This window comes from Manacus candei, unplaced genomic scaffold, assembly GCF_025592945.1.
Source record: "Manacus candei isolate 608988 ecotype Guabito, Panama unplaced genomic scaffold, ASM2559294v1 h1tg000006l, whole genome shotgun sequence".
NCBI classification, from domain to species: Eukaryota; Metazoa; Chordata; class Aves; order Passeriformes; family Pipridae; genus Manacus; species Manacus candei.
Genome location: NW_026138054.1, coordinates 1 through 63,710, shown reverse-complemented (window position 1 = coordinate 63,710; position 63,710 = coordinate 1). Strand labels below are relative to the sequence as shown.

General features: G+C 60.7%; 7 protein-coding genes and 3 long non-coding RNA genes across 22 annotated transcripts; 5 read left to right on the top strand and 5 right to left on the bottom strand.

Moving 5' to 3' along the window:
* Positions 1–6,003: 6,003 nt before the first annotated feature.
* On the bottom strand, positions 6,004–13,313 carry RETSAT (retinol saturase). 2 transcript variants are annotated; one of them, XM_051809478.1, is made up of 11 exons: positions 12,982–13,313; positions 12,054–12,236; positions 11,075–11,319; positions 10,347–10,548; positions 9,625–9,822; positions 9,409–9,528; positions 8,592–8,730; positions 8,334–8,443; positions 7,892–8,058; positions 7,236–7,395; positions 6,004–6,817 (listed from the first exon to the last, which is right to left on the bottom strand). In XM_051809478.1, the coding sequence occupies exons 1-11, from the start codon at positions 13,172–13,174 to the stop codon at positions 6,672–6,674; spliced, it is 1,863 nt and encodes a 620-aa protein (XP_051665438.1). In that variant the 5' UTR covers positions 13,175–13,313; the 3' UTR covers positions 6,004–6,671. The 2 variants fall into 2 exon arrangements, with proteins under 2 accessions (XP_051665438.1, XP_051665441.1); XM_051809481.1 differs by lacking the exon at positions 12,054–12,236 and having other exon boundaries at positions 12,982–13,312.
* Positions 13,314–14,328: 1,015 nt separating this feature from the next.
* ELMOD3 (ELMO domain containing 3) lies at positions 14,329–19,681 on the top strand. Its single transcript, XM_051809097.1, has 10 exons — positions 14,329–14,400; positions 14,685–14,754; positions 15,043–15,105; positions 15,403–15,494; positions 15,593–15,716; positions 16,366–16,488; positions 17,064–17,194; positions 17,717–17,793; positions 17,877–18,004; positions 18,624–19,681. The coding sequence occupies exons 1-10, from the start codon at positions 14,332–14,334 to the stop codon at positions 18,791–18,793; spliced, it is 1,047 nt and encodes a 348-aa protein (XP_051665057.1). The 5' UTR covers positions 14,329–14,331; the 3' UTR covers positions 18,794–19,681.
* Positions 19,682–22,828: 3,147 nt separating this feature from the next.
* On the bottom strand, positions 22,829–30,275 carry LOC127480710 (glycerol-3-phosphate acyltransferase 2, mitochondrial-like). The gene is given in 22 exon segments (XM_051809110.1): positions 22,829–23,143; positions 23,212–23,331; positions 23,334–23,431; positions 23,522–23,642; positions 23,717–23,842; positions 23,940–24,017; positions 24,244–24,392; positions 24,760–24,991; positions 25,385–25,455; positions 25,566–25,660; positions 25,746–25,831; positions 26,038–26,145; positions 26,485–26,691; positions 26,774–26,873; positions 26,950–27,083; positions 27,154–27,253; positions 27,925–28,053; positions 28,236–28,346; positions 29,130–29,203; positions 29,295–29,411; positions 29,622–29,690; positions 30,193–30,275. Coding segments are annotated over 20 exon segments (2,373 nt in total). The 5' UTR covers positions 29,622–29,690; positions 30,193–30,275; the 3' UTR covers positions 22,829–23,026.
* A 1,948-nt stretch (positions 30,276–32,223) lies between these two features.
* LOC127480719 (uncharacterized) lies at positions 32,224–33,798 on the top strand. Of its 5 annotated transcripts, none has more exons than XR_007908002.1 (4): positions 32,224–32,661; positions 32,790–32,835; positions 32,882–32,927; positions 32,972–33,798. It is a non-coding gene; the product is annotated as an uncharacterized LOC127480719 (long non-coding RNA). The 5 variants fall into 5 exon arrangements; XR_007908006.1 differs by lacking the exon at positions 32,790–32,835 and adding an exon at positions 32,723–32,768; XR_007908005.1 differs by lacking the exon at positions 32,790–32,835 and adding an exon at positions 32,723–32,768 and having other exon boundaries at positions 32,859–32,927.
* Positions 33,799–41,443: 7,645 nt separating this feature from the next.
* LOC127480589 (uncharacterized) lies at positions 41,444–42,093 on the bottom strand. Of its 4 annotated transcripts, XR_007907966.1 has the most exons (4): positions 41,958–42,093; positions 41,730–41,890; positions 41,576–41,598; positions 41,460–41,531 (listed from the first exon to the last, which is right to left on the bottom strand). It is a non-coding gene; the product is annotated as an uncharacterized LOC127480589 (long non-coding RNA). The 4 variants fall into 4 exon arrangements; XR_007907967.1 differs by having other exon boundaries at positions 41,444–41,485; positions 41,576–41,619; positions 41,753–42,093; XR_007907965.1 differs by having other exon boundaries at positions 41,451–41,485; positions 41,730–42,093.
* A 2,130-nt stretch (positions 42,094–44,223) lies between these two features.
* On the top strand, positions 44,224–51,676 carry LOC127480646 (glycerol-3-phosphate acyltransferase 2, mitochondrial-like). The gene is given in 22 exon segments (XM_051808993.1): positions 44,224–44,306; positions 44,810–44,878; positions 45,089–45,205; positions 45,297–45,370; positions 46,154–46,264; positions 46,447–46,575; positions 47,248–47,347; positions 47,418–47,551; positions 47,628–47,727; positions 47,810–48,016; positions 48,508–48,615; positions 48,822–48,907; positions 48,993–49,087; positions 49,197–49,267; positions 49,543–49,774; positions 50,142–50,290; positions 50,521–50,598; positions 50,696–50,821; positions 50,896–51,016; positions 51,107–51,204; positions 51,207–51,326; positions 51,395–51,676. Coding segments are annotated over 20 exon segments (2,373 nt in total). The 5' UTR covers positions 44,224–44,306; positions 44,810–44,878; the 3' UTR covers positions 51,512–51,676.
* A 64-nt stretch (positions 51,677–51,740) lies between these two features.
* LOC127480625 (fumarylacetoacetate hydrolase domain-containing protein 2-like) lies at positions 51,741–56,071 on the bottom strand. 2 transcript variants are annotated; one of them, XM_051808967.1, is made up of 8 exons: positions 55,995–56,071; positions 54,138–54,319; positions 53,389–53,605; positions 53,255–53,314; positions 53,015–53,174; positions 52,393–52,553; positions 52,238–52,325; positions 51,741–52,144 (listed from the first exon to the last, which is right to left on the bottom strand). In XM_051808967.1, exons 2-7 carry the CDS (start codon positions 54,314–54,316, stop codon positions 52,239–52,241), a joined length of 864 nt encoding a protein of 287 aa, XP_051664927.1. In that variant the 5' UTR covers positions 54,317–54,319; positions 55,995–56,071; the 3' UTR covers positions 51,741–52,144; position 52,238. The 2 variants fall into 2 exon arrangements, with proteins under 2 accessions (XP_051664927.1, XP_051664919.1); XM_051808959.1 differs by having other exon boundaries at positions 52,393–52,501; positions 55,995–56,067.
* An 86-nt stretch (positions 56,072–56,157) lies between these two features.
* Positions 56,158–61,500, bottom strand: LOC127480612 (calsenilin-like). Of its 4 annotated transcripts, XM_051808946.1 has the most exons (9): positions 61,357–61,500; positions 59,812–59,974; positions 58,618–58,742; positions 58,462–58,531; positions 58,286–58,356; positions 57,924–58,031; positions 57,738–57,842; positions 57,593–57,655; positions 56,984–57,169 (listed from the first exon to the last, which is right to left on the bottom strand). In XM_051808946.1, exons 1-9 carry the CDS (start codon positions 61,498–61,500, stop codon positions 57,122–57,124), a joined length of 897 nt encoding a protein of 298 aa, XP_051664906.1. In that variant the 3' UTR covers positions 56,984–57,121. The 4 variants fall into 4 exon arrangements, with proteins under 4 accessions (XP_051664879.1, XP_051664889.1, XP_051664906.1 ...); XM_051808919.1 differs by lacking the exon at positions 61,357–61,500 and adding an exon at positions 61,292–61,340 and having other exon boundaries at positions 56,158–57,121; positions 57,738–58,031; XM_051808929.1 differs by having other exon boundaries at positions 56,873–57,169; positions 57,593–57,842.
* On the top strand, positions 58,234–60,339 carry LOC127480654 (uncharacterized). The gene is made up of 3 exons (XR_007907975.1): positions 58,234–58,336; positions 58,947–59,098; positions 59,823–60,339. It is a non-coding gene; the product is annotated as an uncharacterized LOC127480654 (long non-coding RNA).
* LOC127480640 (cytochrome c oxidase subunit 5B, mitochondrial) lies at positions 61,493–63,015 on the top strand. Its single transcript, XM_051808979.1, has 4 exons — positions 61,493–61,632; positions 61,753–61,826; positions 62,296–62,395; positions 62,823–63,015. Exons 1-4 carry the CDS (start codon positions 61,539–61,541, stop codon positions 62,933–62,935), a joined length of 381 nt encoding a protein of 126 aa, XP_051664939.1. The 5' UTR covers positions 61,493–61,538; the 3' UTR covers positions 62,936–63,015.
* Positions 63,016–63,710: the final 695 nt, after the last annotated feature.

Here is a 63,710-nt window from a genome sequence, read left to right as displayed (position 1 = left end):
AAGGTACACAGAACCTTTTCCCTTTGGACACACACATTTTCCATGGGTGGTGTCTGTTGGTACAGAGGGTTTTTTGCCAAATATTTCTGCTTTTTAGGCTTGAACCAGCACATGATTTGTTTTCTGCTGCAGTGAAATGCACCTTGCTTGGAAGGATCAGAATTTTTATAGTTCTTTGTACTGTTTTTTGATTTTCTGTGTGGCGAAGTCAATAAATGGATTTAAAAAGACCCAAAACACTGAGTTTTCACTTCTCTCTTGGTTTTGTTTTTCTGGTGTTCTTTGATGGTTTCTGCTGGCAGCTGGCGCCAAAGTGCAGGTTGGTTCCTCTTTATGCAAAACCAGGACTGACTGATAAAAACAGCCCTTTTTTGGAGCTGTTTGTGCTCAGGGCTCCATGTGCAGCCGGAAGGAGCCCAGACAGGCCCAGCCCAGAGCGGATTTGAAGCTTCCAGTCTGCTTAACCCTGCCCAGTGTCGCCCAGTTCCGCCGGGGGGGTGGCAGGAGGTCAGGTCCCAAGAGGAGATTAAACTGCTCTGAACAGAGCTTAGTCCCAAGCTCTCCTCTTGGATTTCTTCTTTCTCCCCTAGGGAGCCTTGGAGGAGGATCCCAGCACATCCCAGCTCCTTGGAGCAGCAGAAACTGGGAGAGACTGGAAAAAAGAGACCCCAGTGGTGCAGCTTCTGCTGCCAACCAGCTGTGCAGAGGGGAAGAGAGGGTGCCATGATCCACAGTGGATTATAAGGGCACCTCTGGGGAGTGTTTCCTGCAGTGAATGGAAAAAAACTTCCTCCTTTCACCCACTTTTTTCCTAAGGAGGAAATTCCCTGGTCCCAGTCTCTCTGACCCTGGCCTGGCAGTGGTGCTGAGGCTGGGCTGGGAACAGGGAAGGCCACTGGTTTTCTTGGGAATGGGGTTGCTGAGAGCTTTGGGGAGAAAAAAAAGTGGAAAATGAAAATGAAAATTCCCATGGGGATGTGGGGTTGAGTGCTGGGCCAAACCTTGCTACAAGGGCCTCAAAGCACCACTCTGCTCCATGTCCTTAGGGTGATTTCCCAAAAAACACTGAATTATGCTCCAAGAACTCGCTGAACTCCTTGCTTGCTGCCACCCTGATTTGAGAGGGCTGGAAAGGTCTCAAAATATTTAACTCTGACAGGCAGAGCTGGTGTGGTGGGAAGGAACAGCCTCTCAGGTCCCCCGAGGGCAGGAAGTGGCAGGAGCACCCAGGGTGCAGTGCCAGCTGGGGTCATGTTGGGGTGATTGCCCAGGATTCAGTGCAGGAGTGGAAATACTGTGAAATAAAATCAGAAATACTTTGCCAACTCAGAGCCCTGGGTTGGGCTCTGCTTATCGGGGCTGGGTTGCTGAGATTCTGATACAGGTGGTTTAGCAGAGAGGCCTGGAGGGTGGAGGGGGTGGAGGATGTTTAATGCACGAGAAACTGGGCAAAACTGGGTGAAACTGGACACTGAGGTGAGAGCTGGGGTTGGGTCTGTGCCCTTCAACCCTCCTGCTCCTGTGCCAGCTGCGACAGGAGGGTGGAGCCAGGGGGGATTGGGCTCTGCTACCAGGGAACAAGAGGAAATGGCCTCAAGTTGTGCCAGGGGAGGTTTAGGTTGGATATTGGGAAAACTCCATCATGGGAAGGGCTGTCCAGCTGTGGCACAACTGCTCAGGGCAGGGATGGAGTCCCCATCCCTGGAGGGATTTAAGAGCCATGTGCATGTGGCACTTGGGGACATGAGTTAGTGGTGGCCTTGGCAGTGCTCTGATGATCTCAGGGGTTTTTTCCCACCTAAATGATTCCATGATTCTGTGAAACGCTCCTGGACCCACTCCCTGACCTCCAGCCTGGATCCCAAGTGAACCCAACACGCAAACTGAAAACCACCCTCGGATTTATTTTATCTGATCTTTTTTTGTTTAAAGCTTTGAATCTTGCGTGGCCTCATGAGCAAACACCTGAACCTGTGCTGATCTCACAGCAGGTATTTTCCTTATGGGTAGGGCACCAGCCAAGCAAACACATCAGTTTTAACTCTCCAAGACAAAATTCCATAGTCTGGGGAGGTTTGTTTGGATTAAAAACCCATCAAAATGAGCGAGATGGCATTTGCAAGGTCAGAGCTCTTTGGGGTGAGAAAATCAGGGGGAGAAGCAAGTTTGGGTCCCCCTCAGAGCTGTGGAAGCCATGGGGGTGCTGCTGGGGAGGGCTCGGGTGTCACTGCACCATCCTGTGCCTAAATTGGAGGTTTCTGCTCTGCAGAGGGTCCCAGGTAAGATGTTCCCCTTGGCTTGTTAAACCCTCCCCCTGGTAGCTCTGGTGCTTCCAGATTGAGCCACTCACCTTCCCAGAGGGTTTTTTGGTTGGTTTTCATGTGACTTGTCCCTTTCTCTTCATGTGTGACAGGGAACAACCTGCTGCTCATCATTCCTTGGGCTTTTCCCCCTCAGGATCCCTTTGCCCTGGGCCCTGAGGAGGGCAGGGGTCCCCAGCAGGTTGGGGGTGGAGTAGGACCTTCTCTTGACCCCTCGTAGGTGGAGTAGGACCTTCTCTTGACCCCCAGCCTGGCACAAAACATTCCCTCCCTGTTCATGTGGGTCAGGGGACAGTGGAGGGGCAGGTGATGGTCCCCTCCCTGCAGGACCCTGCAGGATCTGCAGGGGCTGAGGAAGGACACACAGCCTGTGGGGTGAAAAGGAAGGACAGGGACATTGGCTGTGCCCTGGCCTTGCTTTGTCCTACTTTTTTTTTGCCAAAAGGAAACTTTTCTGGCTGGCATTGGTGCATCAGGAGCTCTCCCTTATCTGGGCAGAAGGTGAACATCACAGCTGTCCAAGGAGAGGTGGGGAGTAGTCAGAGCTTCCATCTGGATCACACTCAGTCTCTGCCTTTGTGCTGTCACATTCCACAGAATCACAGAATCACAGAATGTGCTGAGCTGGAAGGGACCCACAAGGAGCATTGAGTCCAACCCTCAGCCCTGCACAGACCCAGCCCCAAGAGTCACCCCCTGTGCCCCAGAGGATCATCCAAACCCTCCCTGAGCTCTGGCAGCCTTGGGGCTGTGCCCACTGCCCTGGGGAGCCTGGGCAGTGCCCAACCAGCTTCGGGGGAAGAACCTTTGCCTGAGATCCAACCTGAGCCTGCCCTGACACAGCTCCAGCCGTTCCCTGGCTGCTGTCACTGGTCCCCCAGAGCAGAGCTCAGTCCCTGCCCCTCCTCTGCCCCTGCCCAGGCAGCTGGAACTGCAGTGAGGTCTCCCCTCAGTCCCCTCTTCTCCAGCTGAACACACCAAGTGCCCTCAGTGTCCTCACATGGCTTCCAATCAAGGCCCTTCCCCATCCTCATGGCCCCCTTTGGACATTCTCCAGTGGCTCAATCTCTCCCTTCCACTGTGTCCCCCCAAACTACCCCAGTGTTGAGGTGAGGCCGCCCCAGGGCAGAGCAGAGCGGGACAATCCCCTCCCTGGCCCGGCCATGCTGGGCCTGATGCCCCCAGGACAGGGTTGGCCCTCCTGGCTGCCAGGGCACTGCTGACTCATATTCGACTGATATTCAACTTTCCACACCCACCCCTGGTTGAATTTTCCCCCGACAAGCCTGTGGGCAGAATGGCCACTGTGAGCTCCCTTGGGTCTGCTCCCTTGGGGTCCTTGGGGGCTCCCTGTGGGCCTGTACCCCCCCAGCCAAGAATTGTGGAATAGGTTGGGTTGGGAGACACCTTACAGACAACCCAGTTGCATCCCTTGCCATGGGCAGGGGCACCTTCCACCAGCCCAGGTTGCTCCAAGCCCCATCCAACCTGGCCTTGGACACTTCCAGGGATGGGGCAGCCACAGCTTCTCTGGGCACCCTGTGCCAGGGCCTCCCCACCCTCACAGGGAAAAATTTCCTCCCAGTATCCCACCTAACCCTACCCTCTGGCAGTGGGAATCCATTCCCCCTTGTCCTATCCCTCCATCCCTTGTCCCCAGTCCCTCTCCAGCTCTCCTGGAGCCCCTTTAGGCCCTGCTCTCAGCTCTCCCTGGAGCCTTCTCTTCTCCATGTGAACCCCCCCAGCTCTCCCAACCTGGGTCCAGAGCAGAGGGGCTCCAGCCCTCAGAGCATCTCTGTGGCCTCCTCTGGACTCTCTCCAGCAGCTCCACGTCTCTCTCATGTTGGGTCCCCGAGCTGGAGGTGGGATCTCACCTGAGTGGGGCACAGGGGCAGGAACCCCCTGCCCACACTGTGGGTGCCCAGAGCAGCCTCCCAGGACCTTTCCTGGGGCATCCCTGGCTGTCCCCACTCCCTGGCAGTGACAGGAATGCCCCAGGGGATGGTTCTGGGTGCTTTCTGGGATCTGTTTGCAGAGCTCACACTCTCTGCTGGTCCCGACCTGTCTCTGAATTACCAGTTTGCTCAGTGATCTAATCCTCTTTGCTGGATCAGCCTTCAAGCCTATTTCCAGGGCTCCTTTCCAGCATGGTCACACTATTCCCTGCTGAGGAACCATCTCTGGGTTTTATTTTTCCCCTACTCCATCACCAGCTCACAGCCAGGCTTCTCCCAGTCCTGCTCCCAGGGGTTTGCTGTCCCAAGTGTCACCATGATGGGATTTAAAGTCACCTTTTATGGATTCATCTCTATCCATGTAGTGTCTGGGAGGAATATTTTCTCCCAGTGATGTCCTGTATCATGGCAAACAGTGTGATTTCAGCCCCAGTAATCCAAAGGGTGCAAGCCACTGGGAGAAATGGGGACACTGGGAGTGACTGAGGCTCTGCTCTGAAGGAGGGACACACATAGGGAATGTGGGAGGCTGGGACAGGAGGGTTTGCAGTGAGCAAGGAGGCTTCAAAATTGCTGAAAGCATCAAAAAAGAGGGATGGAGCATAAAAGAATTGGGATGGAGGGTTTTGGTGGGAAGCTGGGGAGTGAGGAATGGCCCAAAGAGGTACCAAAATCCACAATTAAACCAGATTTGTAGTGGCAGCAGCTTTAAACCTTGCGCTGTGCCTGTCCAGTTCTGCCCAAATCAAGCAAAAAGGGGAAATTCTCATCCAGCAGCTGCATTACCTGAACAAAGATGTTTCTGGGGATTTTGGGGAGCACTGGGCTCTTCTCCCAGCACCGAATCTGGAAAATCTGTGTCAGTCTCACAAGCTTTGAGTCGCAGCCCAAGGTGGAGATGATGTTCTCAAAGGCCTTGCCATGCTCACAGCAGAGCCCTGCAACGACGGGGCCACCTCAGGGTGTCACGGAGGGTGGGGGACCAGGAGGTGGGAGATGGGGATGGTTGGGCTTTGGGAAATCATGAAACTGTTTGGGTTGGAAAAGCCCTCTAAGATCATTGAGTCCAACTGTGTTGACAGTGGCCAAAGCCCAGCTTGGCCTCATGTCCTCACTGGGACATACTGGGGGGTCCCTTCAGATGGGGAGGTGGGCTCCAAACTCCCACAGGCCCCAGGCTGAGCCCCAGGTGCTCCTTTGGGAAGCCTGGGAGCAGACCCTGCTCAGCTGAGTGACGTAGCTCTGGTGTCCTCTCTGTCACCTGGGAGTGGGATGGCACCTGTGAGGCAGAGGGTCGGAGGGGGGCACAGCACCCCAGGCTCAGGCAGGAGAGAAAAAAAGGAGGATTTTTATCCTCCGAGGGGATGGTGGGGATGAGAGGGATGGGAGATGGAAACACCAGGAGCACCCGGGTGATCCTACACTGCCTTCCTTACCCTCTCCAAGTCTTTTCCCCCCCACTTCCAGGGAATTCTTCTTCCCATGGCTGAGAATGGGGAAAACAGCCTCATCCAGCTTCCCAGCCTTATTGCCCATCCCCGCCCACTCTAAGGATGTGACAGGGAGGTAAATCCACATGGGCCACTGGTTTCCCTCGGGTTCCCCATTTACAGCCTCTCTGTCATTATTCCTCCCCAAAACTGAGCAGTATAAGCTCTCCTTTCTCCTTCCTGTTCCCTTCCCCCTCACGTCACCCAGCCCTGCTGACCCATCACGAGGCACAAATCCCAGGATCATTATCACTATTTTATTTATTTATTTCCAGCCTCTTGTGCTTCCCTTCCAACCAGACAGGACTTTGACACTGTTCCCAAGCTTTTCCCAGGAGACAGAAGGACTTTTGTACTGCTCAAGGAGCAGCTGCTTGTGCCATCGATGCCTTGGGGCAACAGGGGAAGAGCAGCCCCCAAACACTGGGAATGTTGGGGCGTGGGGGTCCTGCTGCCCCCAGAAATGATGTTGGAAGCACTGGACAGCCCACAAGTACCGTTGCTCTCAAACAGCTCTGGGGGCTGCAGGTGAAGGTGGGTGTTTGCTGGGGGATGCAGGTGGAGGTTGATGCTCTTCTGATGCTCCACTGGTGGGATCCAGCAGCTCTGGGTGCTTGATGCTGTTACCTGCTGGTGCTGCCTGTTTTGGGGTTACCGTGACTTCTCTCCTGGCCATGGCTCTGTGGGGCAGCTCTTGGGGACCCTCTTCATGGCCAGAGACAAGCACTGGATGTGGTGGTGGAAGGGGATGCGTTTCAGGTGGGTGAGGTGCCAGACAATCTGGCTGGGAATGGGAATAGCTTTGCATGGAGATGGATCTGCTACAGGTGTGTGACAGCGGAGAATGTGGAGGTGGAGGTGATGTGGTGGCCAGTGGGGAGTCCCTGATGGTGGGACAGCAGGTGTTAGTTTCCCTTCTTGGCATTGGTGGCCTCCAAGCTTTTCTTCAGCCTCACCAAGTCAACGTAGAGGTTGCGCTTGAGGATGCTGCTGGCGCAGATGATGGCTCCTTGCAGGGCTCCCATGAAGCCACCCAGGCACAAATCCTGCCCTGGAAGGAGGGAACAGTGGCCACAGTCCCCCTGTGAGCAGCCCTCGCTCCCCATTCTATCCCAGCCGACCACAAATGCTGGTTTGGGCATCACCTTCCCCACCTCCCAGCTGCCTCCACACCATCCCTGGGGTCTGAACCCACAACCCCCTCCCTGTTTGACCCCTTCCTTCTCCCCAGCAGGAAAAGGGCCTCATCCTGCCCCATTCTGCACTGGGTAAGGAGACAACCCCACAGAGCTGGAGGAGCACAGCCCTTTCCTCCTCCCCTTGGGACTGTGGAACTCCACTTTTCCAGCAGCCCTTCCACTGCTCCACAGCACTGCAGTGGCTCTTCCCTTCAGGATCGGAGGTTTTCTGCCCCCACACCCCGCTCCCCCAGAGCTGACCCCATCTGAGGACACTGCTGGCCCTGTCACCTGTCAGGTAGAGGTTGGGGACAGCCGTCTGTGCCCGTACAGCAGCCACGACCTCGGCCTGCAGGCGGGGGATGCCGTGGTTGGTGCCGTACAACTCCCCTCGGGGGCTGCCGATGTAGTGCTGGTTGGTTAGGGGTGTCCCGCCCGAGAGGTACTCAACCTGCAGGGGTAGGGGAACAGGGTGGTCTGCAGGGTACCAGGACAGTGGGGGGGAAGCTCTGTGCTCCAGAAAGCTGTTTTTGGGGGGTAGGGGCTAAGATAAGTTCCCTCGCAGAGCCTTGGGTGGTGGTTCTGCCCAGGTTTGGTTCTGAAGGACCATCCTGGGACAGTTGTCCAGGTCTGCCCAGGTTGGACAGGGCTCGGAGCAACCTCATCTAGTGGAATGTGTGTCTGCCCATGCAGGGGGTCGAACGGGATGAGCTTTAAAGTCCCTCCCCACCCAAAGCACTCCATGGTTCCAGGATCACTCACCCTCGCACTGATCACTCACCCCTGCACCGTGAGGAGGCAGCAGTGATGGGTTAGTGAGATGCTGGAGCTCACATCCAGCAGGTTCAGCCCCAGCTCCAGTATTGGGTGTGTAGAGGGGACCCAGAGAGGAGCTGGAGGACCCCTGACACCCAAGTTTAGGACCTCCAAACCCCGAGCTTCCTCACCCTGCCCTCAATGCGGGGGTAGATCTTGTAGACAGTCTGCATGACAGCGTCCACAAAGGTCTTCTTCAAGTCCTCGTAGTCATCACCCCTCTTGTGGACCTGCTTGTCCTTCCACTCCTCAAACCACTCGTACCTGGCGAAGGTGACGATGGCCAGCGTGGATTTACCTGCGGGAGGACAAGGATAGGGCACTTATCCCTCTGCCCACACTCACCCCACTCTGCTACCCCAAACCCTCCCCACCCAAACCCAGGGGATGTCCCCAGGTCTTTGGGGTTCCGTGTCCTTCATCCAGGTATCTCAAAGGCTGCACTCCATGAGCCACCTGCTCAGCAGCTTTGACCATAGATAGCTGAGCAGAAACTCCTTGCTGGATGTCACCAAACCCCAACAAGAGTTTTGGAGCCCCTCACAAGCATTTGTGGTTGGGCTTCAGCCTCACCTGGGTGTCTCATTTCCCAGGTGGGGTCCTTGGACGAGGGGCAGGTGACAAAGAGGAAAGGTATGTTCTTGGCAGCTTCTTCTCTGGATGAATCCAGGTAGCTCTTCATGCTGCAGGGAGATGCAAGGGTCAAGGTGGGGTTTGTGCATACCTTTGCCTGAATCCTCATTACACCTGAATCCCTGTTTTCCGAGTCACTGCCCAGGAATTCATCTCCTTATGCTCAATGAAGCGGGTCCAAGGTGAAGCCAAACCTACATTCCATCCAAGTCACTCCCTGGGTACATGAAGCGGTTGGTGGGCTCCAGCCCCAGCTCTTCCCTTGAGCCGTTGAGGCCGACGAAGACGGTGAGACAGCCCTCGCCGTGGGCCACCAAGCGCAGCTGGGACTGGATCTCTGCCACAGGGAGAGAAAAAGGGCAATCAGTCTTTTCTGGGGAAAATCAGGCTTTTCTAGGATCCTCTGCTATGAAGTGGTTTCTCCAATCCTGACCCCCTCCCACCAAACCCTGCCCTTCCCACCCACCCACCCGTCCCCATTCCCACCCAAGTGTGCCCCTTCCACCCAGTTGTACCTCTTCCACCCATCCACGCCCTCTTCCTACCCACCTGTTCCCCCTTCCCACACACCCACCCAACCATCTCCATTCCTGCTGGTGCCCCTTCCACCCAGTTGTGCCCCTTCCCATCCACCCCGTCCCCTTCCACCCCACCATCCCACTATGCCCCCATCCATGCCCCTTCCACCCACCCTTGCCCCTTCCAGCAGATTTTTTGGCAGCTCTAAAACCAACTTCAGGTGGACATTCCACCAGCTTCCACAAATTTCAAGGCCCTACACTGTGCTTTTTAGGGAATCCTCGCACCCAACCAGGACTTTGCTAACTACGGCCAATTCTGGCTGATTAATTTAGGCCTAATTAAAACCCCTGTGAAGAAATGAGTGGCCAGGGCTGTGTTTCTAGGGCTGTGGCACAGGAACAATTTAACATTAAATCAAACGTTAATTGATAAATCCGCTTTGGGACGAAGCTTAGGACAGGATTAACGCTGTAACCCTGACAGGGCCCAGTACCTGGCAGGGCCTGCGCCTCCGGTGGCAGCAGCTTCTCGTAGGTGTTGAATATCCCGGCGTCCGAAATGACTATGGGAGCGTAGATGTTCACCAGATCTTGGCCTTTTTTGACACTCACACCTGGGAGGGAAAATCCGGAGCGGGAGGAGCGGTGCTGGTGAAGGGACCCCCCGGGCCGGGGAGCGACCCCGCGCCCTGTCCCATGCCAGTGCTCACCGCAGGCTCTGCCCTGGGAGTCCAGCAGGATCCTCTCCACTGGTGCCTTCCCAAACACGTTGCCTCCGGCTTTCCGGATCACGGAAATGGTGTGGAAGGCGATTTCCCCAGAGCCGCCTTTGGGGTACCACGCACCGCGGAGGAAGTGGTTCACCAGGATGCTGTGTGTGGAGAAGCTGACCTTGGAGGGGATCACACCTGGAAAAAGAGGCAGCCAAGGTGGGTTTGGGCCAAATCACGGGTTTGGGGCTTATCCTAAAGGGTTTAGCACGAGGAACACCATAGACATGACACTGGGAAGAAGGAGGGATGCAGGTGAGGAACTTGGAGGAGCGGGGAGGATGTTGGGCACGGGTGTCCCCGTGGCAAAGCCTGCGGTCACCAACCCAACCAAGTCGTGACGGACCACGAGCAAAGCCCTGGGCGATGGGATGGAGGCAAGGGGGAGGTTCGGGGGTTCCAAGTGGGGACATTCCCTTGTACGGGACCGATGCTGCCCTACTGGGAAGGTGAAGGACGTGGAGGGAATGAGATGGAGACGAGCAACAGGGACACGTGGATAACCCACCGGTGACTTGGAGACAAGGATACTGGTGGAGCACCCACCACGCAGCAGCCCTCCCCCACACACCTCCCGAGGGCATGGGAAAAAGGGGGTTCTTGCCTTTTTTTTTTTGTTTCTAAAGGGTTTGACGCCACCTTGGAGCCTCCTGGTCACCTACCATAGGTGGGGAAGAGGTAGCTGAGGACAGCCCGGAGCTCAGGGTTGGGGGTCAGACCCTCCACCACCTCCTTGAGGCTGCGCGAGGCCATGCGGGAGAAGGAGCAGAAGCGCGGGAGGAGCCCGGACCAGCACAGGAGCCTTGCCAGGAACTGCGGGAGCATCTTCAGGATGCCGATCAGCACAACCCCACGGCTGGTGCTCTGCGGGGGGAGCGCGGGGTCAGCGGGGCCACGCTCGGGACACACCCCAAAGTACTTTTTTCCCCTTAAATTCACTGCTGGGCATCCTGGGGAGCTGTGGACAAGGGGAGCGCTGGCTCCCCAAAGAAGCTTCCCCCCCAGAAATCTCCCTTCAAAAAAGCTCCCCCTAAAAAAGCTCCCTATAAAAACTCCCCCAAAAAAGCTCTCCCCCAGTCAGAAAAACTCTGCTCAAAAGCTCCCCCATAAAACTCCTCCAGAAAGGTCCTCCCAAAAAACTCCCCCAGAAAGCTCCATAAAAAAAAGGTCCCTCAAAAAATGTCCCCCCAGAATATCTCCCCAAAAAGATCTGTGACGCTGGGGTTTTGAGGTAGGAAAGGGTGACTTTGGATGTGTTCCCCAACACTTTTGGGACAAGGCCATTATTCCCTGGGGATGCCCAATATCTGGGTGCCAGGGGGTTTCCCCTCTTTGTGTGATCCTCCAGATCCAAACCCCCTTGTTTTATCCCACCTGGATGCTCCTCTACCTTCACCAGCCGCTGGAACTCATCGATGGCCGCAGCTTCCCCGGGAAACTGCTCCTTCAGCTTCTGGAAATATTCCTGCTCCCCAGAGTGGATGTGGTAGGTCCTGCCATCGTCCTGGGGGTCCCCCAAAACCACGGCATCGTAGACAGTCGGGAGCCGGGCCCACTCCAGCTGCCCATCCGTCAGCTGGTCCATCAGGAACCGCATCAGGGAGCTCTCCTGCATCTCCCCCACGTAGTGGATCCCTAAAAGAGACATTTTACTGTTTCTGTCCTCTTTTTTTCTTTATTTTTCCTTTTTCTTCCTTTATTTTCCCACTCCAGGATGCACCGAATGCACCTCTTGTTTATCCATCCCCTCCCCATCAACTCCATGTGGAAGGGAAAGGTAAAATCTGGGATACACTTGAGGTGAACAGTGCTCGCCATCACATTTTTATTTGGGAATCTGGGGAATTTTGTTACATTTTGGTATTTTTCCTGTTTTTTTCCACCCTGGGATGCACAGGACCCTCCTCTTGTTTTTCCATCCCCACCTCTGCAGCTCCCTATGGAAGGGAAAGGGAAAATCCGGGATACACCTGCCTCCCACTTGGGGTGGACGCTGCTTGCTGTGGTGTTTTTAATTGGGGATTTTGTTACACATTGTGATTTTTCATCTCTGCTGTAAATAATTAATCCTCTGGGAATACATAGAGCTGGACTTTGCCTCACTGCGAGGAGTTTTCCAGGGAGGTGTCAAGTTTGTCCTAAGGTGATATTCCTGGTGCTGAGAGTTCCATAGGGGCTGGATATGGGGAATTCAGGGGGGTTTGGTGTCCTTCAGCCAGAGAATTTTGGGGTGAAGAGCAGGCTTGTCTCACACAGGGTGGGTGCTGGGGCCCCCTTATCTGACCCCCAGTGGGTGTGATTCCCACCCCGAGTGTGTCCCAGCCCCCTCCTTTGGATCTGGGGGGGGATTTTGGAGCCCCAAATCGTACCGGTGTCAAACTCGAAGCCCTTCTCGGTGAAGGTGTGGCAGCAGCCCCCCAGCTTCCCGTGCTGCTCCAGCACCAGCACCCGCTGGCCGGTCTTGGCCAGGAGCGCGGCCGCCGCCAGCCCCCCCACGCCGCTGCCCACCACGATGGCATCGAGCTGCGGGGGCACCTTCTCTGCCGAGAACACTGCGGGGACAGCGGGGTGTCAGCAACGGGGGCACCCCTGGGGCACGGGGCACCCCCAAAACCACGGCGAGGGGGTGGCACCCAGGGGGTGATGCCCGGCTGGGGGGTGTCACCCTCGGGGGGTCACACTGACACAGGGGTGACTCCGACGTTGGGGGGACAATGCCATGTTGGGGGGCTTCAGACTGACCCCACCCGGGGGGAGCAGTGCCACCCTGGGGGGGTCATACTGACACGGGGGGGGACTCCAACAGTGGGGCGATGACAATGCCACACTGAGGGGTGTCAGACTGACACAGGGGGTGACACCACCCGGGGGGACAATGCTACCCTGGGGGGTCATACTAACATAGGGGGGGACTCCGGCGCTGGGGGACAATGCCACCCTGAGGGGGTTCAGAGTGACAGAGGGAGTGACCCCACCCGGGGGGGGACAATGCCATCACCCTGGGGGGGGGTGTCATACTGACAGAGGGGGGGACTCCACATGGGGGAGGGACAGTGCCACCCTGGGTGGCATTTTCAGACTGACACGGGGGGCTGACGCCACCCGGGGGGACACAATAACTCCCTGGGGCGTTGATGCTGCCCCCGGTGGAGATGCTGCCCCGGGGGGCCACGACAGCCCGGGGGGTGATTCCGCTCCAGTGGCAATGCCGGGGCGATTAATGCTACCCCGGCGGGTGACACCGCCCTGAGGGGCCAATGCTGTCCCCGGGGTCGATGCCCGTCGGGGGTCCCGTACCTGTCTTGACGACGCTCCTCCGCACAGCCTTGTCGGTGACGAGCGGCCCGGGCGGGCGGCGGCTGTCGGCGGCGAAGGGATTGCGGCCGCCCGAGACTTGTGGGAACAGGAGGAAGAGGACCGGGATGAGGAAGAGGAGGAGGAGGACGAGGAGAAGGAGGGGGACGAGATAGAACAGGACCTGCAGCCACATGTTGCTGAGCCGTCCGGCGGAGCGGGAGCCGGGAACAGCGGGAATGGGAATAACAGGGGCGAGGGGAACAAGGCCGATAAGGACGGTGGAAAAGGGGCACGGCACCGGCGCTGGGCGGGAGGACCGCGGGAGGGGCGGGCGTTGGCACTGGGAACTGGGAGCTGGAACTGAGTCACGGAACCGGTTACTGGGGGCGGGCACTGGGATTCCTGGAGCTGGAACCAGGAAGCAGGCAGTGGCTGCTGCGAGCTGGCACTGGGAGCTGTCACAGGGCACTGGGAACTGCAAGCAGGACGGAGGCACTAGGCACTGGGCACTGGGAGCCGGCACTGGGCACTGGGAGCCAGCACTGGGATAGGGAGTCACAGAGTCACTTGGAGTTGTCACAGGGCACTGGGAGCTGGGTCCGGGAACTGGCACTGGGCACTAGGAGATGGGAAGGGGGCACTGGGAGCTGACACCGGGAGCTGGTAGTGGGATACTGGGAGTTGGGAGTGGCACTGAGAGCTCGGACCGAGCACTGGGAGCTGAGGCGGGGTACTGCTCCCGGGGACCGGCCACCCCCGCCCCAGCGCCTGTAGCCCCGCCCCACTGTCCCCAGTCCCCGCCCCTCGACCAGAGTACCGCCCTCTGTGCATGGCCCCGCCCCCAGCATAGCCCCGCCCTCTGGTCCCGCCCGTCTCCGTTCCCGCGCTCTGGCCCTCGCGCGCCCCCGTCACCGCTCCGCGCGGTGCACGCCGGGAGTTGTAGTCCCCGTCTCTCCCAGCGAGCGGCGGCGGGGACTCCAGCTCCCGGCGTGCAGCGCGGCCGCGCCTGCGCACTGCGGCGGCGCCGGGCCGGGAGGAGTCCCGCGGGGTCAGGGTGGGAACGGGACCCCCGGGAGGGGCTTTGGGGGGACCCTGAGGGTCCCGAGGGAGCCGGGGCGGGCTCCTGGGGGACTAGGAGGGGATCTGGGGGGGCTGGGAGAGACCTGGGGGGTGCTCCTGAGGGGCTGGAGGGGGGCACTGGGAGGCCAGAGGAGGCTCCTGAGGGTGCCCGCGGGGGGCTGGGGGGTCCCGAGTGGGCTCCTGCGGGGCCGGGGTGGTCCTGGGGGGTGTCAGGCTCCAGGACCCTCCTCCCCACCTCCTGATCTCCGCCCCGCTCTCCTCCCGCAGGGCATGAGCGGCGCCGGGGGCTCGGAGCGGCCGGAGCAGCGGCCGGAGCGGCGGCCCCGCGTGTTTCCCCCGGCAAGTCCCTGCCCGTGCGTGTCCGGCCGGAGCCCCACGGCCGAGCCCCCGGGGCCTCCTCACCTCAGGGGTTCCAGCCCCCCATTCCCCCTCGCCTCTCGATTGTATCCGTGTAAAATCATCTTGGGGGCACAACCGCCCCCCGAAACCCCCTTCCGAAGGAGCCTGAGCCGCCTTCCAGTGGGGCACAGGGGCGGTTCCCGGGGGGAATCCTCGGGGTTTGGGTCGGTTGGTGTCTGGGGTCTGTCCCGGGAGGTGACACTGGTTTCCTCTCTCCCCCCCAGATCCCAGCTCTGGGGCAGGATGGGGTCCTGCAGGCGCTGGTGCTTGGAGAGGGGCAGTGCTCGGACCCTGGTGAGCTTCTCCTGCTTCTCTTGGATCAATCCCTGTGTTTCCTGGTGGGAAGGTCACCGGGGGGGCTGGGAAGGGCCCCAGGGATCCAGCGGGGAGGTCTCAATCAAATCCATTTAGTCCCAGCTTGTTCCCCAAGACCACCCAAGATAAACCTTGCAGTTGGGATTTTCCCTGGAAAAGGGGAAATCCAACTCCAGGATGTGCTGGGGGGTGTTGGGGGAAGGGAGCAAATCCCCCATCCCGTGTCTCCCACCCGGATCTGACCCTTGTGCTCCTCCCCTCGGGCAGGGATCAGCGAGGAGCAGCTCCGGGCCCAGGAGGAGTGGGAGGCTCTGGAAGAGATCCAGTCAGGTACTGGGAACAACGGGGGCCTGGCAGCTGGAAAGGTCTGGGGAGGAGGGCAGGACCTGGATCCCGGAGGGCAGGATGGGTAGGGGAGCACCTGGGGGGGTTATTTGGGGGTGGAGGGGCGGGAGGGGGTAGGAGACTCCCTGTTTTACCCCTGTTCCCCATGGCTCCACCCTCCTGGGGATCACTCTGGGGGGTCAAGAGTCACTGGGGGTTCAAGGGTCACTCAGGGGGAGCAGGGGTCACTGGGGGGGCCAGGGGTCAGTGGGGGGGTCTAACCCCCTCCCTCTCTCCCTACAGGGTTGGGGGGCACCTCGCCTGTGCCCCCTCCCCCGATTTCCTTCGCAGAGGCGCTGCAGCACTTCCAGATCTCTGGGCTCTCCCAGAGCTGGGTACGGCCCGGGGGCAGGGCAGGAATTAGGGCTGGGGGGCACCCAGCCCCCCTCCCCCCGGGGGCTCAGCCCTAACGGGTCTGGGGTCTCTCCCGCAGAGGAAGGTCTGGGGGCCAGGGCGCCGGGGGGGCCTGTCCGTGCTGCTGCGCTGCCTCGGGGGGCCCCCCCGGCTCCGGCCGCAGCTCCGGGGGGAGCGGGAGCTGGTGCTGGCCATGGCACAGTGTGAGTGGCCCCGGGTCCCCTCTGCTCCCGGCTCTGGGGAGCGCTGGATGGGAATCCCCCAGTCCCTCAGCATGGGGGGGTCATGTCTGCCCATCCCAGGGGGTCCCACACAGGGAAACCTTGGGACTGTGGGTTTGGGGGCTGAGGGGCCATTTTAGGGCACCAAGGGGGTTTTGAAGGTGCCAGGTGGTATTAGGTGCCGGGGGGGCATTTTTGAGGGGGCTGTGGTTGGGTTTTGGGCACCAAAGGGCATTTTTTGGGCACTGTGGGATTTCTTAGGGTGTAGGGGGTGTTTTTGGGGCACCTGGGGGTGTTTTTAGCTGCTGCAGGGTGTTGTTTGGGTGCCAAGATGCATCTTTTGGGTGCTGAGGGCTGAGTTTTGGGTAGCCAGGGGGTGTTTTTTCGGAGCCAAGGGGCGTCTCTTGGAGAGCTGTGGGTATTTTTAAGGTGGTTTTGGGCTCTGGGGTGGGTTTTTGGAGGATGTGCTGTTGTTTGAGGCGCTGAGGGGTGTTTTGGGGGCAGCGGGAGTGTTTTTGGGGTGCCGAGGGCTGGTTTTGGGTGCCGGGGGGTGTTTTTTAGATCCCAGGGGTGTTTTTAGCCACGTGGGGCGTTCCCTCCCCCCGGGGTGTCCCTCCCTCCCCCCTGCCAGGCGCCCTGGATGACTCGGAGTGGGTGCACATGCGGATCCTCCAGACCATCTACCGGCAGCTGACGCGCTCCCGCCGCGGCTGCCCCCGCTATGGGACACACTGGGAGGAGCTGGGATTCCAGGGTAGGACTGGCAACGAGCTCTGGCCATTCCCAAACTCCACCTGAACCTCCCCTGGAGCAGCTCTGTCCTATCCCAGCTCCCTCAGCCACTCCCTGTCCTCCAGCCCCATCTCCATTGCCCTTCCCTGGACACGCTCCAGCACCTCAGTGTCCTTCTTGGACCCCAAAATTCATCCCAGGATTTGAGGTGCAGCCTCACCCCAATCCTCACACTCCTCTCCATACACCTACAAAATTCCCAAGGGCACCCTCAATCCCTTTATTCATAAAGATAGTAAGTCAAACTGGCCCCAGTACAACTGGACTGCTTGGCCAGGTCATCCCAGTACCATGTGCCTAAAAAAGCTGGTAATTCCTGGAAAAGTGTGGGAGCAGGAGTGTATCAGGGGGAGCAGGGTTGGTTAATGCCCAGGTGAGTGAGGTGGTGGCCCCATTAGAGACATTCCCTGGAAGCTTTTCCTCCAGAAAGGGAATCCCCAGGATTCCTGTACCCTGGAAGTGCAGTGACAGGGAATAAACAGCCCATGGAATGGGAAGGTGACAGGGAGTGACTCCATGCTGTCCCTGCCCCCCCAGGTGTGGATCCTGGGACCGACCTGCGTGGGACAGGAATGCTGGGGCTGATGCAGATCCTGTTCTTCGTCCTGGACTCCCGAACATTGTCGCTGGCCAGGGAGATCTTCCAGCTCTCCCAGCATGAAACCCAGGCATGGCCTTCCCCCTCCTCCCTGCAGGGGGATCTCCCTTGGAATTCCCAGTTCTCCGGGAAAGGGAAGAACAAGAACCTCTCCAGGGATTTTTTTGGGATGCTGAACCACCTCAGGCTGGTGAGGGGAGGAAGGTGGTGCCCAAAGAGCCCTGATCCAGGCTGGAGCTGAGCTCCAGGTACTGGATTTGTGCTGGGAATGGGATTTTAAAGATTCGATCCTGGCTTAGAGTAGGATAAAAGGGCTGGAGAGTTGGGCAACAGGAAAATGGAAGTGAGTGGAGCCTGTCTCCTTAAATTCCACATTTTAGTCCAGGTTTAAGCCTGGGATACAAGCTCGGCTCAACCGTCAGCATCCATCTGAGCCTGGATCCATAGAGCTGTTATCCCAGTATGTGGGTCTGTCACCCATCCCGTGGGTTTGGGGCCACACAGATCTGGTGTCAAAGGGTTGGAGGTGCCAGAGGGGAGGAGGGTTTTCCATCTGAGCTGCAATAACGCCGGAATTCTGGTTCTCTTGCAGAATTTTCCCTTCTGCATCATGTCCGTGAACATCACCCGGATCGTCATCCAGGCGCTGCGGGAGGAGCGGCTCTCCCGGTGAGGGGGGGCTGCTCTGGGCTCTCAAACCACATCCAGGGCCCCTCCTGGCATGTGGCCAAGCCCCTCTCCCTGTTTTCCAGGGAATGTAACCGCCGGCAGCAGGTCATTGGGGTGCTGAACGACCTCTATGCCGCTGCCTTCCTGCGGCTCTTCCGCCTCTGGAAGCGGCAGTGCGGGACTGTCGCCGACGCCGGGTCCTTCCTCAAGGGTTTGTCTTCCCGGCTTTTCCTTCTCCTTATTTTCCCTGGGAAAACAACCCCAGGACAACCTGAAGACCCCCCACTGTGTTCTCAGCGCATCCAAGCCCAGTTCCAAGGGCTGTAATGCCCAAGAAGCCCAAACATTCCTCATTTAATCCTCACACTGAGGTTTTCCACAATATTTCCCTATCCCAGTGCTCCAAGGGGTTTTTCCTCTCCCCCATTTTCCATTTCAGAGGGATACTGTGCCAGGGTGGCTTGGGGTGGGTGACATATGGGGACGTTCCCTTCTCCCCAGGCTCACACAGAGCCATAGCTTAACCCCAGTCCATGAGTTATTTATTCCAGAGGGGATTGGTGTCCACAGAGCTAATGGATCCCCTGGAAATGGGGATCCACCTGGCACTGCTGAGTTCCGGCTTTGTCCCATCTTCCCTGGATTCCAGTCCCAGGGGGTCAGGCTGGTGCTGAGCTGGGGGTGGAGAGGAGCTTCCCATGCTCCCTCATCCCAAGGAAAACACGATTACACCCTTTCCAAGGGAAAACATTGGGATGCTGGGTCTGTTGGGCGTCTGACACCATCCAGGTGTTGTTCCCCTCAAACTTTTTCCCCTCTGATCCTTCCAGAGCTGGAATTATCCACCAAAAAGAAGCCAAGGCAGTTGCTGAGGTCCCTGGAAGCCTATGTGAGCCACAGCCTTCGGCCTTCCTCCCCTCCCTCCTCTTCCTCCCAGATCCACTTCACTGGCATCTGTGACCCTGTGGTCGAGCTGGAGGGAGATTCCCGACTGATCTGACATGGAGCAGGATGCTGCACAGGGAATTCTGATGGTGGATCAGCCCTTGGAGGGGGACACACCAGTGTCTCCCCTGGTTTGGGGGCTCAGGAAGGGCCAGGAGAGGTCACAGAGCCAGGATTCACCTGCTCCAGGTGGAAATCTCTGGAAGTGAAGGAGGAAAAGGCAGTGGAAGGGGGGAGATTCCATGAACCCCCCAGCCTGGCACTGGGATAGTCCCTCCAATGAGTGCAGGGTTCCCGCTGTCCTTACCTTCCCCAGGTGGAGCTGAGGGTGGTGCCAGGCTCCTGGATCCTATCCCGGCTCCAGCAGCACCCGGGGTGAGGGTAACCCCCCCTTTGGGCTGTGGAGGCTTCACTGGGGGCTGGGGGGGGAGCAGGACCGGGGGGACGGTGTGGCCCCCCCAGCTGGGGACCCCCAGGGTCACCATGGGGTGTCAGCACCCAAAGAAGTTACTAAAGGGGGGGAAATGAGTGTTTTGGTGGAAGAGTTTTGGATTTGGATTTGCTGCTGGATTCTGTGGGATCCAGAGGGGGATGGTGAAGCAGGAGTGCCCAGAGCCCGATTTGGGGTGAAATAGGGGTGAAAAAGGTGCTGTAAAGGAGAGAAATGAGGGTTGAGAGCTGCAGGGAGGAGTGTTATCCCCTCTGGGAGCAGCTCTGTGCCAGTGCTTGGGAATGTCCCCAAACCCCTCAAAATGGGGAAAATTCCCCAAAGCCCAAGTCTGGAGAGAAATGAGGGTTTTGGGGGAGAGAAGTGGGGGCTGGTGGGAGAATGGAGCATCATGGCCCCCAAGCCCCCCAAAGGACAACTATTCCTGGGGGCTGGGAATGCTGCTGAATGGAAAAACATCCAATAAATGGGCAAAAAGGAGCCCAGAATTAGGGATTTGCCTTCCTGATTCTGAATTATTGTGGGAATTGGGATGGGGGGGAACCCTTTGGGGGTGTTTTGGGGCAGGGGTGAGGTGAGGCTCTCACAGACCTGGGCTCGGTGAGGCTGGGGGGGAAGGCAGGTAGTGGGGGAGGGATGGGGGTGCCAGGAAGGGGTGGTGGTGGGGGAAATGTAGGTGGGATGCAGGGACCGGGAAGGGATGTGGGTGCTGGGAAGGGACGTGGTTACCAGAGGGGAATGCAGGTACTGTGGAAGGGATGTGGGTGCTGGGGGAGGTGCCAGGGAGGGTTGCAGGTACTGGGAAGGGATGCAGGAGCAGGGGGTTGGGGGTGGGATGCAAGGTACCAGGGAGGGATGTGGGTATCGGGGGATGCAGATACCAGGAAAGGGTCCCAATTCCCTGGGAGGTTGCAGGTGCTGGGGGGCAGGAGCAGAGCCCGGAGCGGGACCTGCCGGGGCTGATCCCCATCTGTCCCCTGGTGCCACCCAGTTCCGCTCCAGGGCCAGGGCTCAGCACCCCCAACCTGCTCCTCACTCCTAAAACCCCACGGAGACCGGAGACAACAGGACTGGCAGTGACAGGGACACTGGGACAGACACCGACACTGGGACAGCAGTGACAGGGACACTGGGACAGGGACCAGCACCTGCACCAACAGTAACAGCAGAGTCAGGAGTGACAGTGACACCAACAACGGCACTGGCACCGACGGTGGCAGCAGCACTGGGATGGGCAGTGCCAGTGACCCCGGGATGGGCACCAGCAGCAGCAGGAATGGGCTGTGAGGTGGGGGCTGGGCAGCAGGGGTGCAGGCAGAGGTGTAGGCAGGGTACAGGCAGGGCATGGGCAGCACAAAGGACTGTGGGCAGGGGTATGGGCAGGACAGCACCAGTAGGGCCCAGCGGGCAGGGAGCAGGGGGCTGCAGGCAGGGACCACAGGCAGGGCCATCAGACAGCATGTCGAGGGTCCCCCTCCTCCACTGCCCCACGCCCCTGTCCCCCTGTACCCCAGGCCACCCCTTAGTGCTGCCCCCTGCCCCCAGAGCCAGCAGGTCCATGGGGAGCCCCAGGGGCAAGTACTCGGTCCAAGTCACAGCTGCATCGGTGCCACTGTCACCATCCTCATCCTCATCACCATCCTTGTCCTTGTCACCATCCCCATGCTGGTGGTCCTGGTCATGCTGTGAGTGCCCTGAAACCACCTTGGTGGCCACTGTCATTGTCCTCTTCTCCTCAGCCAACGTGGTTGTGGGCTGCTGGTCCTTTGGGAGGACACAGTGTGAGGGGACCCTGGCCTTGGATGGGCTCTTTCTGCTCGGACCCCCTGACCTCCAGGGACTCCCCGGCCACCGCAGACCCGAGGCCTCCATGAACCCTGCAGACCCCCTGGGCACCATAGACCCTCAGTCTGGGGGGATTTGAAGCCCCATGAGGTGATGAAGGAGTGATTTCTAGGCTGTCAGCCAACCCCACATATCACAAGCAGCTCTACAGGGGAGCAAACAAGGACAATTGTCCTCAGGAACCCTCCCGTGGTGAGCGGGGACCCCGATGTGCTGATTGGACCATCTCCCAGGGAAGTCTGTGCTTCCCTGGGGCCTGGGTAAGGAACATTCCTGGTCTGGTCTGGTCTGGCTGGCTGACTGTCGCCCTCCAGGAGTTGTCCAGGTTGGCAGTGATGAGACTGAAGGGAGAAGCCCAAGGACACTTATAGGGACTTTAGGGCATGGGGGCAGCTGGCCAAAGGAGGAGGTGCCCAGCTTGTGCTCTCAGCTCCCCCAGCACCAGGGCAAGTACTGAGAGGGGCAGGAAAACTGCCCTGATGGATCCATGGCAGAGGCTGCTGCCATGGGCGGCATTTGGCGGTTTGACCCTGGGGTGGTTTAGGTGGCCCTGGACCTGCTGGGAACAGGCTCCACCTGTCCCGGGGGGAAAAAGGTTCTGGGCCATGAGCGGGTGGAGCTGATTGAAGGGGCTTTTCACCGGGTTTGGAGGGGAAAGAGGATAAGCCCAGGCTGGGCAGAGATGAGCCTGGGGGCATCAGGCTGGTGTTGGGGGTGAGAGTCCATCTCAAGAGCAGCTGCACCACGTGCAGGAGCCACGGAGCAGCAGGAGAGCTCTGAGGTAGCTGCCATCACAGAAGGGTAGGGGGATGATGGGCATGACCTCAGTGCTGCCCTGGATGGCTCTGAGCTCCTCAGAAGGAGGTGCTGGGGTGGCTCGACAGGTCAGGGGGTGCTTCTGCTGTGCTGAAATCATGAGATGAAGGTGACAGGGCTGTGGGCAAAGATCGGGGAAGGGCTGCAGGGTGGGTGTCCCGGGGGAGGCTGGTGGACCCCACCCAGGTGGGACGAACAGGTAGAGGATCTGCTCTGCAGGAGCCTCAAGGTCACCAGCCCTTGAACTCCTGGGGGACTTGGACCTGCTGGAACCCCCCCGAGGGAAGAGGAGACGGCCCAGGAGGTACCAGAGGGTGTGGAAGAGAACTGACACAGCTGGTGAGGGAACCAACCAGGGCAGTGCCTCACTTTCCTAAATAACTTTTCTAATTAATTGTTTTAATTAATCATCAGCAGTGTAATTTTTCACTTTAGCAAGGGGTTTTTTAAAGCTGCAATTGTTAGAAACTAGTCTGGGAAAATCACTGAGACTTAAAGTTTTGCTAAACCAACTTCGACATGCCTCAATGAACAAAGCCTGGGAGAGAGAGATAAGTTGCTGAGAACTGGATACCAGGAATTCAAAATTTATAGGCTACAAGAAAGAACATGTTGCAGAAACTACAGATAAAGAAGAAATTAACAAAGAGAACTCAGAATCAGTCTGCTGAAACGCTCCCTATCTGGGAAAAAGATAATAAAAAGACTGAAAATGTGGACTAATTAGCATGAGAAGTGAGAAAGTAATAATCAATAGAATATACAATATTACTTATTTAAGGGAATTATGTAACATAACCAATGAACATTAATTTCTTTGCTAAAAATGTATAAATAATGAAAAGTTTTGAAAGTGGGTGGGCATGTTGAGTGGAACTATCCCCACGCACCCCAACACTGTGACTAAACTAATGCCTGCTTTCTAATACTAAAAAAATAGCGTTAGAGAGTTTGATTTATCCCAGTGTTTTTACTGAAAACTGGACCTGCTGTTAGTGAGCAGAGAAGGGCTGGGGGGAAATGTGCTGGTTGGAGCTGTCTTGGGCACCACCACCAGAAATGATGGAATTTTCCATCCCAGGTGAGGGAAGGAGAGACAGAACCTCCCCCACCCCCCGGGACCAATAAATCCACGAGGCATCAGGTCCCTGGGCCCATTTATGACTCTGGGGCGGGGGGTTACAACTGGGTGAACTGGTGAATGAAGGCTCTCAACTTCTCCCGGTTGGAAGCAGACTGGAAAGGCTGGGAAAGCTGGAGGAGGGGTCCAGTGGGGGTCTGCAGCTCCTCCAGCACCTGGGGGGGCACAGGGAGGTCCGGGGGGGCAGCAGGATGTTGGGGGGCTGGGGGGTGGCTGTGCTTACCCCCATGTCCTTGAAGCTCTGCAGGGAGCTCAGGGCCAGGCTCCTGTCAGGATACCCTGTGGGGAGAGAAGTCCCGAGGGAACCCCCAAATCCCACCCCACGGGCACCCCCAGCCCAGTCTAGGGGGGCAGTGACCCCCAAAAGCAAGACCCCGCCCCCCTCGACTCACCATCCTCATCCTCATCCAGGAATTCCAGCAGCGCCTCCACGTAGTCTGCCTCTGGAATTGGGAGGGGTGTCAGATCCCAACTCCTGGGGGGCTCCAGCCCCCCCAGGGTCCCCAGGGGTTCCCCACTCTGGAGGGTCCTACCGGGCTGGGGCCAGGGGGGTCTCTCCAGGAATTCCACAGCCCGGCCGTAGCTCCGCAGGACGGGGCTCAGGAGGCGGCAGAGGAAGAGGAGGAAGCCGGGGAAGCCCTGGGGCTCGCTGAGCTGGGGGGACACACAGTTGGATTTGGGGGACACCCCCTCACCCCAGCCCAGGGGGCGGTGGGGGACCCCAGTACCTTGTAGCAGCGCTTGGGGACCCTGTCGTCGCTGTCACTGTCGCTGTCATCGGTGAAGTCCCAGCAGGAATGGCCCCGGGACGAGGGTCGGGGGGCCACGTCGCAGCCCCTGCACTCGCTCTCAGGCTGGGGGGACAGTGGGCTCTCACCTCACCTCACAGCCACCCTGAGACCCAGCAGGGACCCGTGTGTGTGCCAGGAGGGCTCCTGGGGTGACACCCACCTCCTCCTCCTCCAGCAGCCCCCCAAGGACGAGCTTGTCCAGGATGTCCAGGCTGTGGCGCTCGGGAGGCTGGCAGGGCTGGGGACACAGGAGAGGGGTGACAGGCCACCCGTGTCCCCCCCTGCAGCCCCAGCAGGGGGGGGTGACAGGCCACCCGTGTCCCCACCTGCAGCCCCAGCAGGGGGGGTGACAGGCCACCCTCGTGTCCCCACCTGCAGCCCCAGCAGGGGGGGGTGACAGGCCACCCGTGTCCCCCCCTGCAGCCCCAGCAGGGGGGGGTGACAGGCCACCCTCGTGTCCCCACCTGCAGCCCCAGCAGGATGGGGGGCAGCAGCAGCAGCACCTCCAGGATCTTGCGGAGCAGCTCCTCCCGGCTCAGCACGATCCCGGGGGGGCCGCAGGGGGTCCCCAGGATCGGCAGCACCTCCAGCAGCAGGGCACGGATGGCACAGGCTGACAGGACAGGGCTGTCACCAGTGCCCGCTGTCCCCAGTTCCCCACGCGTCACCGAATTCCCCAGCATTCCTGATCCCCGCTGTCCCCAGTCCCCCCAACATCCCCATTCCCCAGTGCCAACAATTCCCCAGCGTCCCTGGCCCTCGGCATCACCGATTCCCCCAGTGCCACTGACCCCTGGTGTCACCAATCCCCCCGCAGTCCCCAGCCCGCCGTTTCACCTTCCCCAGTCCCCGCTGTCACCAACTGCTGACGTCTCCGATCCCCCCAGTGCCCCCAGTGCCCCCAGTGCCCGGCACCCCCATCCCTGCTGCCCCCCGTCCCCGCTGTCCCCGCTGTCCCCGGTGCCCCCCGGCTCTCTCACCCCCCGCCGCCTCCCCGCCCAGGCGCTGCCGGACGCCCCCCGCCAGCCGCACCAGCTGCCCCCGTGCCGAGGCCTCCGGGGGCCCCAGCCCGGCCCCGGGGGGCTGCAGCTGCCGCAGGCTGTGCAGCACCAGCGCCCGCAGCTGCCCGCGGAATCCCACGGCCCGGCCCCGCAGCAGGAGCTGCTCCAGCAGCCCCGAGAAATCCCGCATCAGCCGGGGCAGCAGCACGGCCTGCGGAGAGAGAGGGGGGATTCCCGCTGGGAATGCTGCTCTGAGGGAGAGGAGGGTGGTTCCCAATGGGAATGCTGCTCTGAGGACGATGGAGGGGGATTCCCACTGGGAATGCTGCTCTGAGGTACAGAGGGGTGGTTCCCAATGGGAATGCTGCTCTGAGGACGATGGAGGGGGATTCCTGCTGGGAATGCTGCTCTGAGGACGATGGAGGGGGATTCCTGCTGGGAATGCTGCTCTGAGGTACAGAGGGGGGATGCCCACTGGGAATGCTGCTCTGAGGAGCATGAAGGGAGATTTCCACTGGGAATGCTGCTCTGAGGAGGATGAAGGGGGATTCCCACTGGGAATGCTGCTCTGAGGGAAGGGAAAGATGAAAAGCTCCTTATCCACCTCCCGGTGCCTGTGGAGCAGCAGCGCCGCGGTGATTCCCACAGCCATGATGGCGGAGCAGGCGCTGGAATCTGCTGGGGGGGAGAGGGGCTCGTTATCCGGGGGGGGGATGAACCCCCACCCCCATTCCCCAGCAGGGAATGCCATCCCAAGGGATGCAGGGACCACTCGCACCCCTCACCGCTCAGTGTGTGCAGCCCCAGCGCCGTCACCAAAATCTCCTCTTCTGTCCCCACACCGGCACCCAAAGTGCCCACATTCCCCGCATCTGGCACGCTGGGACATTGGGGGAGAGGGCTGAGCAAGAGGAGCCGGGAGCAGAGATCCAAGGGGAAACGATGCCCGGGGCTCAGCTCCTCACCACGGGCCAAGGATGGTGGGAAGCAGCAGCTGCTCCGGCCGATTCCCTCTGAGCGTCGGCCCCACCAGGTTGTTCTCCACAAATTCCTGGGAATGAGCAGAAAGGAGCCTGGAGGTGCTCACAGCCCTCAGCACCACGAGCTCACTCAATCCCTGCAGCCCCAGGGCTGGGAGGAGCCCAGATCACCCAACATGGATTCACTGGATACCCTCAGACACCCCAAACCCACCAACATCCTGGGAACAGCCCCCCAGTGCCAGGACGGATCCGGGGACATCCCCAGCTGCCGTACCTGTAAGGAGAAGGGCTGGGAGAAATCCACCCGGGCACAGCCACGGGGCCGGCGCAGGGCCTGGAACGCTGCCCGGAGACACGCGGCCATCCCGAGGGGCTGAGGGGGCTGCGGAGAGACGGGATCCAGGGATTGACGGCGGGTTTAGGGGAATCCACTGCCCAGGGATGCTCCCACAGATTTGGGGGAACACCACTCCCCAGGGATAACCCCAGACATTTGGGGGAACACCACTCCCCAGGGATAACCCCAGAGATCTGGGGGAACACCACTCCCCAGGGATAACCCCAGACATTTGGGGGAACACCGTTCCCCAGGGATAACCCCAGACATTTGGGGGAACACCACTCCCCAGGGATAACCCCAGAGATCTGGGGGAACACCACTCCCCAGGGATGCTCCCAGGGATTCTGGCGAGCACCGGTGACCCCCCTGACCCCCTCTCACCGCTCCATCCCGCCCCGCTCTGCCGGGAGCCACGTCGTAGGCAATTCCCACCGGGACGATGCGCACGTCGGGCACGGCTCCGTCCCGCAGCGCCCGCAGCACCCGGAGCAGCCAGCGCCGGGCGGGATCCGAGAGCCGCAGCAAACCCAGGGGCTCCTCCAGGAAGATGACGAGGGGCTGGCGGCTCCGCAGCACCTCCTGCACGTACTGGGGGGACACTGGGAGTACTGGGAGCTGCCGGCACCTCCCAAAGCGCTCCAGGGCATTTTCCAGCCCCGACTGCACCTACCGCATCCAGGACAGCGCCCGGCAGCCCCTCATCCCGCTCACTCCGTGCCTGCGCCATTCCCGAAGGCAGGAAAATCCCTCCCAGGCGTTGCAGCAGGGACCTGGGGGGCAAACACACCGTGGGCACACACTGCATCCCCCTGCAGCCCCCGGGAACATCCCACACCGGCTCCTTACCGGAGGCCAGGGCTGATCCGGGTGCCCACTGTCACCCTGGGGGCCCCGATGCCCTGCGAGAGGAGGAGGAAGGACAGGAGTGGCCCATCCAGCTGGGATTGCTGGGTGCACAGGAACACCAGCGGCACCTCGGGCTGCAAGGAAGGATCCCGGGCTGAATTCCGGCCCTCCCGGGCAACAGGAGCGCCCGGCCGGGCTCCGTACCGTCCTGGCAGCCCGGAGCACCATCTCCAGCTGCCCCCGCTGCAGCTGCACGCTCAGGAACAGACGGCTCAGCAGCTTGGGGAGCATCCAGTGGCACAGCCTGCAGCAAAACTGGCAATGAGCAACCCCGCGGGCACGGGGCGGCCCCCAACCCCCCAAACGCTCCCACCCCCTGCCTCCCCTGCCTCACTTGCCACAACCCAGCCTGCCTCAAAATTCCCAGCGCAGCTCCCACAAAGGCAAATGCCCACTTTTATCACACAGCAAAGGTTGGATGGCATGAGACACCTCCTTTCCCCTGGCAACCAGAGCTGCCATCAGTTACCCCTGCATTCCCCCCAAAAGGATCCCAACATGCCCTTATTCCCTGAGCAATTCCTTCCCTTTAAGGGCTTGGAGGGATCATTTATTCCCACTGGATCAGACCAGCAAGGAAGCCCTGAATTCCCACTTCTCAGGGACAGGAGGGGGAAGGCAGTGGGGAAGGGAAGGCTCCCTCTGGTTCCCGCCCTCCTGGAGGGGTTGGATTTTCCCACTCCAGCTCCCCGGAAGAAATTGCCAGAAGGGCCCCAGAAGCTGTGGGGGACTCCGAGGGCAGCTGGCCAAAGAATCCATGGGCAGCTCCCAAAGGAGCCCAGAATATCCCCCCAAGGAGCCCAGAAAACCCCCAAGCCATCCATGTGCATCCCCCCAGAAGCCCAGAGGACCTCCCAAAGGATCTGGATCCATCCCCCACAGAATCCCAGAAGATTTCCCCAAAGGATCCCTGACCTCAGCAGGAGAGGGGACAGCGGTGCCTGGATTTCCCCCAGGATCCGGCAGATCTCCTCCTTCCAGTGCCACCGGGATCCCTCATCCCCTCCGCATCCATGGGCCCGGCTGGAGGCAACATCCTGCACCCTGGGGGGGAAGGGAGGGGGGAGCACCCTGGGATCCGCGTGCCGGGATCCAGGGAGCCTCGGCGGCATTCCCGGCATCCCACTGACCCGACATCCAAGGACTAAACAGGATCCCCCAGGAATGGGGGCCCGCCCCTCCCGGGCTGAGGGTGATCCTGGGATCCCCCCAATGCTCCCACCCACCTCCTGCTGCCGCAGATCTTCCCTGGGAGCTCCCTGGGGGTCTCCGATGGAATTTCCCATTCCCAGGAGGCGAGGAATCCGCAGACCCTCCGGACCAGCCACCCCCGGAACCTAGAGGGGACACACAGGGAGAACCTGGAGGGGGGGCTTTTCCAGGGGGATCACCCCCCCAGAATGCCTCTTTACCAGGATTTGGGATTCATCTCCGTTTTACAGTTAGGAATTCGGAGGTGATGCTCCAGGCCGCCCAGCAGGAAGGAAAGCAGGCATTCAGGCCATCCCAAATCACGGAATTTTCCCAATCCTCCCCAAATCCACAGAGAGTGGGGTGGGACACAGCTTTGGGATATCCCAGAGCGTGCAGGAAGGGACAGAGTGGGACAGGGGAACTGCATTCCCTGGGATCCCAAGGGATTCGTCTAAGGGTTTCAAAGCTGGAGCTGGGAATATTTGGAGCTGAATGGAGGATAATGATCTGATGTGGGATAAAAAACAGCACACAATGGTTAATCCAGGGATTCTTCCCAAAGGGGAGAGGAGCCAAAGGGATCTGGCTCTTTTCCCTGTTCCCGGGGAGCCAGGCTCACTCCCAGCGATACCGGCTGGAGCCAGCGAGAAGAACAATCCCCCAACTCCACCTTCTTCCCATCAACACTCCAAGTTTTGCTTCAAGAAAACAACAAATGACCCCAGATCCTCCATTCCATGGCTGGACCACAGCCCAAGCCCTCACAGACGCCACTTCCAGCCTCCCAAAATACCATTCACGAGCTCGGTTTGGGATAATTTGGGAGCGGGGAGGATGGCGAGGGATTCCCATGCGGATTTGGGGGAAATCTGGGGAAAAGGGCCGTTTTCCAGCTGTTTTCCAGCACGCAGCTGATCCAGCCTCACCGTGTGTCCCTCTCCGTCACACGGCTGACGTCACGGAATCCCAGAGTGGAGAGATCCTCGGCATAGAATCCATCCTGGGAGGAAAAGCGGGATCAGATCACTGGCAACGCGGATCCTCGGCACAGGGATCCTGTCACCACCATCCCCCATCCCAAACTCTCTCACCCAACTCCTGGGGGTGCAGGTCTGGCAGCAGCGCCCCAAAAACGGACGGTGATATTTTCCCAGGAACGGGATGAAAACTTCCAGGTTTTCGTCCGAATTGCTGATCCAGGTTTTCATCTGAGGAGGGAAAGAAAAACGGGAAGGGGGGGGATGGGACAAACCCTGGGAATGCCAAATGTGGGTGGATACACCCCAAAACACGCTCATGCTGTGAGGTATCCTGATATTGGGCAGCAACCCCGCTGGGGTTGGGGACCTCCAGGATGGGGGGGATTCAAGGTGGGAAGGGGCTGGTGGCAATGGGGCGGTCCCCAGGGCGTCAGGTACCTTGGGGGGGTGTCACAGGTGGGGGGACACCCCCAAACTGGAGAGCAGAGGTGATGAGGCTTGAACGTCCTGGAGACAGAAAGGGGTGGAAAGTGGGAATTTGGCAGGTTTGGGGCACATGGAGCAGTCTCTGGGAGAGGGACCCCCCGTGTGCCCCACAGGGAATTGGGGAGGGGGGTAACACAGCCGACACCCCCAAGAGGGATTTGGGGTTGGTAACACCCCCCCACACCCCACAGGGATTTGGGGTGGGGCAGCACACCCCACATCCCCTATAGGGCTGGGGGGTAACATACCCCACACCTGCCCCCCACACCCCACAGTCCCTACAGGGCCCGAGATGGGGGGGCAACAGCCCCTGCACAGGCCCCACAGCCCCCAGAGACCCTCTGGGGGAACACACCCCACACGGGCCCCGCTGCCCCCCAGCCCGGGGGATGTGCCCCAGCGCCCCTCTGCAGCTTTGGGGGGCCCTGAACCCCCCCGGCCCGGGGGGCTCGGCCCCACAGGCCCTGCACGGCTCGGGGGCTCACACGCCCCACACCCCCGGGGGTCCCCCGGCCCCGCTCACCGCCGGCCCCGCCGCTCCCGGCCCGGCCCGGCCCCGCTCCGCCCCCGGGCAGCGCGACCGGAACCGGCCCCGCCGGAACCGGGACCGCCGGGACCCCCGGCCCAGCCCGGCCCAGCCCGGCCCAGCCCCGGCCCAGCCCCGGCCCAGCCCCGGCCCAGCCCCGGCCCAGCCCGGCCCAGCCCGGCCCAGCCCCGGCCCAGCCCCGGCCCCGCACGGGGCTCAGCCACAGCAGGTACCGGCAGGTCCCCATCGCCCCTGTCCCTGTCCCCAAGCCCACCCAGGTCCCAGCACCCCCGGGCGCAGCAGTCCCGGCCCCGGGGGGGCCCTGGCGCGCCCCAGGCCCATCAGCCCCCCAGCCCCGCTCCCCAGCCCAAGGCCCCGCCGCCCCAGGGCCCGCAGCCCCAGCCCCAGCTCCGGCCCCCCAGAGCTCCAAACCCCACCAGCACCAGCAGCGCCCCAAGGGGCTCAGTCGCCCTGAAAACACCCCAAAACACCCCAGTTCAGCTGCTCTGGGCCGGGGACCTCGCACCTGTGGGAACGCGCCTGGGAGCAGCACCTGGGAGCTGGGAGAAGGGAGGGAATAGGAATGGCTGGGAAAAGCGCAAAAACAAGCAAAGGCAAAGGAAAAAGGGGAAGGAAGGGGGGATAGGAAAAGACAAGGGAAAAGGGGAAAAATTAAAAAAAAGGTTGAAGGGGAAGAAGGAGAGGTAAGAAAAAAACCAGAAAAGATGAGAAAAAAAGCAGAAAAAAGGGAAAAGGCAAGAAAAAAGAAAGAAAGGAAGAAAGAAAGAAACTGAAGGAAGAAGGGGGAAGGTCGAGAAAAGCAAACAAGACAAGAAAAATGGGGGAAGGACAAAAAAAGGAAAATGCAAAGGGGAAAAAAGGCAAAATAGGGGAAGATGAGAAGTGTTGGACAATTAGAAAAAAGGCGGGGAAAAAAAAGAAAAGACAAGGAGAAAGAAAAAGAAAAAATGCCAGCCTGTGGTGGTTTGACCTGGGCTGGAGACCAGGTGCCCCCCAAACTGCTCCATCCCTCCCATCACCTGCACAGAGCAGAGGAAATACAAGGAAAGGCTCCTGGGGTGGGGTCACTCACTGCCCCATTACTGTCACAGGCAGAACAGACCCGATTTGGGGAAATTAGTTGAATTTGTTAGCAATCAAATCAGAGCAGGGGAATGAGAGGTCAAGCAAATCCTAAAAACACCTTCCCCCACCTCTCCCTCCTTCCCGGGCTCAACTCTATCCCTGCTTCTCTCCCTGCTGCCCTCCACTGGCACAGGGAGATGGGAATGGGGGTCACGGTCAGTCCATGCCACGCTCCGGGCTCTGTTCCTGCCCCTGGGCACCTGCAACCCCCTGGGCACCTGTGACCCTTTCCCAGCACCTGCATCCTCCCAGCACCCACATCCCATCCCCAGCACCTCCATCTCTTCCCCAGGCCCCACATCCCTCCCTGGTACCCACAGCCCCCCTCAGCACCCCCGTTCCTCCCTGGTACACCTGCGGGTGACACTGGGCTCTCGCCCTGTCCCAGGGGGTCACTGGCACAGGTCAGTCCTATCCTCTGGCAGCTCAAGCTGCTGCCTCACCAGGGGATCCCAAATAAAGAAATCCCTGGGCAAGGACACCCCAACAAGCTCCACTTCCCCTCCCTCAGCCCAGACCAAGAGCATTATCAGGGCCTGGAGGCTTCTCACTCTCCGTTGCTTTGCTGTTTCTTCCCAAGGGGCTGCCACGTGCTCAGCTTCACCCCCTCTGAGGGGAGTTTTGGGGGGTCATTGGACTGCAGTCCATGGTGGAACATGGTGGTTACAGCTCATGCCCCGCCATCCATGGGCTGGAAGCTGCAGCTTTGTGTATTCCAAAGACTGGGCATGTTCCAACCAGCAGCTCCAGCTTTCCCTTGGATCCATCTCTACCTGACACAACACAGAGAAAGTTCATCCCGCGGCCTCACAACTCCAGTTCTTTATGTCAAGCAAGCACTGAGATGCTTTCCAATGGAAAATGTTCCACACGGAAGGCCTGGAAGCTGAGTGGGTTGGTTCCATATCAATCACATGCCTTGCACCCCCCTCCTCAAATGTCTGGCCTGAGTCCACTGACCCTCCCCAGACTGCTGGGCAGCTGGAGGCTTAGAAGAAAGTTGGGGGCAACCCCCAGCCGGTGCCCCCATCCCATGTCATGGGGCGCTGCCCCTCGGGGGTGTTCCCTGCCAGGGTCTGTCAGGTACGTGGGCAATGGCACCCTGGGGTGAAGCCGTGAGACCCCTGGGGTGTGGAACAGAGCAATGGAGGGGCTGCAGGTGTGATGTGGATGTGGGTGCAGGTGTGATGTGGATGTGGGTGCAGGTGTGATGTGGATGTGGGTACAGGTGTGATGTGGATGTGGGTGCAGGTGTGATATGGATGTGGGTGCAGGTGTGATGTGGATGTGGGTACAGGTGTGATGTGGATGTGGGTACAGGTGTGATGTGGGTGGGTACAGGTGTGATGTGGATGTGGGTACAGGTGTGATGTGGGTACAGGTGTGATGTGGATGTGGGTACAGGTGTGATGTGGATGTGGGTACAGGTGTGATGTGGCTGGGTACAGGTGTGATGTGGATGTGGGTACAGGTGTGATATGGATGTGGGTGCAGGTGTGATGTGGATATGGGTACAGGTGTGATGTGGATGTGGGTACAGGTGTGATATGGATGTGGGTGCAGGTGTGATGTGGATGTGGGTACAGGTGTGATGTGGATATGGGTGCAGGTGTGATATGGGTGGGTACAGGTGTGATATGGATGTGGGTGCAGGTGTGCATGGAGTGGGGTGCAGGTGTGCAAGGCACAGGGGATGTGTGTGCAAGGCACGGGACATGCAATAGAGCGGTGCCTGGGCAGCCCCGTTCCCGACAGCCCCGACCTCCCACCCCAGCCCCCAGTTGCTCACATCCTCATACCTCAGCAGTGCCAGTGCCAGGATCACCAGGCATGACACGTGCTGGCTGCCCCTCGTGCAAAAGCATCAGCTCAGCCACAGGCCAGAATTGTGATTTCACAGCTTTGATGACAGTGTCAGCAGAGAGGATTCTGTGCATCACGTCAGGGAAAGAGCCCCAGAGCCTGGGATAGGGAGGGAGCAGCTGGGGGGAAGGGAATGGGACCGGCTTTATTCTGGAACACGTTTGCATTGCTGCTGTGGTTTCTGTGCTCAGCACCAGGAGCTGGATGTGTTTTGTCCATCCTTGAACAGCCAGCACCACTGTGAGCAGCCCCAGACCCCTCCAAGGTTGCAAGCCAAAGTGTTTTGCCCATGCTGGAGGCAGGTCCTTTCCTGGAGGCTCCCTGGGACTCTGTCCAGGCATCTCCAAGAGTGTTGTGGTTTTGTCTGTGTCACAGTCAGAGGAGACTGGAATGTTTGCTAAAGAGGATGAGTTATGAGATAGACCAAACTTCTCTCTCTCAGCAATTGTAAATTCAAAGTTAAGGGGCTTTAAACGAGGAAGTGTGGAAAAAACAGAAGAAATAACAACCTTTTATTAAAAGATATATGTATGTTGGCAAAAACAGTAACAGAACACAAAAACACTAGACAGCAGTCCTAGAAAAAAAAGCGAAGCAAACCAACCAACCAGACAAGTCTGAAGGAACACTCCTCTGTCCTTTCGCGCAGTCCTGGCCGCGGCTGCAGGGAGCGCTGTCGGGCTCTGGGGTCACCACACGGGAGGGGTCTGGGGGGGCCTGGAGGGGTCTGGAGGGGTCTGGAGGGGTCTGGGGGGCCTGGAGGGGTCTGGGGGGGCCTGGAGGGGTCTGGAGGGGTCTGGGGGGGTCTGGGGGGGCCTGGAGGGGTCTGGGGGGGCCTGGAGGGGTCTGGGGGGGTCTGGGGGGGCCTGGGGGGGCCTGGAGGGGTCGGGGGGGGCCTGGAGGGGTCTGGGGGGGCCTGGGGGGGCCTGGAGGGGTCTGGGGGGGCCTGGGGGGTCGCGGGAGGAGCTGAAAAGAAACTGGGGGACCCTTCCCTCAGTGGGAGAAAAGGGGAAGGGGAGTGGTTCACTCCCACGGGACTCACTGTTGTCTCAGATGACGGTGTCTCAAAACTCCTCCCTTTTCTCCCGGTGGGCATGCAACTCTCCGATGAAACACAGCCGATCGGGCTGGAGACAAGAGACAGCTTGCAGGCAAGCTGAGGCCAGTAGTCCGAGCTGACTAGGATGAGAAGCCAAAAAGCCAGATCCCCAGTCCTTCTCTCCAAATGCCTGCACGCAGACCCCCGTCTCTGTCTGAGAGAGAGAGCTCCTACGTCTGCCTCTCCCCTCCTATAACGTCTCTCTCCTCTCCCCCAACCTCTCTGATGGGCCATTAGCTAGGAATTCGGCCAGATCTTTTGTAAAGCTAATTAACTTCCTTTCCCCCACTCACTCCGTTTTTTCTTAGAGTGCAGCAGGGGAAGAGAAATTCCCCTATGGAATTTATAACCTATAACAGTCTGGCAGCAACTGAAGCCGTGGGGAGTAGCTGCAGATGCCCCCAGGTAGGTCATGTACCTGTTGTGTCCGTGTTAGAGGCCAGTCCATGTCTGGCAGCCTCCCAGGATTCCTCCTGGGCACCACCAAGAGTGTACTCACTTCCTCTGGAGGTGGCTGAAGGCTTGGGCAGGAGACCAAGACTCCTCCTGGGTGTTTTGTTGAAGAGTTTGGTTCCTGCTCAAGGCTCCAGCAGCAGTGGCAGGAGCAACAGCAGTGCCAGCACTGCCAGTTGTGTCAGTTGTGCCAGTTGTGTCAGTTGTGCCAGCGCTGCAGTGCCAGCAGTGCCAGCAGTGGCAGCATGCAGTGCCAGTGCCAGCAGTGCCTGCAGTGCCTGCAGTGACAGTGCCAGCAGTGGCAGTTCCAGCAGTACCAGCTGTGCCAGCAGCAGCAGTGACAGCATGGTGCAGGCGCGGTGGACCCTGGCCCTCATCCTCCTCCTGGTGGCCCTGCCAGCCAGGGGTGTCGGGGCTGCTCCGTGGCGACCATGGGCAGTGGGTAGGTGGGCAGGCCAAGGCCAGGCCCCAGCTCTGGCAGATCCCCATGGGGAATGGGGACTTGCAATTCAGCTGACACACTTTCTCTCTAAAGCTCTGGAGCGTGAGCCTGTGGATAAGAAGGCACCTCAGGAAGACCATCAGGCAGTGCCAGTCCCCGGGGAAAACACCGGGGCCGTTCAGCCAACAGGAGTGTCAGGTAATCGCTGTCCTTCGGCCACCCGGCAGCATCCGCCGAGATCCCGAGTGTCTGCAGGCCCTGCCCCGCTGCTGCTGCTGCTGCTGCTGCTCCTCGTGTCAGCAGCTCCTCTCTGTCAGCAGAGAGCCAGAGCTCTGCCAGCAGCCAGGAGCAACTGGGGTCCCTGTCACCTCGGGACAGGGGAGGTTGTGGCCGTCACTGTGCCAGGAACACGCACTCAGACCCTCTGTGGATGTGGGGAGAGGCTCACTGCCCCCCACATCCTGTTCTCAGGGATTTCACAACTTTGCCCTTTTGGGAACTAGGTCACCTGGACCCCACTCAGCAGATCACAGGAAATGCGACTGGATTGAATGTCCTTCCTGCGGCATCTGCATCCCAGAGCTTGCCAGGAGGCCCTGGAGGCCCTGGCTCAACAGAGGGGATCCCTCCTGGGAACTGGGGTCCAAAGGGCTGCACTGTTGAGTCCAGCATGGCTTGGAGGGACCCTGCACCGTCCTCCTGCAGCCTCTGTGCCTGACTCATGCTGAGGCTTTACCTTTCCCTGATCCTTGGCAGTGCTGGCCAGTCCTGGGGAAGGCCCCCACTCTGGGCTAGAGGAATGTTTTCCAAATTATCCAGGCACTGGGCAGTCCTGCCAGGGGCCATACATGGGAGACAAGACCTGAAAACTGGGAGCAGGCAAGCGCTGCCCATGCTGGAGAAAGGGCAGCAAGAGAGAGCGAGGTTCAGGTGTCTCCTGAGGGCCCGAGTGTGTCCCCTCAGAGTGTGGGTGCTGGGCTGTGGAGGGAGAGCTGGGGGTGGCCCTCCCTGACACAGGGAGGGGTTTTGTCCATCTCACTCCAAGGGGTGATTGGTCAAACATCTGCACTCCCCCCATGCTCGCTGTCCAGCCCCAAGTCCTGCTCAGGGGGTGTGGGAAGGCCACTGAGGGTAAAAAGATAATGGCACAGAAGTTATAGGGAAAAATGTGGTTGCTGCTCCCTGGATGGAACACAGTCAGCATACCCAACCTCCCACACACAACAGTCCAAGGAAGACTGAAGGAAGTCACAGCAGAGCGGAGACACTGCGGCACTGTCAGAACCCTGGCAGAGGAGGGAACTCAGTGGTACTTTGTGGCTGATCAGCTGCACAGCCGCTGAAAACCAAGGCAGAGACAGGAACATGTCCTGCCCTTGAATCAGCAACCCTGGCAAAATCCCTGTCCTGGCACTGCCCGTGTCCCATCCCAGGGTTATCTCAGGTACTATCCTGAGGTATCCCCACATGAGCTCCCTTGGTTAGAACATGGTGCTAATAATGCCAAGGTTGCAGGTTCAATCCCAATAGGGGCCATTTGCTTAAGAGTTGGACCTGATGATCTTTCAGGGTCTCTTCCAACTTGGAATATTCTGTGACCCGTTGTTGTACCCACTCCTAAGGGACAACCACCCCTCACTGAGTAAGATGTATAACTAACGTCACTCAAGTTCCACCTAAATATAGAGAAATAGCATAAAAATGAGTTACAAATGGGGAGGAGAAGGAAAGACTCCACTCTGTTACCTTTGAGGTCACTCACCGGGCTGAACCTGTCTCTGCCCCATAGGGGCCCACTGCATAAGAACTGTACTCTGTGTGCTGAAGGATTGTCTCGAGCCAGCTTTTATTGGGAATTAGAGAATGTCAGTGTATTGCTTTGAATTAGGGAATCCTGGAACCTTAACCTGTCCCAATTTTATTAAGTGTTACTCTGTAAACTCTTACTGTGAGTCCTTCACAGGTGCTGGCACTCGCTGGCAGTGGGTGAAGGTGCAGAGCTGGGTGGGGTTTTTGTGTTTGGGTGTGACCCTGAACAGTTCAGTCAAACCCCCTCCAACCCAGTGGACTGTTCAGTGAAGGATCCCCATAATGGGATGGGACAGACTGGTCGAGCATGAGGCTCTCAACCTTCCTGAGGCATTGACAGACCAAGGATTTGAGGAAATCTCCCCTGTCATGTGACAGGGGGACAGTGTGTCCCACAGGGTCAGAGAGAGTCCATCCAGGCAGCACCAACCAAGCCTGGAAAGGGAAGGTGGGCAAGAGTAAGAGAAATTGTAGGGAAATGTTAAGGATCTCCAGGAATGGGGAGCAAAGCCAGACACTGGGAGAACTGGACTGCGGCCACTCCAGACTGCAAGCGAAGCCGAGAGGAGAGAGAGAGAGAGAGGCTCTGGAGAGCATGGACTTGCAAGGCCTTTGGGAGTTTCCTTGGCTTCTACTGAAGCCACAGAAATGTTGCCACCCAGGATATTCCCTCATTCAGACATGCCGACAAAGTGGGAAAGAACATTTTCTGGCAATGTCAGCCCTCCCATGAGGTGGCCAAAGCTGTGCAGGACACGCTGATGTGCATAATTGTTCCTCCAGGTGCAGACAAGAGGAGACTCAGCAGGACCACCTGGAACGCAGCGGTGGGCACGGCAAACACGGAGGCAGTAAATGCTGTTACTGCCTGGCTTGTTTATATCAAAGACTTCATTTTGGCTGTGTCCATCGGTCTGACTATTTTCATATTTGTTCACAAGGTGCTCCCTGCATGGGTACAGGGTGCACAAGACAGAGTGAGTTGGTGGGCCTGGGGGGAGTTGCCAAACTGGTATTGGATGGCTGCTATCAGCCAGAGCAGCCATGGGGTTTTCTGAGCTAAGGTGCTCTGGGTGCCCAGTTTGCCACTGCCCAAACTCAGCAGAGATTTGTGCTGTGAGCTGGTGCCCCGTTTTCTGCCCAGAGCTCTCTGTGCCCACAGCTCCCCTGTGCAGCCGGGTGCCCACACCCCTCGGGGCACCCAGTGCTGCTCCACACCCTCACACCCACCCTGCACCCCCGGCCGTGGCGGGGCCTCAGCAGCTTCCTCTCTCCGCAGGCGCCTCGCAGCTTCGAGAGCCGGCTCTGAGCGCCCCAACAGCCGGGCAGAAGCCAGCAGAATATTTGCAGGAGCGTTTAAATAAAGATCAGCAGCACAATCGACTGAATTGTACTGGCAGCAAACCCAGGATGGGGCCCACCCCCAGCACCCCTCAGTCCCCACGCTTGGCCCCCCCAGGGACACAAACCCAGGCCCACTGTGGAGTCATAAAGCCATCCCCAAACCTGGCATCCCCAGGGACATCCCCTCCAGACCTAGCATGGTCTGAGAACATGAGTTCCACCCCCAGTCCCACCATGGGATCCCATTCCAGGTACCATGGGGGTCCCCATAGCCTCCAGGGCCATCAGCCTCATCCCTGTCCCAAACACCTCTGAGAACATCAATCCCAGCCCCATCCCAGGTCCCAAACACCCCCAGGGCTGTCAGCCCCCCCTCAGCTCCCCATTCCGAGTTCCTGATTCCCTTTGGGGACATCAGTCCCAGACCCAGTGACATCAGAGGGGCCCATTCCCACCCCCAGCCCCATTGTCCCCAGACACAGCAGCCCCCCATCCCTGGGCACCAGCTGCAGCACCCTCTGGAGACACCAATCCCAGCCCTGTTACGGGGTCCTGTTCCCACCCCAGGTCCCCAACCCCCCTAGGGACATGAACCCTCCTGTCCCTCATCTCCAGTCTCATCCCAGGTCCACCATCACCCCCCTGGAGAGACCCACCACTGGCCAAGGCTGAGCTCAGCAGTGACTCTCCTTCCCATGCTCAACTTCAATCCCGATTCTCTCCCTGCTCCCCTCCATGAGCACAGGGAGACAGGAATGTGGGACACAGTCAGTTCATTCCATGGTTCTCCCTTGAGGAGAGGAGTCCTTGTCCTGATCCAACGTGAGTCCTTCCCATAGGACACAATCCCTACTCCACTATGAGTTCTTCCCACGGGGTCAGTCCCTCGGGAACTGCTCCAACCTGGATCCCCATGGGGTCACAGGTCATGCCAGCAAACCTGCCCCAGCATGGGCTCCTCCCTCCATGGGACACAAATCCCTGCCAGGACCCTGCTCCAGCACAGGCTTCCCATGGGGTCACAGCCTCCTGCAGCATCCCCTTTCTCTGGTGGGGGCTCTTCCAAGGGCTGTAGGTGGGTCTGTGCTCCCCCTTGGGCCCCCACAGGCTGCCAGGGAATCTGGGCTCCGGCGCCTGGATCCCCTCCTGCAGTGGCCTGGGGCTGCCAGGTTGTTTCCCTCATACATTCCACTCCTCTCTTCTCTGCCCCAATTCCTTCTGCCCAATAAGTTTTTCCTCCCTCGTAACTCCACATCCCTGAGGTGTTGCTGCCATCACTGCTGGGCTCAGCCTTGGCCAGTGGTGGGTCTCTCCACATAAGTGATGGTGGACCTGGGATGGGACTGGGCATGAGGGACAGGAGGGTTCATGTCCCTAGGGGTGTTGGGGATGTGGGGTGGGAACAGGACCCCATAACAGGGCTGGGATTGGTGTCCCCAGGGGTGTTTGGGACAGGGATGAGGCTGATGGTGCTAGAGGCCATGAGGAATCCCATGGTACCTGTGATGGGACCCCATGATGGGTCTGGGGAGGGATGCCGCTGGGTGTGGCAGGTTTGGGGGTGCCTTGTTGATCCCACAGTGGGCTTGGGTGTGTGTCCCTGGGGGTGACCCAGGAAAGCCTCATGCCTGACCAGTCTGTCCCATCCCATTATGGGGATCCTTCACTGAACAGTCCACTGGGTTGGAGGGGGTTTGACTGAACTGTTCAGGGTCACACCCAAACACAAAAACCCCACCCAGCTCTGCACCTTCACCCACTGCCAGCGAGTGCCAGCACCTGTGAAGGACTCACAGTAAGAGTTTACAGAGTAACACTTAATAAAATTGGGACAGGTTAAGGTTCCAGGATTCCCTAATTCAAAGCAATACACTGACATTCTCTAATTCCCAATAAAAGCTGGCTCGAGACAATCCTTCAGCACACAGAGTACAGTTCTTATGCAGTGGGCCCCTATGGGGCAGAGACAGGTTCAGCCCGGTGAGTGACCTCAAAGGTAACAGAGTGGAGTCTTTCCTTCTCCTCCCCATTTGTAACTCATTTTTATGCTATTTCTCTATATTTAGGTGGAACTTGAGTGACGTTAGTTATACATCTTACTCAGTGAGGGATGGTTGTCCCTTAGGAGTGGGTACAACAACAGGTCACAGAATATTCCAAGTTGGAAGGGACCCTGAAGGATCATCAGGTCCAACTCTTAAGCAAATGGCCCCTATTGGGATTGAACCTGCAACCTTGGCATTATTAGCACCATGTTCTAACCAAGGGAGCTCATGTGGGGGTACTGTTATAGTCAGAGACCACAAATAATTTTAAAATTTGAAATCCCAAAATTTATTGAAGGCAAATGAGCAAAACAGTGCTGGGAGGCCGGGGAGACTCTTGCTCCGCAACGGTCTGCAAGTTCAAAAAGCCAAAGCCCGCTTCTTTTATACTTGTTGCAATCCCCATCCCCTTAGTCTCTTTCTGCTTCATCACTGGTTCTCGCTGTGTGGACCTCAGTCTGTTGCCAGGGGCCAGCCAACAGTCTGCTTAGTCAGCAGCCCTCAATTCCCGCCGTGCCCAATCCCCGGATGAAGGCAGGAGATCCTCTTTCTGGACCCTTTAGTAGACCCCCCCCCTTTTTGCTTCACGCTTTTTCTTCCTTATAAGTGCACTTAAAGCATTATAGCTAGCATAACAGGATACATCCTACCATGGCAACACAACATTGTGGTTTGACATTTTGCAACTTAACATTTTGCAACCTAAGTAAAGCGTTAACCACATCATTGCAAACTTTATTATTAGAAACTCAATTTTATCAGCAAATTATTTATCCTCACCTTTATCAACCATGACAGTACCTGAGATAATCCTGGGATGGGACATGGGCAGTGCCAGGACAGGGATTTTGCCAGGGTTGCTGATTCAAGGGCAGGACATGTTCCTGTCTCTGCCTTGGTTTTCAGCGGCTGTGCAGCTGATCAGCCACAAAGTACCACTGAGTTCCCTCCTCTGCCAGGGTTCTGACAGCGCTGCAGTGTCACCACCCACATCACACCTGCAGTCCCGTGCCTTGCACACACATCCCCTGTGCCTTGCACACCTGCACCCCACTCCACATCACACCTGTACCCACATCCACATCACACCTGCACCCACATCCATATCACACCTGCACCCACATCCACATCACACCTGTACCCACATCCACATCACACCTGTACCCAGCCACATCACACCTGCACCCACATCCACATCACACCTGTACCCACCCACATCACACCTGTACCCATATCCACATCACACCTGTACCCACATCCTATCACAACTTTACCCACCCACATCACACCTGTACCCACACCCATATCACACCTGTACCCACCCACATCACACCTGTACCCACATCCACATCACACCTGTACCCACATCCACATCACACCTGCACCCACATCCATATCACACCTGCACCCACATCCACATCACACCTGTACCCACATCCACATCACACCTGCACCCACATCCACATCACACCTGCACCCACATCCACATCACACCTGTACCCACCCACATCACACCTGTACCCACATCCACATCACACCTGTACCCACATCCACATCACACCTGCAGCCCCTCCATTGCTCTGTTCCACACCCCAGGGGTCTCACGGCTTCACCCCAGGGTGCCATTGCCCACGTACCTGACAGACCCTGGCAGGGAACACCCCCGAGGGGCAGCGCCCCATGACATGGGATGGGGGCACCGGCTGGGGGTTGCCCCCAACTTTCTTCTAAGCCTCCAGCTGCCCAGCAGTCTGGGGAGGGTCAGTGGACTCAGGCCAGACATTTGAGGAGGGGCGTGCAAGGCATGTGATTGATATGGAACCAACCCACTCAGCTTCCAGGCCTTCCGTGTGGAACATTTTCCATTGGAAAGCATCTCAGTGCTTGCTTGACATAAAGAACTGGAGTTGTGAGGCCGCGGGATGAACTTTCTCTGTGTTGTGTCAGGCAGAGATGGATCCAAGGGAAAGCTGGAGCTGCTGGTTGGAACATGCCCAGTCTTTGGAATACACAAAGCTGCAGCTTCCAGCCCATGGATGGCGGGGCATGAGCTGTAACCACCATGTTCCACCATGGACTGCAGTCCAATGACCCCCCAAAACTCCCCTCAGAGGGGGTGAAGCTGAGCACGTGGCAGCCCCTTGGGAAGAAACAGCAAAGCAACGGAGAGTGAGAAGCCTCCAGGCCCTGATAATGCTCTTGGTCTGGGCTGAGGGAGGAGCAGTGGAGCTTGTTGGGGTGTCCTTGCCCAGGGATTTCTTTATTTGGGATCCCCTGGTGAGGCAGCAGCTTGAGCTGCCAGAGGATAGGACTGACCTGTGCCAGTGACCCCCTGGGACAGGACGAGAGCCCAGTGTCACCCGCAGGTGTACCAGGGAGGAACGGGGGTGCTGAGGGGGGCTGTGGGTACCAGGGAGGGATGTGGGGCCTGGGGAAGAGATGGAGGTGCTGGGGATGGGATGTGGGTGCTGGGAGGATGCAGGCGCTGGGAAAGGGTCACAGGTGCCCAGGGGGTTGCAGGTGCCCAGGGGCAGGAACAGAGCCCGGAGCGTGGCATGGACTGACCGTGACCCCCATTCCCATCTCCCTGTGCCAATGGAGGGCAGCAGGGAGAGAAGCAGGGATAGAGTTGAGCCCGGGAAGGAGGGAGAGGTGGGGGAAGGTGTTTTTAGGATTTGTTTGACCTCTCATTCCCCTGCTCTGATTTGATTGCTAACAAATTCAACTAATTTCCCCAAATCGGGTCTGTTCTGCCTGTGACAGTAATGGGGCAGTGAGTGACCCCACCCCAGGAGCCTTTCCTTGTATTTCCTCTGCTCTGTGCAGGTGAGGGGAGGGATGGAGCAGTTTGGGGGGCACCTGGTCTCCAGCCCAGGTCAAACCACCACAGGCTGGCATTTTTTCTTTTTCTTTCTCCTTGTCTTTTCTTTTTTTCCCCCGCCTTTTTTCTAATTGTCCAACACTTCTCATCTTCCCCTATTTTGCCTTTTTTCCCCTTTGCATTTTCCTTTTTTTGTCCTTCCCCCATTTTTCTTGTCTTGTTTGCTTTTCTCGACCTTCCCCCTTCTTCCTTCAGTTTCTTTCTTTCTTCCTTTCTTTCTTTTTTCTTGCCTTTTCCCTTTTTTCTGCTTTTTTTCTCATCTTTTCTCGTTGTTTTCTTACCTCTCCTTCTTCCCCTTCAACCTTTTTTTTAATTTTTCCCCTTTTCCCTTGTCTTTTCCTATGCCCCCTTCCTTCCCCTTTTTCCTTTGCCTTTGCTTGTTTTTGCGCTTTTCCCAGCCATTCCTATTCCCTCCCTTCTCCCAGCTCCCAGGTGCTGCTCCCAGGCGCGTTCCCACAGGTGCGAGGTCCCAGGCCCAGAGCAGCTGAACTGGGGCGTTTTGGGGTGTTTTCAGGGCGACTGAGCCCCTTGGGGCGCTGCTGGTGCTGGTGGGGTTTGGAGCTCTGGGGGGCCGGAGCTGGGGCTGGGGCTGCGGGCCCTGGGGCGGCGGGGCCTTGGGCTGGGGAGCGGGGCTGGGGGGCTGATGGGCCTGGGGCGCGCCAGGGCCCCCCCGGGGCCGGGACTGCTGCGCCCGGGGGTGCTGGGACCTGGGTGGGCTCGGGGACAGGGACAGGGGCGATGGGGACCTGCCGGTACCTGCGGTGGCTGAGCCCCGTGTGGGGCCGGGGCTGGGCCGGGGCTGGGCCGGGCTGGGCCGGGGCTGGGCCGGGCTGGGCCGGGCTGGGCCGGGGCTGGGCCGGGGCTGGGCCGGGCTGGGCCGGGGCTGGGCCGGGGCTGGGCCGGGCTGGGCCGGGCTGGGCCGGGCTGGGCCGGGGGTCCCGGCGGTCCCGGTTCCGGCGGGGCCGGTTCCGGTCGCGCTGCCCGGGGGCGGAGCGGGGCCGGGCCGGGCCGGGAGCGGCGGGGCCGGCGGTGAGCGGGGCCGGGGGACCCCCGGGGGTGTGGGGCGTGTGAGCCCCCGAGCCGTGCAGGGCCTGTGGGGCCGAGCCCCCCGGGCCGGGGGGGTTCAGGGCCCCCCAAAGCTGCAGAGGGGCGCTGGGGCACATCCCCCGGGCTGGGGGGCAGCGGGGCCCGTGTGGGGTGTGTTCTCCCCAGAGGGTCTCTGGGGGCTGTGGGGCCTGTGCAGGGGGTGCTGCCCCCCCATCTCGGGCCCTGTAGGGACTGTGGGGTGTGGGGGGCAGGTGTGGGGTATGTTACCCCCCAGCCCTATAGGGGATGTGGGGTGTGCTGCCCCACCCCAAATCCCTGTGGGGTGTGGGGGGGTGTTACTAACCCCAAATCCCTCTTGGGGGTGTCGGCTGTGTTACCCCCCTCCCCAATTCCCTGTGGGGCACACGGGGGGTCCCTCTCCCAGAGACTGCTCCATGTGCCCCAAACCTGCCAAATTCCCACTTTCCACCCCTTTCTGTCTCCAGGACGTTCAAGCCTCATCACCTCTGCTCTCCAGTTTGGGGGTGTCCCCCCACCTGTGACACCCCCCCAAGGTACCTGATGCCCTGGGGACCCCCCCATTGCCACCAGCCCCTTCCCACCTTGAATCCCCCCCATCCTGGAGGTCCCCAACCCCAGCGGGGTTGCTGCCCGATATCAGGATACCTCACAGCATGAGCGTGTTTTGGGGTGTATCCACCCACATTTGGCATTCCCAGGGTTTGTCCCATCCCCCCCCTTCCCGTTTTTCTTTCCCTCCTCAGATGAAAACCTGGATCAGCAATTCGGACGAAAACCTGGAAGTTTTCATCCCGTTCCTGGGAAAATATCACCGTCCGTTTTTGGGGCGCTGCTGCCAGACCTGCACCCCCAGGAGTTGGGTGAGAGAGTTTGGGATGGGGGATGGTGGTGACAGGATCCCTGTGCCGAGGATCCGCGTTGCCAGTGATCTGATCCCGCTTTTCCTCCCAGGATGGATTCTATGCCGAGGATCTCTCCACTCTGGGATTCCGTGACGTCAGCCGTGTGACGGAGAGGGACACACGGTGAGGCTGGATCAGCTGCGTGCTGGAAAACAGCTGGAAAACGGCCCTTTTCCCCAGATTTCCCCCAAATCCGCATGGGAATCCCTCGCCATCCTCCCCGCTCCCAAATTATCCCAAACCGAGCTTGTGAATGGTATTTTGGGAGGCTGGAAGTGGCATCTGTGAGGGCTTGGGCTGTGGTCCAGCCATGGAATGGAGGATCTGGGGTCATTTGTTGTTTTCTTGAAGCAAAACTTGGAGTGTTGATGGGAAGAAGGTGGAGTTGGGGGATTGTTCTTCTCGCTGGCTCCAGCCGGTATCGCTGGGAGTGAGCCTGGCTCCCCGGGAACAGGGAAAAGAGCCAGATCCCTTTGGCTCCTCTCCCCTTTGGGAAGAATCCCTGGATTAACCATTGTGTGCTGTTTTTTATCCCACATCAGATCATTATCCTCCATTCAGCTCCAAATATTCCCAGCTCCAGCTTTGAAACCCTTAGACGAATCCCTTGGGATCCCAGGGAATGCAGTTCCCCTGTCCCACTCTGTCCCTTCCTGCACGCTCTGGGATATCCCAAAGCTGTGTCCCACCCCACTCTCTGTGGATTTGGGGAGGATTGGGAAAATTCCGTGATTTGGGATGGCCTGAATGTCTGCTTTCCTTCCTGCTGGGCGGCCTGGAGCATCACCTCCGAATTCCTAACTGTAAAACGGAGATGAATCCCAAATCCTGGTAAAGAGGCATTCTGGGGGGGTGATCCCCCTGGAAAAGCCCCCCCTCCAGGTTCTCCCTGTGTGTCCCCTCTAGGTTCCGGGGGTGGCTGGTCCGGAGGGTCTGCGGATTCCTCGCCTCCTGGGAATGGGAAATTCCATCGGAGACCCCCAGGGAGCTCCCAGGGAAGATCTGCGGCAGCAGGAGGTGGGTAGGAGCATTGGGGGGATCCCAGGATCACCCTCAGCCCGGGAGGGGCGGGCCCCCATTCCTGGGGGATCCTGTTTAGTCCTTGGATGTCGGGTCAGTGGGATGCCGGGAATGCCGCCGAGGCTCCCTGGATCCCGGCACGTGGATCCCAGGGTGCTCCCCCCTCCCTTCCCCCCCAGGGTGCAGGATGTTGCCTCCAGCCGGGCCCATGGATGCGGAGGGGATGAGGGATCCCGGTGGCACTGGAAGGAGGAGATCTGCCGGATCCTGGGGGAAATCCAGGCACCGCTGTCCCCTCTCCTGCTGAGGTCAGGGATCCTTTGGGGAGATCTTCTGGGATTCTGTGGGGGATGGATCCAGATCCTTTGGGAGGTCCTCTGGGCTTCTGGGGAGAATGCACATGGATGGCTTGGGGGTTTTCTGGGCTCCTTGGGGGGATATTCTGGGCTCCTTTGGGAGCTGCCCATGGATTCTTTGGCCAGCTGCCCTCGGAGTCCCCCACAGCTTCTGGGGCCCTTCTGGCAATTTCTTCCGGGGAGCTGGAGTGGGAAAATCCAACCCCTCCAGGAGGGCGGGAACCAGAGGGAGCCTTCCCTTCCCCACTGCCTTCCCCCTCCTGTCCCTGAGAAGTGGGAATTCAGGGCTTCCTTGCTGGTCTGATCCAGTGGGAATAAATGATCCCTCCAAGCCCTTAAAGGGAAGGAATTGCTCAGGGAATAAGGGCATGTTGGGATCCTTTTGGGGGGAATGCAGGGGTAACTGATGGCAGCTCTGGTTGCCAGGGGAAAGGAGGTGTCTCATGCCATCCAACCTTTGCTGTGTGATAAAAGTGGGCATTTGCCTTTGTGGGAGCTGCGCTGGGAATTTTGAGGCAGGCTGGGTTGTGGCAAGTGAGGCAGGGGAGGCAGGGGGTGGGAGCGTTTGGGGGGTTGGGGGCCGCCCCGTGCCCGCGGGGTTGCTCATTGCCAGTTTTGCTGCAGGCTGTGCCACTGGATGCTCCCCAAGCTGCTGAGCCGTCTGTTCCTGAGCGTGCAGCTGCAGCGGGGGCAGCTGGAGATGGTGCTCCGGGCTGCCAGGACGGTACGGAGCCCGGCCGGGCGCTCCTGTTGCCCGGGAGGGCCGGAATTCAGCCCGGGATCCTTCCTTGCAGCCCGAGGTGCCGCTGGTGTTCCTGTGCACCCAGCAATCCCAGCTGGATGGGCCACTCCTGTCCTTCCTCCTCCTCTCGCAGGGCATCGGGGCCCCCAGGGTGACAGTGGGCACCCGGATCAGCCCTGGCCTCCGGTAAGGAGCCGGTGTGGGATGTTCCCGGGGGCTGCAGGGGGATGCAGTGTGTGCCCACGGTGTGTTTGCCCCCCAGGTCCCTGCTGCAACGCCTGGGAGGGATTTTCCTGCCTTCGGGAATGGCGCAGGCACGGAGTGAGCGGGATGAGGGGCTGCCGGGCGCTGTCCTGGATGCGGTAGGTGCAGTCGGGGCTGGAAAATGCCCTGGAGCGCTTTGGGAGGTGCCGGCAGCTCCCAGTACTCCCAGTGTGCCCCCAGTACGTGCAGGAGGTGCTGCGGAGCCACCAGCCCCTCGTCATCTTCCTGGAGGAGCCCCTGGGTTTGCTGCGGCTCTCGGATCCCGCCCGGCGCTGGCTGCTCCGGGTGCTGCGGGCGCTGCGGGACGGAGCCGTGCCCGACGTGCGCATCGTCCCGGTGGGAATTGCCTACGACGTGGCTCCCGGCAGAGCGGGGCGGGATGGAGCGGTGAGAGGGGGCCAGGGGGGTCACCGGTGCTCGCCAGAATCCCTGGGAGCATCCCTGGGGAGTGGTGTTCCCCCAGATCTCTGGGGTTATCCCTGGGGAGTGGTGTTCCCCCAGATGTCTGGGGTTATCCCTGGGGAGTGGTGTTCCCCCAAATGTCTGGGGTTATCCCTGGGGAGTGGTGTTCCCCCAGATCTCTGGGGTTATCCCTGGGGAGTGGTGTTCCCCCAAATGTCTGGGGTTATCCCTGGGGAGTGGTGTTCCCCCAGATCTCTGGGGTTATCCCTGGGGAGTGGTGTTCCCCCAGATCTCTGGGGTTAACCCTGGGGAGTGGTGTTCCCCCAGATGTCTGGGGTTATCCCTGGGGAGTGGTGTTCCCCCAAATGTCTGGGGTTATCCCTGGGGAGTGGTGTTCCCCCAAATCTGTGGGAGCATCCCTGGGCAGTGGATTCCCCTAAACCCACCGTCAGTCCCTGGATCCCGTCTCTCCGCAGCCCCCTCAGCCCCTCGGGATGGCCGCGTGTCTCCGGGCAGCGTTCCAGGCCCTGCGCCGGCCCCGTGGCTGTGCCCGGGTGGATTTCTCCCAGCCCTTCTCCTTACAGGTACGGCAGCTGGGGATGTCCCCGGATCCGTCCTGGCACTGGGGGGCTGTTCCCAGGATGTTGGTGGGTTTGGGGTGTCTGAGGGTATCCAGTGAATCCATGCTGGGTGATCTGGGCTCCTCCCAGCCCTGGGGCTGCAGGGATTGAGTGAGCTCGTGGTGCTGAGGGCTGTGAGCACCTCCAGGCTCCTTTCTGCTCATTCCCAGGAATTTGTGGAGAACAACCTGGTGGGGCCGACGCTCAGAGGGAATCGGCCGGAGCAGCTGCTGCTTCCCACCATCCTTGGCCCGTGGTGAGGAGCTGAGCCCCGGGCATCGTTTCCCCTTGGATCTCTGCTCCCGGCTCCTCTTGCTCAGCCCTCTCCCCCAATGTCCCAGCGTGCCAGATGCGGGGAATGTGGGCACTTTGGGTGCCGGTGTGGGGACAGAAGAGGAGATTTTGGTGACGGCGCTGGGGCTGCACACACTGAGCGGTGAGGGGTGCGAGTGGTCCCTGCATCCCTTGGGATGGCATTCCCTGCTGGGGAATGGGGGTGGAGGTTCATCCCCCCCCGGATAACGAGCCCCTCTCCCCCCCAGCAGATTCCAGCGCCTGCTCCGCCATCATGGCTGTGGGAATCACCGCGGCGCTGCTGCTCCACAGGCACCGGGAGGTGGATAAGGAGCTTTTCATCTTTCCCTTCCCTCAGAGCAGCATTCCCAGTGGGAATCCCCCTTCATCCTCCTCAGAGCAGCATTCCCAGTGGAAATCTCCCTTCATGCTCCTCAGAGCAGCATTCCCAGTGGGCATCCCCCCTCTGTACCTCAGAGCAGCATTCCCAGCAGGAATCCCCCTCCATCGTCCTCAGAGCAGCATTCCCAGCAGGAATCCCCCTCCATCGTCCTCAGAGCAGCATTCCCAGCGGGAATCCCCCCTCTCTCTCCGCAGGCCGTGCTGCTGCCCCGGCTGATGCGGGATTTCTCGGGGCTGCTGGAGCAGCTCCTGCTGCGGGGCCGGGCCGTGGGATTCCGCGGGCAGCTGCGGGCGCTGGTGCTGCACAGCCTGCGGCAGCTGCAGCCCCCCGGGGCCGGGCTGGGGCCCCCGGAGGCCTCGGCACGGGGGCAGCTGGTGCGGCTGGCGGGGGGCGTCCGGCAGCGCCTGGGCGGGGAGGCGGCGGGGGGTGAGAGAGCCGGGGGGCACCGGGGACAGCGGGGACAGCGGGGACGGGGGGCAGCAGGGATGGGGGTGCCGGGCACTGGGGGCACTGGGGGCACTGGGGGGATCGGAGACGTCAGCAGTTGGTGACAGCGGGGACTGGGGAAGGTGAAACTGCAGGCTGGGGACTTCGGGGGGGTTGGTGACACCAGGGGTCAGTGGCACTGGGGGAATCGGTGATGCCGAGGGCCAGGGACGCTGGGGAATTGTTGGCACTGGGGAATGGGGATGTTGGGGGGACTGGGGACAGCGGGGATCAGGAATGCTGGGGAATTTGGTGACGCGTGGGGAACTGGGGACAGCGGGCACTGGTGACAGCCCTGTCCTGTCAGCCTGTGCCATCCGTGCCCTGCTGCTGGAGGTGCTGCCGATCCTGGGGACCCCCTGCGGCCCCCCCGGGATCGTGCTGAGCCGGGAGGAGCTGCTCCGCAAGATCCTGGAGGTGCTGCTGCTGCTGCCCCCCATCCTGCTGGGGCTGCAGGTGGGGACACGAGGGTGGCCTGTCACCCCCCATCCTGCTGGGGCTGCAGGTGGGGACACGAGGGTGGCCTGTCACCCCCCCCTGCTGGGGCTGCAGGTGGGGACACGAGGGTGGCCTGTCACCCCCCCCTGCTGGGGCTGCAGGTGGGGACACGGGTGGCCTGTCACCCCCCCCGCTGGGGCTGCAGGTGGGGACACGGGTGGCCTGTCACCCCTCTCCTGTGTCCCCAGCCCTGCCAGCCTCCCGAGCGCCACAGCCTGGACATCCTGGACAAGCTCGTCCTTGGGGGGCTGCTGGAGGAGGAGGAGGTGGGTGTCACCCCAGGAGCCCTCCTGGCACACACACGGGTCCCTGCTGGGTCTCAGGGTGGCTTTGAGGTGAGGTGAGAGCCCACTGTCCCCCCAGCCTGAGAGCGAGTGCAGGGGCTGCGACGTGGCCCCCCGACCCTCGTCCCGGGGCCATTCCTGCTGGGACTTCACCGATGACAGCGACAGTGACAGCGACGACAGGGTCCCCAAGCGCTGCTACAAGGTACTGGGGTCCCCCACCGCCCCCTGGGCTGGGGTGAGGGGGTGTCCCCCAAATCCAGCTGTGTGTCCCCCCAGCTCAGCGAGCCCCAGGGCTTCCCCGGCTTCCTCCTCTTCCTCTGCCGCCTCCTGAGCCCCGTCCTGCGGAGCTACGGCCGGGCTGTGGAATTCCTGGAGAGACCCCCCTGGCCCCAGCCCGGTAGGACCCTCCAGAGTGGGGAACCCCTGGGGACCCTGGGGGGGCTGGAGCCCCCCAGGAGCTGGGATCTGACACCCCTCCCAATTCCAGAGGCAGACTACGTGGAGGCGCTGCTGGAATTCCTGGATGAGGATGAGGATGGTGAGTCGAGGGGGGCGGGGTCTTGCTTTTGGGGGTCACTGCCCCCCTAGACTGGGCTGGGGGTGCCCGTGGGGTGGGATTTGGGGGTTCCCTCGGGACTTCTCTCCCCACAGGGTATCCTGACAGGAGCCTGGCCCTGAGCTCCCTGCAGAGCTTCAAGGACATGGGGGTAAGCACAGCCACCCCCCAGCCCCCCAACATCCTGCTGCCCCCCCTGACCTCCCTGTGCCCCCCCAGGTGCTGGAGGAGCTGCAGACCCCCACTGGACCCCTCCTCCAGCTCTCCCAGCCTTTCCAGTCTGCTTCCAACCGGGAGAAGTTGAGAGCCTTCATTCACCAGTTCACCCAGTTGTAACCCCCCGCCCCAGAGTCATAAATGGGCCCAGGGACCTGATGCCTCGTGGATTTATTGATCCCGGGGGGTGGGGGGGAGGTTCTGTCTCTCCTTCCCTCACCTGGGATGGAAAATTCCATCATTTCTGGTGGTGGTGCCCAAGACAGCTCCAACCAGCACATTTCCCCCCAGCCCTTCTCTGCTCACTAACAGCAGGTCCAGTTTTCAGTAAAAACACTGGGATAAATCAAACTCTCTAACGCTATTTTTTTAGTATTAGAAAGCAGGCATTAGTTTAGTCACAGTGTTGGGGTGCGTGGGGATAGTTCCACTCAACATGCCCACCCACTTTCAAAACTTTTCATTATTTATACATTTTAGCAAAGAAATTAATGTTCATTGGTTATGTTAATTAAGTAGTATTCTATATTGATTATTACTTTCTCACTTCTTATGCTAATTAGTCCACATTTTCAGTCTTTTTATTATCTTTTTCTCAGATAGGGAGCGTTTCAGTAGACTGATTCTGAGTTCTCTTTGTTAGTGGATTTATTGATCCCCCGGGGTGGGATCTGGGGGGTCTCTCCACCATCAGACCACGCGGTTGCAGATGGTGCCCAGCTCCTCGATCTCACACTGCACCTCGTCCCCGGGCTGCAAAGGGGAAATGGTGGCATCTGTCCCTCGTGGGGTCCACTGTGTCTTCACTTGCCCCCCAGCCCCACCCAAGCCCCTCTTTTCCCTCACCTTAAGGAAGACAGGGGGTTTCCGAAAGAACCCCACTCCGGCAGGAGTCCCCGTCAGCAGGATGTCCCCAGGGACCAGCGTCACGAACCTGGGGGCACACAGGGGGTCAGCTGTGACCCCCTGGGCTCTGGGGGTCCCCGGCTCCCCGTTCCTACCGGGACACCCAGGCGATGAGGGTGGGCACCCCGAAGATGAGGTGGTGGGTGCTGCTGTCCTGCATCGGGCGCCCATTGACGCTGCAGCGGATCCACAGGTTGTGGGGGTCTGTGGGAGGGGGCACAGGGGGACACGGGGACAGTGCCACCATGAGCCCCACCTGGGGGAAAACACGGGGGGTTTGGGCAAATGGGGGGGTGACACCACCAGTGTCAGCTGGGAAAGAGTCCCTGTCCCATCCCATTCCTTTTCTCATCCCATTTGTGTCTCGTCCCCATCCTGTTCCCATCCCATCAGTGTCCTGTCCTTGTCGTGTCTCCATCTCTATCCCCCTCTGTGTTCTGACTGTCCCCACCCATCCCTTTGTCTGTCCTGTCCTCATCCTGTTCCGCTTCTGGTCCTGTCCCCATTCCATCCCTGTCCAGATCGCATCTATGTCCTGTCTCCATCCTTGTCCCCATCCCATTGCTGTCCTGTTCTTGTCCAGTCCCCATCACTGTCCCTATCCTGGCCCATCCTGTCCCCATCTCTGTCTCTACTGTTCCCAGTCCTCCCCCGTCCCATATCCATTGCTGTTCTGTTCCCATCCCATCCCTGTCCCATCCCCATCCACGTCCCCACCTTTCACCGCCTCCCTGGTGACAAGGGCGGGCCCCAGGGGACAGAAGGTGTCGAAGGTTTTCCCCAGCAGCCACTGCCGCCCGTTGCGCAGCTGCCAGTCCCGGGCGCTCACGTCGTTGGCCACCGTGAACCCCACCACGTGCTCCAGGGCTGCCGACTCCTGGGGGGCAGCGGGACCCCCTTACAGGGGACACACACACAGGGACCCCCCAGGCGAGGTGTGGGTGGGGCAGGGGGTACCTCGATGTGCCGCCCCCTCTTCCCGATGACAGCGGCCAGTTCCACCTCCCAGTCCACCTCCTGCGGGGACAACACGGTGGGTTGGGGGTCCCGACCCCCAGGGGGGCTGCGGGGGCGGGTCCCGGGGTACCCACGGTGCTGTCCTGGGGGAGCACGATGTCATCGAAGGGCCCGGTGATGGCGCTGGGGAACTTGCTGAAGATGATGGGCTCCTTGGGCACCCTGGCACCCTGCTCCTCGCAGTGGTCGCGGTAGTTGAGCCCCACACAGATCAGCTTCTCGGGGTCTCCCACGGGCGCCAGGAGCCGCGTGGCCCCGCGAGCCACCCGGTGCTGCCCTGACTCCAGGGCCCTGCGGGGACACACAGACCTCTGGGAGTCACCCATGTTTTGGGGCATCCACCTCTGGGGACACCTGTTCTTGGGCTCAGCCACATTTGGGGGTCACCTACCCCTGGAAGGTCACCCACAGTTCTGGGGCTCCAGAATCTGAGGGGACCTACTTCTGGGGGTCAATCAAAGGGTCACTCAGATTTGAGGGACCCTTTTTTTGGGCTCACCCACCTTTTGAGGGGACCCTATTTAGGAGGTCACCCACATTTTGGAGCACCCACCTCTAAAGGCACCTACCTTTGGGGGGAACCCACTGTGTGGGGGTCACACACTTCTGGGGGTCAGCCAAAGGGTCACCCAGATTTTGGTGGACCCTCCTTTGGGGATCACCCATCCTTGGGGACACACGTTTTTGGGAGTCACTCTCCTTTCAGGGGACCCTTCTCGGGTCACCCACCACTGGGGAGATCCACCCCTGGGGGGACCCAGGTTTTGAAGCACCAACCTTCGGGATCCCCCACCTTTGGAGGACCCACCTTTGGGGTACCCACCTCTGGGCGAGCTCCAGCCCGCGCGGGCCGAGCTCCAGGAACTCCCGCATGGACAGGGGCAGCGCCGGCTCGGCCGCGCTCAGATCCACCAGGTCCCCCCCGGGCGCCTCCTCCAGCCCGAGCCTGGGCCCCCCGCCCGCGGCCCCCCGGAACCGCACGAGCCGCAGAGCCCCGCGCATCCCCTGCGGAACCGGGATCGGCACCGCACCGGGGGGACCCGGGGGCTGCGGACCCCCCTCGGCCCGGGATGGATCCCGGCCAACCGGGGGGGTCCCCTCCCTCCGATCCCACGCAGTTCTGACCCCCAGAATCCCCCCGATTCCAGGGCAGCCCCTCCTGGTCCCGCCCTGCTCCGATCCCTGAGGGTATCCCCCCGCTCAGCCCGATCCCAGGGTCCCCCGACTCTGCACACCCCCAGACTGGGGGAATCCGCCCGATCCCAGGTAAATCCCCGGCAGCCACCCCCCCAGTTCCGCCCAGCCCCTATCCCAGGGGACTTCCCCCTTATCCCACGTAGCCCCGACCGCGGGAATCCTCCCGATGCCAGAGATGCCCCCCTTAGCCCCGATCCCAGGGATCCCTCCCCCGCAATCCCACACAATTCCGATCCCGGAGATTCCCCCTGATGTCGTGAATTCCCCGTCCCCGTTCCCAGGATTCCCCCCATTCCCAGGGATCCTTCCCGTCCCCAATGATCCCCCCGTTCCCAGGGATCCCTCCCGTTCCCAGAGATCTCCCCGATCCCAGGGATCCCCCCTGTTTCCAGGAACACCCCCCTTTCCAGGGATCCCCCCGTTCCCAGAGATCTCCCCCATTCTCAGGGATCTCCCCGTTCCCAGGTTCCCCCCCATTCCCAGGGATCCCCCCCGTTCCCAGGTTCCCCCCCCATTCCCAGGGATCCCCCCGTTCCCAGGTTCCCCCCCCCTATTCCCAGGTTCCCCCCCCATTCCCAGGGATCCCCCCGTTCCCAGGGATCCCCCCCGTTCCCAGGTTCCCCCCCCCTATTCCCAGGGATTCCCCCGTTCCCAGGTTCCCCCCCTATTCCCAGGGATCCCCCCCGTTCACAGGTTCCCCCCCCCTATTCCCAGGGATTCCCCCGTTCCCAGGTTCCCCCCCCCATTCCCAGGGATCCCCCCGTTCCCAGGTTCCCCCCCCATTCCCAGGGATCCCCCCCGTTCCCAGGTTCCCCCCCCCCTATTCCCAGGTTCCCCCCCAATTCCCAGGGATCCCCCCGTTCCCAGGTTCCCCCCCCATTCCCAGGGATCCCCCCGTTCCCAGGGATCCCCCGCGTTCCCAGGTTCCCCCCCCATTCCCAGGGATCCCTCCGTTCCCAGGGATCCCCCCCATTCCCAGGTTCCCCCCCCTATTCCCAGGTTCCCCCCCATTCCCAGGGATCCCTCCGTTCCCAGGGATCCCCCCCATTCCCAGGTTCCCCCCCCTATTCCCAGGTTCCCCCCCATTCCCAGGTTCCCCCCCCTATTCCCAGGGATCCCCCCGTTCCCAGGTTCCCCCCCCATTCCCAGGTTCCCCCCCCTATTCCCAGGGATCCCCCCGTTCCCAGGTTCCCCCCCAATTCCCAGGGATCCCCCCGTTCCCAGGGATCCCCCGCGTTCCCAGGTTCCCCCCCCATTCCCAGGGATCCCTCCGTTCCCAGGGATCCCCCCCATTCCCAGGTTCCCCCCCCTATTCCCAGGTTCCCCCCCATTCCCAGGTTCCCCCCCCTATTCCCAGGGATCCCCCCGTTCCCAGGTTCCCCCCCCGTTCCCAGGTTCCCCCCCCTATTCCCAGGGATCCCCCCATTCCCAGGTTCCCCCCCCTATTCCCAGGGATCCCCCCGTTCCCGAGGGTCTCACACACGTTGTTCCCGCTCCGCCAGGGGGCGCTGCAGACCCGGCCCCGCCCCCGCCTGTCTAAAGGTCGCCACGCTGAAGACACGCCCCCTTCGGGCCGTCCAATGGGAGCGCGGAGAGGACGGGACCGCCCCCAACGAGGACCAATGAGAGGGGAGGGCGGAGGAGGCGGGGCCGGGGAGGGGCACCGGGAGTGGGACTGGGTTCGGGAATGGGATTGGGAGCGGGAATGGGACCATTATAGCGACTGGGACTGGGGCAGGAACTGGGACTGGGGCAGGAACTGGGATTGGGAGCGGGAATGGGACCATTATAGCGACTGGGACTGGGGCAGGAACTGGGACTGGGGCAGGAACTGGGATTGGGACCGGGACAGGGACTGGGATAGTGACTAGGAGAGGGACTGGGACTGGGGTGGGGACTGGAATGGGGACTGTGTCAGGGACGGAAAGAACGACAGGGGCTGGATTAGGGGCAGGGCCAGGGAGGGGACAGGGAGAAGGACAGGGCCAGGAACTGGGATGGGGCAGGGATGGGGACGGGGATCGAGGCCAGGACAGGAATGGGGACAGGGATGGTGGCTGGGACTGGGGCAGGGACGGGGGCAGGGACACTGCACAGCTGTCACGTCGCACTTGACTCCATTTCCCCCTAAATCGTCACTACGTGGTTTATTTATAAAACAACCCCCTCTCCACGTGCTGGGGGGGGGCTGTGGCCTCGTGGGGGTCCCCTGAGTGATGAGGGGGGAGGCAGGTCTGTGTGCTTTTGGTTGGTGTTTGGGGGCTCCATTTCATGCCTGGAGACCCCCACTCAGGAACTCCCCACGTCCTGGGGGGTCCCTTCCCTGGGGGGTGCCATGTCCAAGGGATCCTGTCTCTGAGGGGTCCCCACATCCCAGGGAGTCCCCTCCCAGGGGGTCCCCGTGTCCCAGGGGTCCCCACCCCGGGGGGGCCTGGTGTCGGGGTCCTGTTTGTGCCATGTCAGGTCCCTATGCCACCCAGGGCAGGGGGTCCTTGTCGAGGGGGGCTCAGCCCCCTGAAATGGGTCCATCTTGCATGTGCCAGCACCGGGCTGGGGGCTCTCGTGGCAGCGTTGTCCTTGTCTCCTCCTGTCTCCGGGGGGGGCCAGGGTCTAGAGCACGTTGTGGAAGATCTGCATGGAGCTCATGATGTCCTTGTCCTGGAGGGGAGAGGACAGAGACTCCCGTGTCCCCCTCCTCCCGTCCCCCTCCTGCCATCCCACTCCTGTCCCTCCCATCCTGCTTCCCTGTCTCCCCCCTCCTTTCCCCCCCAATCCTGTCCCCTCTCTCTTCTCCCCACCGCCCAACACCCCCCATCCCACACTTCCCATAACACTCCTCCCGTCCCTCCCTCCCATTCCTCTCCCACCCCCCTCCTGTTCCCCCCTCCTGCCATTCCCTTCCTGTCTCTCTCCTCCTGTCCCCCCTCCCGGGGTCGCCCCCTTGTCCCCATCCCTCCTGCCCCCCCAGCACATCACTCTGGGACAGAACTAGGAGCAGGGGGATGTCTCAGACTCCAAGGCCTGGCAGGATGGAGGAGGAGGAGGGTGGCAGTGCCCCTCAGCCCCCCGGAGTCCCCCCACCTCCTGGCAGGTCTCCAGGAACTCCTCGAAGGTCACCACACCGTCCCCGTTCCTGTCCATCTTCTGCAAGGGAGTGGCCAGGGCTGAGTGGGGGTGGGTGGCCCCGGGAGGTGGCCCCAGGAGGGGGCTGAGGGGACAGTGTCACCTGGAAGAACAGCTCCATGTGCTGGGCCGGGGCGCTGGCCCGCAGGGTGGGCTCGGTGCAGGGCCCCATCATGGCATAGATGGACTTCATGATCTCCAGCATGTCCTGGGGGCACACAGAGCACCGGCCCGTCCCTCTCTGGGTGCCCCCCGCCCCACCAGCCCCCCCAGTGTCCCCCAGTGTCACCTCCTTGGTGACGTAGCCGTCCTTATTCACGTCGTAGAGGTCAAACGTCCACTTCAGCTTCTGCTGCTCCGTCCCCCGCAGCAGCACCGAGAGCCCCACGGCAAAATCCTGCCGTGGGTGTGAGCAGGGAGGGACCCCAACCCCCCTCACAGCACTCAGCCCCCCCTCCCGCTGCCACATCGATCCCGGGGCGCCCGAGGGATTTGCTCCCTATTGATCCCGTTATTTTTAACCACCACCCCTTGTGCTGCAGTGCCCCCGGCACTGCGAGGGAGAGTTCGGCCATAGCCTGGGAGGAGGAGGAGGAGGAGGAGGAGGAGGAAGAGGAGGAGGATGTGATGAATCACGCCGGGAATTCCCACCTGGAAGCACAGAGCCCCGTTGTGGTCAGCGTCGAAGGCGTCGAACAAGAGGTGGGCGTAGGAACTGGCGTCTGCAGGGCGAGGGGACGGTGACTCCCCCCGCTTTGGCAGGGGCTGTTTGTCTGGATGGGCCCCCCCAGACCCCCCCTGGCAGGTTTGGGGGCCCCCCGACTCACCGCCCTGGGGGAAGAACCGTGAGTAGATGAGTGTGAAGGTTTCCTCGTCCACGAGGCCGCTGGGACATTCCTGGGAAGGAGGTGGTGCCTGGTGACACTGGAGACCCCCAGGACCCTCGTATGTGGGGTCAGGGGGTGAGGGACCCCCAAGCTCACGTTCTTGAAGCCACGGTAGAGGGACTGAAGCTCCATCTTGGTGAAGTTGGTCCGGGCCAGGAGCTGCTCCAGCCCCTCGGGTTGGTGCCGGATAGTCGGGAGCTCCACGTCGGCATCACTGTTGTCTGGAGAGATCCCCCGGACAAAGATCCCCCTTAAAAACAACCCCCCCTGCCCTAAAGCCACCCCTATCCCCTTTAAACCACCCCCACCCCCCTAAAGCCAACCCTTCTACCCCTTAAAACCACCCCCATTCTCCCTAAAACCAACCCTCCAACCCCTAAAACCACCTCCATCCCCGCTAAAACCAACCCCATCCCCCCTTACAGCTACTCCCATGGCCCCAGAACCACCCCAGGGTGCCGTGGTGGACCCCAAAATTCCCTTTGGGCCCCTGGAACACCCCGGGTGTCGAATCCCGAGGGGTTTCCTGCATTCCAGAGGCACGGAACATTCCGGAGCCGCCTCTCCCCGGCCAAAGGTAATTAATAAATGATGGCTTATTAATAATTCCAGCCTGGGGAGCCCCCATGGAGCCTCCCGGTGCAGAGGGAGGGGTGGGAATTTTGGGATGGGGCTGGGATACTGGAAAATCCCCAGGGTCCTCCCAGAGGGGTTGAACCCCCTGGGTCCTGCTAAGCCGGGTCTCAGGGAGGCTTGGGGGGCAGAAAGGGAGTGGGAGGGCCTGGTGTTGTGTTTTGGGGGGGTTGGGAGTCGGTGGGGGCCTGGGGGTCCCTGTGTCCCATCCCCAGGGGGCTTTGGGGTGTCTGTGGTGGCAGAGCCCCCCAGCTCGGGGGGAGGTGGGGGTTAACAGCAGCTCAGAGCCGCCCCCTCCCACCTCGGGGAGGTTTGGGGGTCCCTGTTATCTGTTAACAGGGAGTGGGGGCACCTTGGGAGGGGCAGGGGGTCTCTGGGGATGAGTTTTTTGGGGGCAGCACTGGCATAGCCCCCCGGGGAAGGTCAGAGCAGGGCTGGGCCAGGACACTGCAAGGGGGGGCTGGAGGGGGGCTGGGGGGACCTGCCCTCTCCACCACCCCCCAAGCCCTCAGCCTTCACCCCAAACCCTCCCGGGGGGAACTCCAAACCCGGCTGGTTGGACCTCAGAGGGCCCGACAGGTCACTGATGGGGGGAGGGATGGGAGGGATTAATTAACTCAATAATTAGGGTTCATTAAGGTTATAACTGGGGGGTACCTTCCATGGAGATGGGCTCCAGGATGCCGAACTGCTTGAGCACGGCGATGAAGAGGAGGATGACCACGGCCACGGCACACAGCTCCATGCCCTGGATGCCCATGGCCCCCGGGGGGGCTTGGGGGGTCCCCCCCAGACCCCGGTAGGGTGTGGGCAGTGGGTGCTGCGGGAGCACAGGGCGGGTGTTGTGCCCGCCTGTGCCCGCCTGTCCTGCCTCCTCCTCCTCCTCCTCCTCCTCCTCCTCCTCCCTTGGCACTCGCCCACCCCCCTGCCCCCCCCCGGCACTGCTTTCCCACATTTTATTTTTAGCCCCCTCCCTCCCCCTGAAGGATCTGGGGGGGCCGAGGGGCGCTGCCCCCCCCTCCCCGCCGCACCCCGGGCTTGTGGCTGCACAGCCGGGGGGTCAAACCAGCGCCGGCCTCAAAACTGGGGGGGAAAAAGGTTGTTTTGCCCCCCCCCACCCCCGGTGGGATCGATAGGATCGATGGGGATGAGTAAGCAGCGAGGGGGGGGGAAACTGAGGCAGGGCAGGGGGCGGGGGGCTGGCCCTGTGCCCCCAGGGCTGTCCCCACCCCTCCAGGGCTGTCCCTGCTCTGGGGACATGAGCCCTATCCCCCCAGATCTGTCCCGGGGGTGTCCCTGTGCCCCCAGGGTTGTCATGTTCCGTGGTCCTGGGGAGATTGTCCCTGTCCCCCCTGGGGCTGTTCTGTCCCCAGAGCCCTGGGACAATCTGTCCCCATCCCTCAGGGGTTGTCCCTGCTCCTGGGGACATCGGCCCTGTCCCCCCTGAGCTGTCCCTGTGTCCCCGGGGTGTCCCTGTCCCCGCATGGCCCCAAGGCTCCAGGAATGTCTCTCTGCAGTGTCCTGGGCTGGTCTTGTCCCCAGAGTTCCAGGGACATTGTTCCTGTCACCTTGAGGGTGTCATCGTGGTTCTGGGGACATTGGCCCTGTCCCCCCAGGGCTGCCCCTGTCCCTATCCCTCGGGGTGTCCCAACCCCATGGCTCCCAGGACATCATTCCCACCCCCCCCAGTGTCCCTGGCCCTGTTCTCCCCCGGGACTCTCGGTCCCCAAGGCCCCAGGACCATCTGTCCCCATCCCTCTGGAGGTGTCATGTCCCCGTGGTCCCCAGTTCTTTGTCCCCCTCCTCCAGGGCTGTCCCACCCCCGTGGTCCCAGGGACATTGTCCCATCCACCCTGAGGTGTCTTCGTCATCTCCAGGGGATCCCTGTCCCCCCTCCCACCCCCCTCGGGAACACTGTCTCTGTCCCCCTGGGGGTTGTCCCTGTCCCTCTCCAGGTGCTCCCATCCCCAGCTTCTGCCTCAGGGGCACAGTCCCTGTCCCCACAGGAGTGTCCCCACAACCCCCAGGGTTCCCCTGTACCCCCAGCGTGTCCCTGCCCCCTCATGGGCTGTCCCCACCCCTGTCCCCCCCAGGCTGTCCCCATCCCTGTCGCGCCCTGGGTGTCCCCATCCCTGACCCCGTCCCTGTCCCCTTCGCGCTGTCCCATCTGCCTCCGCCCTCGGTGACCCCCGGGGGCCGCACTGGGGGCGTGTCCCAGAAGGAAGGCGTGGTTTTGTTTCTAAGGGGCGTGGCCCAGGAAAGAGGCGTGGTTCCGCCTTGGGGCGTGGTCAAGCCCCGGGGGCGGGCTCCGCTCACCGCCCGCCATCCCGCTCCGCGTGACGTCATTTCCGCTTCCGCCCCGCAGCGGAAGAGCCGGTGCCGCCATGGCCTCAAGGTTACTGCGGGTGAGCGCGGCCCTGCGGCTCCTGCCCGGCGCCTCCGCCCGCGCCGCGCCCGCGCGCCAGCTCGGCGTGCCCGGTGAGCGGGGACCGGGGGGAGGGCGGCGCGGGGGGGGCGCGGGGGAGGGGGCGTGCGGGGCCGCAGGGGGGGAGCGGGCGCGGTGTCCGTGCCTCCCCCCCGTGTGACCGCGGTCCGCAGGGAGCCTGGCCAGCGATGAAGAACAGGCGACTGGGATGGAGAGGAAGGTCATGGAGGCCCTGAACAAGGGCCTGGTGAGTGCAGGGGCACCCGGGGGGGGCGGGGGGTCTTGGGGAACTCGGGGGGGTCTGAGGGGGTTTCGGAGTTCGGCTGTTCGGGGGGGAGGAGGGGTGTCTTGGGGACGTTTGGGGGTCTCAGGCGGTTCTAGGGGGCTCAGGGGTGGCGAAGGAGGGTCTGGGGTGGTCTCAGAGTCCGACGAATACAGGAGGCGGGGCTCAGGGGGTGGGAGAGGGCGTCTGGGGGGGTTTGGTGGTTTTGGTGGGGACAAGGTGTGTGGTTAGGGGAGGTCTCGGGGGCGTCTGAGGGTCTCAGAGCTGGGGGATTCTTGGAACAGGGAGCTGGGGGACCCCAGGTGGTGGGGGTGGTGAGTTTCGGGGGGGTCTCAGGGTCGGGGGGTGAGGGTGGTGAGTCTGGGGGGTGTCAGGGTGTCCCTGGGGGGGGTACCTGTCCCACGGGTGCCCTCCTGACCCCCCTGCCCCCCAGGACCCCTACAGCATGTTCCGGCCCAAACGCTACGCGGGCACCAAAGAGGACCCGAACCTCGTGCCCTCCATCACAAACAAACGCATCGTGGGCTGTGTCTGTGAGTGACCCTGTCCGTGTGTCTGTCCTGTCTGTGTGTCTGTGAGTGACCCTGTCCGTGTGTCTGTCCTGTCCGTGTGTCTGTGAGTGACCCTGTCTGTGTGTCTGTCCTGTCCATGTGTCTGTGAGTGACCCTGTCTGTGTGTCTGTCCTGTCCGTGTGTCTGTCCTGTCCATGTGTCTGTGAGTGACCCTGTCCATGTGTCCCTCCTGTCCCTGTGTCTGTGAGTGAGTGACCCTACTGTCTGTGTGTCCCTCTGGTCTGTGTGTCCATCCTGTCCCTGTGTCCACGTGTCCATCCTTGTTCCCATGTCCATGTGTCTGTCCTGTCCCTGTGTCCATTCCCTGTTCCCACATTTCTGTCTCTGTTCCCGGGCCCCATTCCTGTCCCTGTGTTCATGCCCTGTCCCACTCTGTCCCTGTCCCCAGGTGAGGAGGACAACAGCTGCGTGGTTTGGTTCTGGCTGCACAAGGGCGAGGCCCAGCGCTGCCCCTCCTGTGGGGCCCACTACAAACTGATCCCCCACGAGCTGCCCCACTGAGGGGGGCTGTGGGACCCCCCCCCGGGGCCCTGCTGAGCCCCCCCTGCACCTGAGCCCACGATAAAGAGATGGTGGGGAGACCCTGACTCTGTGTGTGCTGGGGGGGCAGCAGGGTGGGGAGGGAGGGCAACTGCTGTGTGGAGCCAGGCCAGGCCGTGAGGGTGTCGCTGTGAGTGACCTGGGGCTGTGGGAGGGGGGTTGTTGAGGGACCCCCTTTCACTGTCCCTCTTCCCTGGGGGGTGCTGGGATTTGAGGGGCAGCTGGGGTGCAGCTGCTGGGGGGTCTCAGGGGTACTATTTTGGACCTCCCTGCCCAGCCTGGGGGATCACCCAGCCCAAAAGAAGACCCCAGAGGGGGCTGGGTTACCCTCTTAGCCCTCCCACACACAAGTGTCCCCCCAGCTGCCTCTATGGGGGTCTCTCTGTTCACATGGGAGAGGCACAGCTGGACACATCCTTGGGGGGTGTCACCTGCCCCAGGGGTGACACCCCATTGGGCGGGAGCCTCCTGGGGACACTGGGGGAGCCCTGGGGGCTGGTCCTGCCCTGGCATCTCTGAGGGCACCTGGGAGGCTCCACAACACCCCTGGGAGTCCCTGAAGGTTCTCATGAGATCCCAGGAGGCCCCAGTAGGTCTATGAAGGTTCCCATAAGGTCCCCAGTGGGTCCCTTGAGTTCCCCAGAGGTTCTCAGGAGATCCTGGGGGGTCCCTGGAAGTCCCTCAGCAGGCCCCCACAGGATCTGGATGCTGCAGCTCTGCCCTTGTATCACACATC

What these genes read in the sequence shown, in the direction of transcription:
- RETSAT (XM_051809478.1), bottom strand. Translation starts at nt 13,174, where the DNA reads ATGTGGCTGCAGGTCCTGTTCTATCTCGTCCCCCTCCTTCTCCTCGTC. An exon ending in GGAGGCGCAGGCCCTGCCAG is followed by an intron (nt 8,731 to 9,408) that starts GTACTGGGCCCT and finishes TCCCTGTGGCAG; the next exon opens with AGATCCAGTCCCAGCTGCGC. An exon ending in CCCCAACCTCTACCTGACAG is followed by an intron (nt 6,818 to 7,235) that starts GTGACAGGGCCA and finishes CCCTCCTTCCAG; the next exon opens with GGCAGGATTTGTGCCTGGGT.
- LOC127480640 (XM_051808979.1), top strand. Translation starts at nt 61,539, where the DNA reads ATGGCCTCAAGGTTACTGCGGGTGAGCGCGGCCCTGCGGCTCCTGCCC. An exon ending in GCGCCAGCTCGGCGTGCCCG is followed by an intron (nt 61,633 to 61,752) that starts GTGAGCGGGGAC and finishes CGCGGTCCGCAG; the next exon opens with GGAGCCTGGCCAGCGATGAA. An exon ending in ACGCATCGTGGGCTGTGTCT is followed by an intron (nt 62,396 to 62,822) that starts GTGAGTGACCCT and finishes CCCTGTCCCCAG; the next exon opens with GTGAGGAGGACAACAGCTGC.
- LOC127480625 (XM_051808959.1), bottom strand. Translation starts at nt 54,316, where the DNA reads ATGCGCGGGGCTCTGCGGCTCGTGCGGTTCCGGGGGGCCGCGGGCGGG. An exon ending in GGGCTGGAGCTCGCCCAGAG is followed by an intron (nt 53,606 to 54,137) that starts GTGGGTACCCCA and finishes GTGTCCCCGCAG; the next exon opens with GGCCCTGGAGTCAGGGCAGC. An exon ending in AACCCCCTGTCTTCCTTAAG is followed by an intron (nt 52,145 to 52,237) that starts GTGAGGGAAAAG and finishes TCCCCTTTGCAG; the next exon opens with CCCGGGGACGAGGTGCAGTG.
- LOC127480612 (XM_051808919.1), bottom strand. Translation starts at nt 61,321, where the DNA reads ATGGGACAGCGCGAAGGGGACAGGGACGGG. An exon ending in GGAGCCCATCTCCATGGAAG is followed by an intron (nt 58,743 to 59,811) that starts GTACCCCCCAGT and finishes GGATCTCTCCAG; the next exon opens with ACAACAGTGATGCCGACGTG. An exon ending in TCCTGGAGACCTGCCAGGAG is followed by an intron (nt 57,122 to 57,592) that starts GTGGGGGGACTC and finishes AACGTGCTCTAG; the next exon opens with ACCCTGGCCCCCCCCGGAGA.
- ELMOD3 (XM_051809097.1), top strand. Translation starts at nt 14,332, where the DNA reads ATGAGCGGCGCCGGGGGCTCGGAGCGGCCGGAGCAGCGGCCGGAGCGG. An exon ending in GGCCCCGCGTGTTTCCCCCG is followed by an intron (nt 14,401 to 14,684) that starts GCAAGTCCCTGC and finishes TCTCCCCCCCAG; the next exon opens with ATCCCAGCTCTGGGGCAGGA. An exon ending in CGCCGGGTCCTTCCTCAAGG is followed by an intron (nt 18,005 to 18,623) that starts GTTTGTCTTCCC and finishes TGATCCTTCCAG; the next exon opens with AGCTGGAATTATCCACCAAA.